Genomic DNA, 72089 nt, shown 5'->3' on the forward strand with positions numbered 1-72089 from the left:
TAATTTAGAGTTGCGGAGTCCTGAGGACCACAGGACGGTTCCCCGGAAGATCCGGAACATCCGTAAAAGTGGTCAATTCATGAAACTGATCCTTGAGCTCCGTGTTTTTTCAAAACCGCTCATAGACGTCTTTTTACAATTAATTCGTAGTTTTGACTGGAATTTTTACTCTGTGGACTACAGGATGGTCCACCAGAAGATCCGAAACATCCGTAAAAGTGGTCAATTCATAAAAGTGATGCTTGAGCTCCGTGAATTTTTCGAAACCACTCGTAGACTTTTTATCATAATGAATTCAGAGTTGTGACCGGCATATGGATGCTGGGGACTGCGGGATGGTCCACTAGAAGATCTGGAATATCCGTAAAAATGGTCAATTCATGAAACTGATCCTGTAGCTCCGTGTTTTTTTTCTAAACTACTAATAGACGTCTTATTAGAATTAATTTGGAGTTGTGACCGGAAAATGAACCCTGGGAACCTCGGGGTGGTCCATCGGAAGATCCGGAACATCCGTAAAAGTGGTCAATTCATGAAACTGATCCTTGAGCTTCGTGTTTTTTTTTCCGAAACCACTAATAGACGTCTTATTACAATTAATTCGGTATTTCGACTGGAATTAGGACTCTGGAGATTACATGATGGTCTACCAAAAGATCCGGATCATCCGCAAAAGTGATAATTTCATGAAACTGATCCTAAAGCTCATAGACGTTTTATCATAATTGATTTGGAGTTGTGACCGGAATATGGACGCTTAGGACTACGGGGTGGTCTACTAGAAGATCCGGAACATCCGTAAAAGTGATAAATTTATGAAATTGGTATTGTAGCTCCGTGGTTTTTTTTTAAAACCGCTCTTAGCCGTCTTATCAGAATTAATTCGAAATTGTGACCGGAATATGAACCCTGGGGACCACGGGATGATTCACCGGAAGATCTGGAACACCCGTAAAAGTGGTCAATTCATTAAACTGATCCTAGAGCTCCGTTTTTTTTTTCAAGACCACTCATAGACGTCTTACTAGCATTAATTCGGAGTTATGACCGGAATTTGGACTCTGGGGACTACATAATGGTCCACCAAAAGATTCGGAACAATTCATCAAACTTTTCAAAACCACTCATAAACGTTGTATCAAAAATAATTCGGAGTTGTGATCGGAATATGGACCCTGGGGACCACTTACTCATCGACCGAAAGATCCGGAACATTCGTAAAAATGTTCAATTTATGAAACTGATCCTAGAGCTCCACGAATTTGTTGAAACCATTCATAGACATCTTATCAGAATTAATTCGGACTTGTGACCGGAATATAAAACCTTAGGACCACGGGATGGTTTACCGGTAGATCCGGAACATCCGTTAAAGTGGTAAATTTATCAAACTGATCCTACACACTTAATCTAACTCGGTAAAATCTCCAACAGCCGATTACCTTAAATCATATTTGCTTGCTGAGTCTCGTCAATTGTTTTACTGAATATCAGAAAAATAAATTGCAGAACGACTTGGCTGTTGGAATATCGGCGAAAATAATTAAGCGATTTTTTTCAAAACCACTCATAGACGTCTTATCAGAATTAATTCAAAGTTGTGACCATAATATAGACCCTGATGACCAAGGGGTGGTCCATCGGAAGATCCGGAACATCCGTAAAAGTGGTCAATTCATGAAACTGATCCTAGAGTTCCACGATTCTTTTCTTTTTTCAAAACCATTCATAGACATCTTATCAATATGAATTCGGTGTTGTGATCGGAAAAATATCCCTTGGGTCCACGGAATTGTCTTCCAGAGGGTCAAATCATCCCTAAAAGAGGTAAATTCATTAAACTGACTCTAGAGCTCTTCTGATTTTTTGAAATCACTCATAAATGTCTCATCAAAATAAAATTGGAGTTGTGACCGGAAAATGGACCCTTGGGACCACGAGATGGTTTACCAGGAAGATCAGTACCATCCATAAAATAGTTCAGTTCTTGAAACTGATCCAAGAGCTCCGTATTTTTTCAAAGAATCTCATAGACGTCTTATAATTATGAATTTGGATGAAGTAATGAAATTGGGTTGTTAGCGGAATGCTAAATAAAACAGAAAAAAAGGTTATCTTCCATTTAATTCCACTTAATTAATTTTGGTATCCATGACAGATACGTATTTCGACTACAATGTGCAGTCTTCATCAGTGTCATTCCCACTAAAGAACTTATCAAAATCTAACCCCTTAAGTACTCATCCCCTAGGTAAAAAATCAAGATCATAGGTATAAAAATGAAACTACAATGTGTTGAATCGGAACCTACCTAACTAATAAAAACCAAAGATTTAAGTAAGCTAAAGGAGAAAAATCTATACAACTCTCTAATAAGGAAAATCCCCAAAGGCTTGGTAGCCATCATAATGAAGTAATTGGGTTGTTAGCGGAATGCATACTTCAAGTCCCCGCGTACATCGTACGGGTTAGACAAAAATGTGCGTCGATCTTAAAAACTGTTGCATTAATGGCCCTTCGCTCAATTTCAACTTCTATTCAATGTTCATACTGCCGTACTCTAACGGAACTATCCACCTACCCTCTTCTAAAGATCATTCTCTAGCTAATAAATCATCACACTAAAGCTTCATGTTAGCATTTCCAACCAACTCCCCCCTTTTTTGCTGTTTTATGAATTTGGAGTTATGATCGGAAAACATACCCTGGAGACTATAAATGCTTCTCTGGAAGATCATAGACGCTACTCTGGAAGATAATATATGTCTCTTCAGAATGAACTCGGAGTTTTTTTAGAACTGCTCTAAGACATAATTTTTCAATTTATTGTCATGGATGATTTCTAGGTGGTGTTTAAGTATTTAATAATTTGTAGGCGCTTTTAAGTTTTTTTATTCCTTGAATTTCTTCAACTTCTTTTCCTTGACTTCTTGGAGATCTTTCTTTGGAGTTACAAGTTAACGAAGGACTATCTTTAATGTTTATAGTTTTAATTCATCACATCCAAATTCAATCAATACGCCATTTGAAAATATTGTCATATTGAGTTATTATTCATATTAATTTATGGGTGGTTTCGAAAAAAACACGGAGCTCTAGGATCAGTTTCATGAATTAACCACTTTTACGGATGTTCCGGATATTCCGGTGGATCATCCCGTAGTCTTCAGAACCATATTCTGAACACAACACCGAATTCATTCTGATAAGATGTCTATGAGTAGTTTCTAAAAAAACGCGTAGCTCTAGGATCAGTTTTATGAATTGACCACTTTTACGGATGTTTCGGATCTTTCAGTGGACCATCCCGTAGTTTTACAGGCAGGTTCTATAACTCAGGTTTCTTACTGGCTCAGATTTAACAATCTTCCGCTCTATAATACTTGGTATACTACCATCGATCAATGAGGGCTTTTCTATAAATAAGAGTATCGGGGTCTAGACAGACCTCTTCAACTTCAGTAAACACAACCCTAATCATTCGACCATGGTGGGTGTCGTGACTGGACCGAGGTTTCCAGAATCTGCTGCTCCCTCTGTTGGTCCACTAATGTCGCTATCCCTTTTGCCGTTGCCAGTCCGTCATAAGAATGCCGTCAACGAGCTTAGGTACCTCATATTTATACCTCTAGCTGTATCAAAATTCCAGAACTAATCAGATTCCGTTTACATACGGTCTATCACGCTTCACGCTTACTAGATTCTACTCATTTCTATTCCCCACTAACTCTATCTACTACAGTGGGATTTATCCTAACTCCTGCAGGTCCCATAATATCCTCCGAGACATTCGATGAATTGGTCTCGTCCCCTGTACTCCGGGTTCTAGTATTTCAGTATATCAAACGACATGACTTATCAGAATCAACCGCCGACTCCACACTCCACTGCGTCCTAGCAAGAAGTACGGTCGACTTAGTTCGCGCTCCGCTATTTTGGAAGTTTTCTCGCTATTCGCTTGATTTAAATTATCAGTTTTTTTTTCTCGCTTAGAGTTCCCAGCTAAATAATTAACTAAAACCGAGTTTTTTCTGAGAAGAAAGTGTGTTTTCGGCATCATCGGAAGGAAAATTGTTTTTTACGATTGCCAATTCGCCAACCATTTTGCGCACCATCGGTGCGTGGTAACGCATACCTGCACACGGATCATCGTCATCGAGTGTCAGCATCTGCCTCCGCATTTACACCGCTCATCTATCATCGTGTGTTCAGCTGAGTGCCGACCCTCACATAGGCACACACAAACGAAGACCGCCCGCACACGCGGATCGAAGATCATCCACGCTGCGCGTCGCTCCGCTGCTGCTGTTTAAACGCTCGGTGGTAGTAGTATAGGATTATCAGATAAGTTTTTATTCTTGTTTCTCTCTTTCGCCCATCAGTTAAATTTTAAGTTTGTGTTCTATGTTTGTAGTTTTTTTGTGTATTGTGTCCGAGTGATTATCGTTTCAGTGGTAGAGCGTTTTTCGCTCCCACTAGTACGGCAAAATGGACATTTTGTCGCAAGACGAAAATACGAGACCTTTTAAGTGCTTTATCTTTAATCTCTTTTGTCATCACCTTTGCATGGGTCCCATCTCATTGCTCGATTCCGGGCAATGAGATGGCTGACTCACTTGCTAAGGTGGGCGCTATATGGAAGGCGATATTTACGATCGACAAATCGCCTACGATGAATTTTTCTTCATTTATCGTCAACAGTCACTCGTCAGCTGGCAGAATAAGTGGAGTGAAGGGAGTTTGGGACGGTGGCTATATTCGATCATCCCTAAGGTGTCGAAGAGTCCTTGGTTCAAGGGGTTGGATGTGGGTCGAGACTTCATTCGTATGATGTCTCGCCTCATGTCCAATCACTATTCGTTAAACGCTCACTTGTTCCGTGTTGGGCTGGGGGACAGCAATCTCTGTGAATGTGGACAAGGTTACCAGGACGCAGATCACATTATTTGGTCTTGGCTGAGCATCGCGGAGTCAGATCTGAACTGTACGATTCCCTTCGGGCTCGAGGTAGACAACCTAATGTTCCAGTTCGGGATATTTTGGCTAGACGCGATCTGGAGTTTATGATACTCATATAAGAATATTAACATTAGATTGTAAGTTTTATTAACCTTGTTTTTAGTTTGTATTTTGTACGTGTGGGGTTTTTTATGTTTGTTTTCAAGATGAATAGAAATTAGTTCATGTTTTAGGATTAATTAAATATTTGTATCGTAAACCACATTTCAAACCTCCCTCTCCCTTTTTCCCATCCAAAAAAATTGTAAATCTCCACTAACCTCGAGACAACCGCGAGTATCCGGTCCAGCTCCTTTAACTTTAAATATAAGACATAAATAATGTATAATGAAAATGATAACTCGGCTCTGTAAAGTTTATTCGATTGAGCCTGTACAAATAAAGTAATTAATAAATATAACCGCCGACTCCGGGTTCGGCAATAAAAAATTCATCATACGTACTTTATCCCTAATAGTGGGTCACTGAATCATCATCGTTGTGATAACAAATACCTAGCAACCAGCCCGGCGAGTACGAGATACATTTCCTCTCTTGGAACTACCTTGTGGCCCATTGTATCAGAGTTTGTGTGAATTTCCGAATCTTACCATTGGCCAGGCCATCGTATTCGAATTTCCTTTTTCCGATTTTCCTATCTTCCGAGTCTTCCAATTTTCTATCGTCGCCAAATGTAGAGTAGTTAAACTAAAGCCTTCTAGTTAAAGTATGGACAACTGTCATCACAAAACTGAAAAAAACTGTTCCAATCGAGACGGTTCGATTGGAACAACTTTTGGTAGACGTCCATACTTTAACAACTGTCCAAAACAGGTCTTCACTCTTCGGTGTTCCTAACGATAATGCTTTATTAAATTTAGATACACGTTATTTATTATTACAGTTAACCAAGGCTACTTTGATTTGTCCCCTATGTCCCTTATAAGATACTACACCCAGGCCATTTGGAGTGAGAGGCAGTCAGTCGCTTACCAACCGGCGCCGCTCAAACTCAGTTTTGTTTCCCCATCTCGACAATATTTTGCCGAGATCTGCACAGCCGAATGTACGGCAACACATTTTACTGAGATCTCAGCAAACATTACGTTTGTTTTCTGAGTTTTAGTGAAACTAAACATTTTCCGAGACTCAGCAACCAAATGTCACTTTAGCTGCGATCTCATCAAAAAATGATTGCCAGAAGTACTGCTGTGCAAATCTCGGCGAAAATTGCCGAGATTCGGGAAACAAAATTAAATAAGCAGCAGTTCAGAATGTTTGCACCACTTGGCGCTAATGTGTTAGTAAACTACATGTATATAAGCTATATCTTAAGATCTTAATCATATAGGAAGTTTCCGTCTTAAGGAAAATTCACATGTACAATACCGCCGCGTAGTGAAACATTTCCAAGCTTATCTGTTCACAATGTAGAAGGTCTTGATTATCTGAGCAACTTGGCTGAAAACAGAAACCTTGCAGTTGGCCATAGCTCCATGAATCGATATGACGCCCATATTCCGTTTACAACTGCCCATTTATTGTGATTCCAATTTATGATAACTGATCCGGTCAAAAGTGTGCGGCAGCAATTGTCGGTCGATCATCGAGCTATAATATGTGTTTTCCTCGAGCGCCTTATATTTTTGATTTATCGAAGAGTATAGGTATACGCTGGTCGTAACCGTATAATATACGAACTTTTGTGCCGTCAAGAACAACCCTACTGGATGCTCTATTGATATTGAATGATAAAGTGGTGAGAATGAGTGAGTACAGCTATGATAATGATGTTCTGAAAGCGCTACATCACAAGTTAAAAGTTGTTCACTAAGATCCTGCAAAATAAAATAAGTACAAGAAACAATTTTGGTTTTACGAGGGTTCTAAAACCATGACTTAGACTTGTAGAACATCGATAAAACTTGCAACTTGTGCAGAGTTTTGTAAGAAGTTTAAACCAAGCAGTGTAAAGTAGGATAACTACGAGAACATTATTTTGAGGAACCAGTACTGCGTAAAATTAAGTGATATTAAATTTTATTCAAAGAAGCTATTAGAAGGTATTGGGGTAATTAGAGTAGATCTTATAAGCTACTTTGGTCATGTGTTTTTCAGTGAAAATAATGTTAATTCTGAAAAAGTAGAAGGGTCTGGGCCTAGGGGCACGAACGGAAGCTTGACGTAGGACCGCTAGTGAACGGAACAAATGTGAACATTTAGTTCTTTTAAATGAACAATCATCAATTATCTTAACTCTTTCCGTTTTTTATTTGTAAGCGTATCAAATTTGTAGTATTTATTTTAAAGAGAAAGTTGATGAAGAAAATCCAAGGGACTTTCAACTTGAGTATTTTCGATTCATCTACCCGACTTTAAGAGGTGTATTTTGAATTTTCTGTAATTTATGAGTTTTTAAGTTTTGTGCATTTTGGTATTAAAGTGTATTCAATTCACCCCTAACAGGATTCTCTTCCGAATTATATGAATAGGGCGCGGCGAAAAGTTTCGTTTGTGCAGAATATGTAAAAAAGGAGGGACTACGAGAGATTGAACTCGTGAGAGCTAATTTTCTCACAAATTTGATTTTATTGGCTTTCTGGGGACTGAATATACACCCAAAGTGAATTATTCCCACTTCTCTCAAATTCTATATGGATTTTTAACACTTCCTACCAGCGTGTTCTGGAAAATGGTTAGACTATGATTAATCCCACCAATACATTCGGGCCTACAATTCCACACATTCTATAAAGACCAGGTTGAGCCTTGATAGCTAGCTGCTTGCGGGAACTGATGACCTTGAAAAATGTCCAAATAATACTCTTAACAAATTTATGGTGGTCCTGAAAAGGACCGTTTTGTAGTGATGGTTGAGTAATGCTGAGCTGAGCACGACAACCTACTGATTCAGATCCTAGCCTAGCGGTGGAACTTCTTCCTCCTTCTTTATGGTTGCTCATATGTGCTCTGCAGCTCGCTGCTTGCAGGCAGCCTTTCGTTGTTGTTGTTGTTGTTGTTGAAAGCACTCCTGCTGCTACTGGACTGGACACCACCACTTACGATGATTGAATGAGCACCGTTCAGTGGGACCGCATCGAATTCGATTTTTAAGTCTGTGTTAGGGAATGCGCTGTTTTCAGACATTCGGTGATAATATTGATCACCATTGCAACAGTTGGACATTTGGTATTTTTCAATAGTGACCTATTGAAAATTAACTAAGTGTTCATTTTAGCAGATTGGTAGATAAATTTCCAATCGTTTGGCTTGTTTAGAATTAAAATCTATCTGCTATTGGTCGAAAACTAACCATTTTTCGTAATGCTGTGCATTTTGGTTTTTTGAAATTGCGTGGATTCTATAGATCCTGTGGAGATCTATCTAGCCCTGATGTATGTGTTGGTAGAAAGAAAAATGTAAACTTTGCGGGAGACGATGTCTTAACACTTGAAAGCAATTTTGAGAAATATGAAGTAAAACAAATCCTAGCTAGTTCTGCATGATGATTTTGTTTGATTTTATTTATTTGTAAAGTCACCGGGAAATACCCGCTGGCGATTTGTTTTTTATGATAACTCCTTACTTCAAAACAAAACAGGCAAAAACTCACAAACAGGCTGCTTTTTCATGGTATACAGTGTGATAATTCAATAATCAATAAATTATCTCAACATTTAGTGGCAAACATATTCATAAATTTTGGTAACCTACAAAAAAATCTATAATCCACATTAAATTTCATATGTAAGCGCCGATTGAAACAATCTTTTCAACGTCACTACAAGGGTGCTTTATTAAACGAAAGAAACGAATCGTGCGGAATGAAAGCCGAGGAAAAACTAATTGCACCAATATATTCAGGCCACACCTTCTATAGACAGGTTGCGCCTTGATAGCTAGCTGCTTGCGGGAACTGATGACCTTGACCAATGTCCAAATAATACTCCTTAACACATTTTTGGTGGCCCTGAAAAGGACCCTTTTCTAGTGATGGTTGAGTAATTCTGAGCTGGGTGTTCAACACGGATGAGGCTGTCGAGCTGTATGTCGTTTGGAGCGAGGGTGACACGCTTGGCATAGATGACCGACCCGCAGCGACTCACGAAGAGCTACTGATTCCGATCCATAGCATAGCGGTGCAGCTTCTTCCTCCTTTGATGGTTGCTTATGTGGGCTCTGCAGCTCGCTGCTTTCAGGCAGCCTTTCGTTGTTACTGGAGAACAATTTTCAACGCCACACGCCGAAAGCACTGCTACTGCTGCTACTAATTTCGACGACCGAACACCACCACACAGTGGTGTGGTCGTTGGGAACGTGTGGTTCTGAGTATGGCGATGAGTGTGCAAAATATTACGCAATTCCATCCTCCCTATTCGCACGCGCCCGAAGATCGGAGGCGAATGCCACTTCGACTTGTTTCGTCTACTTACTACTTTCTGACGACTGTGCTGGGGAAGCAGCATATGCATGTAGGTAATTGGTGGATTTGTTAGTTAATTCGACGATTTTGGACAATGCTGGACATTTACCAGTTTTTCAATAGTTTCTTGTTGAAAATCAACATTCGGAAGCATTGTTATTGATCATTTAGGTTAGCGACTGAAAGTCAATTTTTATATGTTATATGCGACAGTTAGAAGATACTGAGAGGTTAGCACATATCATCGGCAAGAGACGTGCGTGTGAGAAAATTTGCGAAAAAATCTAAGGGCACCGGTGGGATTCGAACCCACAATTCCCATTCAGTACACGGGTGCATTGCCAATTATACAACGGTGGACCTATGGTCTACGGATGTATTTGGCTAATGACATATGAGTTTCGAATCCGTTTCCCTCCCTTAGTCTTTTTGCGCAAGCGTTCTCAATACACAACAATCGTCTATTACCGACGATATGTGCTTGTACCGCAACCACTCAGTATCGGTCGATGTGAACAAACACAACTCGTCTCTGTTCTACATCACACATGTTGGATACGGGATGTCCAATGCAGTATGAATAGAGCAATGAGCTGCTGGCCTCACCTCCGACCACCGGGCCATAGTGATGATATATTTAGGTTAGCGACTGAAAGTCAATTTTTATATGTTATATGCTAAATCGAAAATTAATTTGATGATATATCATCACTATGGCCCGGTGGTCGGAGGTGAGGCCAGCAGCTCATTGCTCTATTCATACTGCATTGGACATCCCGTATCCAACATGTGTGATGTAGAACAGAGACGAGTTGTGTTTGTTCACATCGACCGATACTGAGTGGTTGCGGTACAAGCACATATCGTCGGTAATAGACGATTGTTGTGTATTGAGAACGCTTGCGCAAAAAGACTAAGGGAGGGAAACGGATTCGAAACTCATATGTCATTAGCCAAATACATCCGTAGACCATAGGTCCACCGTTGTATAATTGGCAATGCACCCGTGTACTGAATGGGAATTGTGGGTTCGAATCCCACCGGTGCCCTTAGATTTTTTCGCAAATTTTCTCACACGCACGTCTCTTGCCGATGATATGTGCTAACCTCTCAGTATCTTCTAACTTTTTTTTTTTTTTTTTTCCTTGGATTTGTTTTCCGTCGATCTTGTTTTCCGTGCTGAGCACCAATGCTACCGACGCCAGGAAGGCAGCTCCCACACCTGGACCCTACCTATCGACCCATCAACTCATGAACCGGGGACCAACGGCTTTACTTCCCTTCCGAAGGAAGGCGTGATCAGAGATGTTATGCCTCAGAACATCCCGGCGGCGCCGACTGGGATTGAACCCAGGCCTGCTGGGGTGAGAGGTAATCACGCTTACCACTACACCACCGGCGCCGCTGTATCTTCTAACTGTCGCATATAACATTGTTATTGATGCGTAGCCATATTTCTGACCGATGGGTGATAACATTATTAAAATTGGACCTGGGACAGCTGAGTTATTAACACTCAAAATCTTTCTTAATTTGTTACATGTTCCATTTTCGGTTTTCACAAAGTGTACCCCCATATAGAAATCAAAGACGTAGTCCTACGTCAAAAAAAAAACAGTTAAACTAATATTGAACATACATGGTCATATTATGAGAGTAAGGATGGGACCATGTTTGAAGCGATTTGGATGGGGAGAGTGGAATTGCCAACTCCCGGTCGTTAACAGCTCGTGAATTGAACGCAGGTTCTTCTTTTCCAATCATTGAGACGCGTACGATGGCTTGTTCATTGTAGAATAAATTAAATTTAAAAACTAGAAACAACTAGAAGCCATATACGAAACCAATGAAAAATTTATGTAGAAGCTGAGGGAATATGAACGATTAGTTATTAGAAATTGCTGATAAACCCTGTGACAAACCTTATTTTCTGATTCAGAAATCTTGCAACATTTTTGACATTTTGTGCTTGTCTAACACTTAAAAAATCCTAAGGGGCAAAAGTAGCAACATTATATTGGTCGGTCCTCGCTATAACCAACACCTTGATGTCCGATTTACAGATATCCTACTGAGGATCGTTTTTTTTCGGGGAAATTGTGATTTCGGGGAATTGTACCATTCGAGGAACCTTATATCCGGAGAACTTTGAGATTTGGACGTAATTGCTTTTGTAAACAAACACGTCTATCGCCGATTAATCGTAAATTGAAACTTATTATCGCGAACAAACCATACTAAATGATAAAGGAATCATTTCTCTACCTGTTTGTGCCGTTAATTTTTTAGATTGAGCTTTAATTTGCGAGAAATTGGCGATTGACGTGTTTGTTTACAAAAGCAATTACGCCCTAATCTCAAAGTTCTCCGGATATAAAACCGGGATAAATCTTTCAAGAAAATTGTTTTCGGGGAAAAGTTGAACAATCAATGGAGCTGTGTCGGTTAAACAGTACGAAGGGACGGAAACTAAATCTGCAAGCAAGCGGAGGTTCATTAAACATTAACATGAAAATCATGCAAGTCGATAGGAATTTAACTAAAGCGAAGGCAAGCAGCCGACCAATATGGAAATCATTCACGTTGGCCCTATGCGTCACTGACGGTGCTAAGGATTTATGACTGAGTGAGTGAGTTTATGGTATCATGCAATGAGCGGCAGCGAAACGAAATAATACACTGTTTGTTAACAAAGAATCGATTTTTTATTTTCATCCCGACAGCCTACTCAATAATAAACATATCGCTTAATTCATAACTTATCTTATTCTTTCTAGGAGCACTGGAAACTTTTGCATACGAAAAACAACAGTGTTTTACCTCTGCGATCTGCAAATTTTCAATGTTTGGCTTTATGACAGAGAGAATTAAAATTGAAATAATGCGGCACAAGAACCATTGAATATGCGTTGGTTAATCTCTATTTTTCTGATGGAATTACTTTATTGTATAACAGGTTCAACCTAGTTTGATTATCACTTTATATTTTTGAACGAGGATATTCCGATCAATGACGCAAATTATTCAAGCAAACGTAATAAAACCGAAAATCTAAATTTAAGTTTTGTAATATGTAAATTGTTTTCATATAGTGCTAAATGATTTAATTGTCTTCTTTGAAACAGAACGGTTGGTTCACACTTGGAGTTTAACATATCGATCAATCAACGATTGTACTAAAAACTGGATTTCTCGTTAGCGACAAAACAAAAAATTCAACGCAACAAGTGACCCTACCAGATCAATGGAACGACGAGAATTTCCTGGAGATCGACTCCAACATAAACGAATCCTTAATGGTCATTGGGACTAATTGGGATCCATGCTCGATTCCCGAGGATTATGGAGAGATAACATTGTGGAATCTTTTCATGTGGTGCTAACCTAAAAAAAAACTGCTGAAATTTTAGTTATTCTCCGCGTAGAAGTCATATTGAATGTTAGTAAAATTGAAATTGTGGAATGACAAAGCGGTATCAAAATACCGATAGTGTCTCGGAATGTTATGCTTTGTTGTCCATCAATAGACGAGGCTATCCATTATTTTCAAAAATAAGTTAGGATGTTTCAAGGGGATTTCTTGTATTAAAGTCTACAGATCCGGAAATAATTTAAACAATTCATAAGCATGTTTAGAAGGCTTCAGAATTTAATTTGGGTTTATTTTTAACTTGAGAATTGAGTGAATATGTATAAGTCGCTTACTTTTTTAAAGGGACTTATCTGCTTTTGAAAATATTGTAAACAAAGATTCAAACGTCAATTTGTCGAGACTCTTAGCACATCAACGCAAACTAATAGCAGCACCTTGTTATGCCAAAGACAGATATACAAATTAGTACCGTTGTACTCATTTAATCTAGTACCTCAAAAAGTACAGTTTGTGGTACTAGCTTAAAGCAGTGCAACGGTAGTACAACAGTGAACTTTGTATGTCTGAACAAGGTATTAGGAAAACAAGTGAGTTTCGACAAATTGACATTTGAATCTTTGATTACAAAAGGAGTAATTGAGTTTGTTTACAAAAGTAATCGAGCAGAATTTGTTTACAAAATTAATCGAGCAGAATTTGTTTACAAAAGTAATCGAGATATATTTTAGCATTTCCAAATAATATATTGACATATGGTTTTGGTAGTTTCTGGCTGAATAAGGGCAGCTTTGTCTTACATTTTCCAGTTTTGTTCTCTTTGTACGACCCGATACTCCATGCATGATCCAAATAAGACTAAGCTAGTCGAGTTGCCTATTTTCTCTTTTGATTGTCCATTATGTACTTGTATGACAATTGACATAATTAACTTTCTTAGCTTCAGCTTCCAGCTTGAACAAATAGGACAATCCGTATTGTGTTGCCACTGAAATTGTGCCTGTTTAGTATTTATGGTGTACTGATTTGGATTATTGAATGATCACTTTGTTCACTCTAGCTCATTTCTTCTTTATCGTTACTGTCACTCATAGACAAAAATTACAAGATTTTCAGTCTTATTTAGTAGTTTACTGTCTACTTAATATATTACATCGATTTTAAAGCAGTGTAAAGTGTGTTTGATATAATACATAGGACTTGTTATCTTCCTAAATGCGATCCACGTTGGATTCTTGGTCACAATGGCTGACGATATTGGAATAAATAAAGGCTTGGTTCTGTTCATTGCGTTGGTATGCCGAATATTGAACAACTGGATTGCTACAAACAAATTATAACTTTATTTTTTTCTCCGTTAAATTAGTTTTGTCTCCTATTTCAACTCAACATTCTATTGTACGACATTTACATAGTTGGACGTTGATCAAACGTGGATGCAATAAATATCATTTTTCTCACTTTTAAATGTAAAATTAACATTTAAATCTATTTTTAGTAGGCTTTACACACAATTTTGGCTGCTTGTTAATAGTTACATTGTAATCTGTCTTTCTCTCGCAGACTAGAGCTTCATAAAATTGTTCCATGCTCGTATTTCGACATTTCCATTGTTTCTTTTTTTCCACCTTATGAATCAACACATCTCTCTCAAACAATCTTCACGCTAGTACACAAGGAGTTCGATTTACTACGGTTCAGTGTCAGCCTACAATGTCATCGCACATTTCACATCCCTAATTGGTTTTCATTCACCTTTAAGCCGTTTGGTGAATTCCTCCTGTTGTTTCTCCTTCCACTCTTTCTTTGGTTTCATTCGTTTCAACTGCCCATCCCACACCAGATCCACCAAACCGCCCTGCTTGGCGATGACGCTTTTCACGCGATTGGCAAAGTCTATGGCTGACTCATTTTCGTCTCGCGTCATCGGTGGTAGGTACCAGACATCACATACGATCGCCCACGAGGTCATCATCATGTATAGGTACTGCATCATCGAATATTTCGAACTGTTCCAAAATGCATCCCCGAAACGCGCATCGTACCTGAAGATAAAGAAAATATATTTAAAAAAAAAAATGTCTGGTGCCTACTCTACTCATACTGCTTTATGTAGGGTAAATGACGGCTTCGGCAATACCTTATCCTATTACCGTCGGGGGGAAACAACGTCCTTGAGAGCTCAATTTTGGCATGGGAGTACTACGAAAGGCCGAAAACACAAAAGGCCGAAAAAGCTCAGGAAAGCGACAAAGTGGACCGGTGCGATCGCACAAATTACATTATAAAAGTAAAGTTACAATAATTATTATTCTGCATCTTCGAAATAAAATATAATGGAAGCTACTTAATAGCCATTCGATTTCCGTAATGAAAATATAAAAAATCTTAAAATTTGGGTAGCTTTAGTTTTATGTTTGTTTGAGTGTTTAACGACGATTTAATGACAAGATGGTTTCGTTTTTTGTGAATGCGAACAATTCAACGAGGTGACTCAGTTGTAAGAGTAGGAAGGCTTCAGACGCTGAATGAGAGAGAAAGTGATAGTTAGTTTTATTTTTTCCAGATGTTTGAGTATTCAATGACGATGATGTCTTCGTTCAAGATGAAATTCAATATGGGAGGTATTCTAAAATCGAAAATCGTCATTAGCAGCGATATTGCTTTTGGGCTGTTTTGTTGAACGTTCTTGTTACTTACTTCAACTCGTTGCGCAAACCCAATCAGAATGTAGTGTATGCGTAAATAAACCGTAACGTAACCGTTCATCTCTATCGCATCTCTCATTTCCTTACCTTTCTCTTACCCGCAGCTTACCACTTACTGGTTTTTCCCAAAAAGTCAGCAGATGGTAACACCTCTACATCTAATTTCATTAACGAGCCGAGTCAGTTGTGCGAGCAGAAAGGCTAACAGATTGTTTGGATGCGGTTTTCAACAAATTCGGTTTTTGATAAATTTTCGGCCTTTTGTGGTACCTTAGAATATTTTCGACCTTTTGTGACGGGATACCGTGGATACATTGTGTTTCAGAGCATCTATTGGCCAAATTTGAGTGCTCTAGGACTTGGTTTAACCCCTGACGATAATAGGTTAAGGTATTGCCGAAGTCGACATTTCCGAAATTACAGTGAACTCTCTACTACTCGATATTGAAGGGACCATCGTGTTATACACTGCCATACGAAATCGTTATAACGGTAACCATGAAGTTCATTTTTTCTATGGTTCTATAACTTGATATCGAGTTAATGGATATCGAGTTGTGGGGAGTTGACTGTATACAGGGGATACTCAAAATAACTAGGATAGGTAAATGTTCTGTCAGCTTTGGAGTGTTGGAACGTCGTCAAATATGGTCTGATTTTAATTCTTTCAAGAAGAGACGAACCAGCCCACGGCTAAAAGTCTCGATAAAGTAAAAAAATAATTAATTCTTTCAAAAGCATTCGAATGGAATATTAGTTTTCCAGACGAATGCTTTTTAGTTGTATGGAGTAGCCATGAAAATAACCATTAGACTGATGCAAAATTTGACATTTTCGCTCCACAGTGCTCAAACGGTTCCAAATCGGGTCTAGTTTAGCCTCCCAAGGTTTGAACTGATTTGGTAAGAAACTGACTGTGCAAAAACCATTTGAAGTTTATATGGGAATTACTAAGGGGAAACCAAACTTTTTCTTCGTAGTCTTTTATCCTTCTTCCAGATTGTAATGTTAAAAATTTCTAAAGCTATTCTTATGGAAAATTTCCTCAGCTACAACTTTGCGGGATATTGTTTTTCAGCCAAACATCAAAATAAATAGTTATTAATTGTTCAAGAGATTGATAATCTTATGACATGATCAAGCAACTGTTTTGTGGGCGGGCAACACTGTATTCTGCAGTGTGACATAGTGTGACATAGTAGCCAAAACATGCCGTGCGACAGCTCTTTCTTCGTGGATGTTAATCAATAGGTATTCGATAGACTTTAAATGCATCATTGACCACATTGTCCACTCTCGGAACCTCCAGGAGATTCCAGGTAAATGGCCATATATCGGTTGATTATAGGCCGCTTTAAGTTCTAGGCATATCATTCTTCTTTCTGTGTATTCTCTAAAAATATAGATTTCTATCCGGCATCCAATAAAAATTTCATCACAAATTTAGCTAGTTATACAAGCCCTTCGGAAAGCCGGAATATCTCCGATATCTGGTAGCCATGGAAATTTTCGTGGCTACACCACCTATATTAGTTTCCCAGTCGAATAAAAGCATTCAACAAAGCAAAAGAATTGAAATTGACCAAAAATTTGCTATACTAGTTATTTTTAGTGTTCCCTGTATATTAGTGTCTTTTTACAATTCCCCGATTTTCGCAACAACATTCGAAATTATACAAAACATGATTTTTGAAGCAATGAGGTAAACTTAACCCGTATTGAACTTGTTTGATCTCCTTGAATTGAGTGTACTGTTATGATTTTAATATCAATTTATATTAAAATCATAACTGTACACTCAATTGTGTTTCCGCGACTTGTTTTCAAAATTATTGCAATTTGTTTTAAAATATCAGAAAATAATGTAAGAAAAATATGGTGTTATTTAAATTTCTGTTTTCATTCTAAATCAGGACCAGAGGTGAACGACCGCAAGATGGGTTAAACCTCTATAAAAAAACCAACCAACCTAAATGAGGATAACATTGAACAAAAAAAAAAAAAATCGCGTGAAAACAGAATTGAGCGTAAGTAACACTTCGCTATAAACAATGTTTTTCGGAATTATGAAATCATTAAATGCTATAATGATATGTTGTACTTGTAAGTTACATGAAGGGATAGTAAAGTATGTGTTTGGCATATGGAGATTTTTTGTTGTATTCAGGCAGATTTGAGCCGAAGGGTCTCAGAATTTTATGCAGGTGGCGTAGGTGGCATTTAACACCCAAAAATTCCTTAGGGGCAGAAAAATTGATCAAATGTTTGTTGAACATTTTCCCTTATCTACTTGAATATTTTCTCAACAAAGTTACATCAACTACTTCTAAGTACCATTTTTTTCCAAGTCCGGGAAGATGCATAAATGACGTAGCATTTTAGGGTTACCAGCCATGTGAAAAATACGCTACAAGGGGAAGGGATCTAAAGTTGGTGCTTCATCAAACCTAAAAAAACGTAAACAACTTTAGTCATCCTCCCCCTACATGGCTGGTCACGCTAAAATGCTACGTCAGTTATGCATCGTCCCTTCTCTCAATTCGTCCAAGATCTCAGACAATCTATGACATTCTCCAAACGATGCTCTACATGCATCAAACCACATCAATCACAACAAAACATGTCCTACAACCCAGTTCAGAATTGTCCACAATAGTCAAAATTTCAAGTATCCGTTTAATCTGACTCATATGAGTTACGTTTACTCATATTTGAGTAAAAATTTACTCAGTCTATGAGTGACCTACGTTTATGCGAATTTTAGTGAACGGAACTAAAATATGAGTCAGATTCAACGGCCGTGTAGGAGGAATTCTAAAATGCATGGCACACTAGCGACATCTAATGAGTGAATTTTGAACTGATCAATCTTTCAATAAATCTTGTTTACTTGATCAGCGTCACTGTTGCAATTGATCATTACAGCAAAAATGCTATTATTCGCAATTATTAATTATATACCGTTCCGATTCAAATTTCGAACACTTTCCTTTTTAATTAAATATTACATCCAGTTAGAAACAAAGTAATAATGTTAGATGATCGTGGAGGGCACTAGTCAAAAAAATTTAAAATTTACAAGACATGTGGATCATATTCGACCGAGATAATCAACTTTTAAAAGTGTCCGAAATTCGAGTTTAAGTGTCCGAAATTTGAATCGGCACGGTATTTTATTATTAAATTAATATTTTTCATTTTTGAGATGCAAGAAGAGGAGGTAAAGTTTGTGCATGACAGATGAAACCTGTAAATTTTGTTTTCAGAGGGTCACAATTAGCGATTTTATGATCGCTGATTGCTCACTCATCGCGATTGCTCATTACAGCTAATCGCTTATTGTGACCATCTGAAAGCAAAATTAATAGATTTTATGTGTCACACACAAACTGCTCGACAAACTGTAGCTCCTCTTCTTGCATCTAACATATACACTGAAGACTTTTTTACACAGTTTTTCGCGATTAACACGGTACGGGTTTTAACGACTTTTCGACAACGATACAACCTATCGACTTGATTCCAATCACATTATCCGTTTCAAGCTATAAGTAATCGAATGGCATAATTTAAAAAAAAATCACAATTTTTGGTGTAAATACAGAAATTTTTAAAATATGTCGATTTTTTAAAAACATTCAAGCAAGTGAAAAATCAAAATCTATATATTAAAATATTATAATAATATCACATAGTTTCATAATTCCGAAACATAGCATTTTATCTGTAATGAGCATTTGCAAGTTTGATCAGTAAGTAAAAGCAAACACTTACAGTCAACTCCCCTTAACTCGATATTGATGGTACCATCGGGTTATGGAGGTGAATTTTGGAAATTTAAAATTGGTCATAGATGGCGCGCGCATATACATATGTTTAGTCCGTCTGAGCAACTTTGCCTATGAAAGGATATCTAGGTGAGCTGTAAAAGAAAAGCAAACAAGAGACCATCCACAAATGACGTAAAATATTTTAGTCGTCGCATAACCGATCGCAACTCCTGAAACCAACCCTCTACGACCCTCAAAAGCTACGTCATTTTACGCATGTTCCCCAATTAGGAGATACGGTGAACTGAGCTGTCAACCATTCAATAAACCTAGTCCACCTGATCAACATTAAAGCCCTACAGTAAATGTATGGACGTCTGTCAAAAGTTGTTCCAATCGAACCGTCAAAATGCACCGTTTTGCTCGATTGGAACAGCTTTTTTCAGTTTTGTGGTGACAGTCGTCCATACTTTTACTGTAGGGCTTTAATCAACATTACCGAATACAAAAGCCTTCTATCTAGCCAAGACGAAAAAGCAAAGTATCAAAAATAGTAGTGACATTGCGCTCTAGCGCCGCCGGTCAGTGAATTCTGAACTGAACTGTTTACCATAGCATAGGTCTAGTTTAACTGAACAACTTTGCCGAATACAGGAGCCTTTCATATGAACAGGATTTCTAGATTTATGATAGTACGACTTGAATATTTTCGTATTAGCGCCGTATTAATGTGTAAATTATACAATACACTATCCATAGGTTTGAAGACCTTTCATGGACACATTTTTGCAATGATCCCTTCCCACGAAAGATCCGCCTCCCAAAATTTGGTTGAATACCAACTTGAAGTCCACTGAATTTACTACTACACGGAACGTCCAACAAGGATGTTGTCTTCGGCAAATTTATGCTTTTCATAATGCTGAGAAATGTTATTGAATACATCCAAAACCTATGATTAACTGAAAATGACATATACTACCCATAATCGCATATCAGTCTCATCTTTGCTTGATTTCCTATCCATATGGGACTGATATGCGATTATGGGCAGTATATTGCCTATAATCTGGGGCAAAATCCAAAAGGGTCTGTTAAGCGTATAGTTCAATAGGGAACAGCAGGCATTTGTGTTAAACCGTATTTGAATATATTTTAAACATTTTTTTTTATATTCAAATGACGTTTCATAAAAATGTGTGTTTTTACCGTTTACACTGCTCAAAAAAAAAAAACCCAAATCTCTCTAATAAAAATGACTGCCTTTTTCTGACCCATTTTAATGCACTACTATTTTTCCACATTTTTTTGTAAATATTTTGAACAAAATGAATGTAGCATCTCAAACTGTTGACGAATTGAGTAACTTCTAGCTTTTCATTAATGTACTTCGTAAAAAATTACACCTTTGAGTTGTATGCGTTAAAAATGGTGGAAATGACTTTTTTTCTCGCACAACACGGGAAAAGGGCATATCATTGTTGATTGATTTTCTTCATCAATTTTCTCTTTCGCGAATAACCTGACTGCAAATGAATTTCCCATCGAGTGTGTTTTTTCAGGCGCAAGCTAACATCATCTTCTGTCGAACTGTACTGCGAGCTTAGCGAGAAATTCGTTTATGTTGCCGTGGTAAACGAGGATAGGCCGTTTTCAAATGTTACGCGAAGTCTTTGATGTTTTCGGCAACATTCATCAGCATTATGAAATGCACAACTTTTTTGAAGAAACCGTCCATTAAAAAAAAAGATAGAATTGTGCACCTTCTATGCGGTGGAAATACGAACTAATCGGAAACCGTCCAAAAGTTGACCCTTATAGTACACCGAGCAACTTTGTCGAAGACCGTAAATCTGTAGGAAGCATATTTTTGACACTAGAGGAATTGGCTACCGGCTGCACTGCCGTTTAATTTTACGAATATTAGAAAATAGTCATACTTACTTGATAGCTACCGGATATATCACGCCACCCACTTCAAAGCTTCCTTTTTTAAATTGCATCACAGATGTGTTATTAATACAGGTGCCCTCCGGAAAGATGAGAATCGGTGGGTTTGTCGGATCTGATACGTGCTCCTTTAGCCTGAAAAATTGGAAGGAGTGGGAGATTATCAAGATTAAGTGTATAGTGGGTATAATACCTCTTAGCAACTGCCATTCTGTCTTTAGCCTCAGCACGCTCGAACCAAATATGAGGGGAAGCCCGGGCTAGTGCTCTTTGAAGAACACCTAAGAATCCACCATGCCTTTGACCAATCTGTATCGCAAAAAAAAACATACTGTGACGGTGAGCGAGACACAAATCTCTTTTTATAAGGTCAGTGCTTATTATAAGTGGGAAGCAGTTTTTTTTAATTTAAATTTAAACAAGGCTGTCTATAAAACCAAACACGCATTCGATGCAATATGTGAAGAGGGAATTACTCACCAACGAATAACAGTTATCACACATCAACATAAGTACATCGATAGGACTGGTGTGATTCGCCACGCAGATGCCATTTAATGGGCGATTTTCAATGTTATGATAATTGACAACGGATGATAATGCACTCGAAAGTACACCGAAACATTGTATCAGTACCATTTTCACCATCCATCGCTTGGTGGGTCCTTCCGGTATGCAACCAACCAGTGCCGTGCATAATGTCAACCACATGACCTAGATGCGAGTAATGATTCAATAGACGAATAGTTGTAATATATACAATGGAATGGAGCACTATGAATGCGTAACAGGGTAGGCGTAATGACGTAGTTGGTGTGGATGTAAGTGACTGTGAGGAATTTTTAGTGTACCGGTGATTTTGGGGACGATCACAATGCTTTTTTTGCCTTCATACATATCAGCAAGTACAGTGTTCGGTTGGCATTCCGGTGGTACGTGTGAGATGCAGTATGTTCAAAATGCTTTTACCGCTTATTTTACCGTAATTTTGTATTGCTTACCACCGAATCAGCATTAAATCAAGGTCTCGATAATCAAGAAAGAAGTCTGATATGACAACATTTTTTTGGTTGAGAAAACGTTAATTTTCTATTATGAGAACTGCTGGGAGTATAGGTATTGTAATCCATAAGTATTTTTTTTTTCGAGCCTAGCTAGTTCATTTAAAGTTTTCGATGATACTAAAAACTCGCTGGTTATCATGTGCGCATCACTATCCAAATAGGAGGTAAAAGCATGTCTGATTAAGCGTGCATCTTTATCATGATCATATTTACAAAATGCGTTCACATCTCGACCAATGAGTCGATAGAAGAATCGAAGCAACTAAAATCATTCCCAGGACGCCACATAGTGAGCAGAATGACCAAACCATAATATGTACCATCAGTCGTTAATTTTATAATAGTCTTAAAAGTACATTAATATTTAGACGAGATAAACAATTTCGCATTCATTTACCAAAGAATACGAGTGATCAGTTGAAAGAACTGCGATATCAATAGGCGTTGTATGATTCGCAACGCAAAAACCGCAGTTTTTCGGTTTGTATTCTAAATTATGAAAGTTAATCACTGCAGATAGAGAACGACAGATCATACGGAAGGTATGTTTGAAAACATAGTCGTTTGCCTTTATTCGAAGTTGGCGGTTGGGGATAATTCCGACGAACGCAAATCCAATTACGCAGTACACGACCTAAGAGAACAGTTGAATGTATTGGGATTTGTAGAAGTGGTGTACTGCCCATAAACGCATAACAGTCCCATATGGAATACAGCAAGCCGAGAAAAACGCAGTTTATTTTTTTCTTTCATGGTATCTTATGGTTGAGACAACCAAGTTTTGGTGTTTTTTACGATATTTTCAAAATAAAACAATTCACTTTATGTGCACATATCAAAATTCAATTAGTGAATAATCGATTCCAGAAGATAACTAGTTTTTGCCAAAAAGTTACATGGGACTGTTATGCATTTATGGGCAGTGTATAATGCGTTGTAAAGATGCTGTAGTTGGTACCAAACATTGTCCAAGATAGCTATAAATGTCAAGATGATTTTTTTGGTAAAAAATCATAAACTTCTAGCCATGGACAACTGGGAGGAACCGAATGTTAAGAAAAGAAAAGTGTAAAATGTGTAATTAAGAAAAATATACCGGATTTCAACACTTACACCAACGAAGCAAATAAATACTCTACAAGGCATGAGAATGACGTATCGGATGAAGAATCCGATCACCCAAATGACAGTCAGACGCCATGATATGAACTCGTAGTGTCTGTTCGTTCTCGTGAGAAGATTCCAATTTTTGAGCTCTTCGGCTTCGAATCGGCTGGTCACCTCGTCTTCAATGATGGCTTCCATGCCGGATCTAACATAATCCAAGCAATTCGATAGATTGAATTCAAATGAATCGTTGTCCTGAAATGGAAAGTTAAAAAAGCTTTTAGCAAATCATTGCAATAAATAAACATAACATTTCTACATACGTCCTCATTGTTCGATTCACGGCTTTTACTCCGAACACCTTCAACGTCCGGCAAAAGGATAAGAGACTCAACACGACTTATCACCGAGTTACCGCCATTGGCAATATCTCCATTTTGTATGGGTTTGGTTACGTCACCGTTGACCGAAGTTTCACTGGGCTTTGCTGAACTGTCGGTGGTGCAACTGTCACTGGATTCGCTTTTTGCCGGAGAGGAATCCTCACATTCCGACGTGTTGAGGTTGGCATACTGCTTCTTGCGAACAATTTCGATGTTTTGCCGACCGTACTGAAATACATACAGAAAAAACGACAAAAATATTCGTAATTTACATTATTTAATGTTTGACAATTACAATAGGAATCCCAAAGCTCACAATAACAAAAAAAAAAACTGGGGAATATATGTACTACCCATAAACGCATTACAGTCCCACTACAATAGGAAAGCAACCAAATATGTGACTGTTGATGCTTTTATGGACAGTATTATGGTATTATAAGTCATAGGAAAGTAAGTTGAGAGAGAACGTAAAGTTCCAGTTGAAGCTAAGACATTTTTTATGACAATTTTTCATACGTTATGGTGAACACTGTCGGAAGGTTTATTGTACATTAGGAAGGCCCAAATCAGGTAATTTCATGACTTTCAAACGCATACGCCTTGAATCTTTGTTTGGGGAAATATCATCCTAAAATTTGAAGCTCTTTTAGTGCACGGGAAGCGGTTCCTCAAAGACCTTCAAATTCACGCCAAATAGCGAAAAATCAACTAATTAAAAAAAAAATTCCAAGAATTTCCAAAGAAGTATTACTTTCGATGCCTGCACTATTTTTGCATTAGTATATAATTGTGTGGCAAATACAATCTCTATGCCCAGGGAAGTCGAGAAATTTCCCACTAGACCGGACCGGGACTCGAACCCAGCCACCTCCAGCATGGTCTTGCTTTGTAGCTGCGCCTTTACCGACTGAGCCAAGGGAGGACCCATGTTTGCCTCAGTGATCAGTAAAACCAGACAACCAGAATGCATGTATATCAAAGTTGTTTTTTGTGCTATGCAATATAAATCTACAAACAAATCATATAGCATTTAAAAATATTGCTGAAGTGGCAATTTCTGGTGAAATGAAGCACTGATTTCCGAGATTTGTGTATTTGAAAATTCGATGTGGTGCATGTATAGCCGTGGTGGCCGTTTATGGACTTGCTTTGTTTGTTTACTTGGTCTTGCATTTTCGTAACATATTTTTCCACTTCCGGTTGCTTGTGAGCCTTCCGGTTCTGACAGGAATTCATCCAGTGTCCCACCGCCTTGCAAAGAAAGTATTTATCGTTATTTTAAGAATAGAATATATTCCCCTTCCGATTGAGGAAATTAAGCGAGGAGGGAATCTTTTTTTTTTTTCACGTGCACGTACATACTTCTCTGAGTGCCCATGTATGAGTAACTTTGAGTAATTTATAAGTGTTATTGCTGAACTTTGAGTAATTTCTAAGCATAAGTGAGGTATATGTCGAGGTCCAACGATGTGATGTTCATGAGCAGAGGATGATAGGAAATGGAACTAACAATGATTGTAATAAATTTTTGGTTTGCGTGCAGCATGTTCCGGGTCCAACCCATTAGTTTTGCTGATTTGGGCCCGCTGCCACGTATGACATGCACGCGAACAATGAACAACTTGGTAAATTGTTAACTTTACAACTCCCTACCAGAGATGGTAAATGTCATAGAAATTATATAGGGAAAACTGTCTCGACATATTTCCCCTATACGTTTTCGTAGTGAAATTTTTTTTTTTGGTAAAAATAAGTTTCTTTACCACCTCTGCCCCGGCTTCCACTGCTTTTTGAGGCGCGCAACAATTGTGTCAAATTTGATTTGAATGACGAATGCACAAAGTTGTATCTTGAGAAATCCGATGCCTTTAAAAGATTATCGTAGACATGAAAGATCTGAGCTTTTTGAAAAGTATCTAAAGCTTGAAAAAAAGCTTAAAAACTTACTAAAAGCAAAGAAACGAAATTACTGGCGTACTTTTATCGAGGGACTTTCTAGAGAAACCTCAATGACAACGCTTTGGAAAAAGGCTCGCTATATGCGAAACCGCTCATCTTCCAATGAGAGTGAAGAATACTCCTCCCAATGGATATTCGACTTCGCTAAAAAGGTTTGTCCAGATTCTGTTCCAGCACAACCAACTTTACGGGATACAGCCCGAAGTAACGGTTCTATGGATGAACCATTCACAATGCTGGAATTTTCAATGGCACTTCTTTCATCGAATAACTCTGCTCCGGGAAGCGATATGATCAAATTTGACCTTCTAAAAAACCTCCCCGATATCGCTAAAAGACGATTACTTAACCTATATAATTCATTTATGGAATTAAATATAGTTCCACCAGCATGGAGACAGTTTAAAGCAATAGCTATTTAAAAGCCTGGGAAACCAGCGTCTGATCACAATTCTTACCGTCCGATCTCTATGTTATGATGCCTGAGGAAATTATTAGATAAAATGATCCTATTAAGACTTGACCATTGGGTTGAATCAAACAATCTACTTTCAAATACGCAATTTGGTTTCCGGAAGAGTAAAGGAACAAACGATTGTCTAGCGATGCTTTCATCTGATATTCAACTGGCCTTTGCGCACAAGGAGCAATTGGCTTCAGTCTTTTTGGATATTAAGGGCGCATTTGATTCGGTTTCCATAGACATACTGTCAGACAATTTGCACAGTAGTGGATTACCCGGTATTTTGAATAATTTCTTGTATAATTTGCTGTCAGAAAAACAAATGTCCTTCAATCTAGGTCAACTGACAACTTCTAGAATTAGCTACATGGGCTTACCCCAAGGTTCATGTTTAATATTGATAACTGCTTAGATAATCAATGCACGTTTAGACAGCTTGCAGATGATGCCGTGGTTTCCATGAGAGGTCCACGTGCAGAAATCTTGCAAAGACCATTGCAAAATTCCCTAAATAATCTGTCTCTCTGGGCAAGAAATTTAGGGATCGAGTTTTCACCGCAAAAAACTGAATTGGTAGTGTTTACAAGGAAGCGGTTTCCAGCCCAACTGCGTCTAAATATTTTGGGCAGAGACATTACCCAATCTTTAACTTTCAAATACCTTGGAGTCTGGTTTGATTCAAAATGCACTTGGGGTAGCCACATTACGTGTTTGAAACAAAAGTGTCAACAAAGGATCAACTTTCTACGATCAATTTCCGGGACATGGTGGGGTGCTCACCCGGAAGACCTCATTAAACTATAGAAAACGACTATTCTTTCAGTTCTTGAGTATGCTTCTTTTTGCTTCCTCTCGGCAAGAAAAAGCCACCTAATCAAATTGGAACGTATTCAATATCGTTGTCCTTGGCTGTATGCATTCAGCACACAATATGAGCCTAGAGGTCCTAGCGGGCGTAAAACCCCTGCAGAACAGTTTCTGGGAGCTCTCATTAAGAATATTGATTAAATGTAGTGTCAGTAACAACCTTGTGATTGAAAACTTCGAAGAAATGCTCGAATTGAGCATCCAGTCTAGATTCGTGCGAATCTATCTTAATTATATGTCATCGGATATTAGCCTTCCTTGCTATAACCCCTCTCGTGTATGCTTTACTAACTACAGTTCCCCCATTGACTATGATCTCTCCATGAAACAGGCTATTCAAGGAGTTCCAGATCAACTTCGACCTATCTCAATTCCCCGCATTTTTGCTGAAAAGTACCAACAAGTCAATTGCAATACAAGATTTTTCACTGATGGATCACGCATTGATGGATCCACTGGCTTCGGCGTCTTCAATGAATACTCAACCGCCTTTCGGAAACTTCAGGAATCTTGTTCCGTTTATGTTGCTGAGCTAGCAGCAATCAACTTCGCATTGGGGATGATTTCCGATATGCCCATAGACCATTACTTCATCTTCTCGGATAGTCCCAGTTCAATTGAGGCTATTCGGTCGATGAAACAATGTAGGCACTCATCTTATTTCCTTTCAAAGGTAAGGGAGCAGATGAGTTTGCTGGTCGAAAGATAATATATGATTACCTTTGTATGGGTCCCCTCACATTGCTCAATCCCAGGCAATGAGAAGGCAGACTCTCTCGCAAAGGTGGGCGCACAACAAGGCGAGATTTATGATAGAAGAATTTCACATGATGAATTTTTCCCATTAGTACGTCAGAGTTCTCTTTTAAGTTGGCAAAACGATTGGACAAATAATTCTCTTGGGCGGTGGTTACATTCCATTATTCCAAATGTTTCTTCGAGAGCGTGGTTCAAAGGTCTGGATGTAAGTCGGGGATTCATTCGAGTGATGTCAAGACTTATGTCCAACCACTACTCGCTAGACGCACATCGCTATAGAATAAACCTCGTTGACAGCAATATATGTAGGTGCAGAACCGGTTATGATGACATCGATCACGCAGTTTGGTATTGCCCGGGTAATGACGCCTCCAGAGCACGACTATTGGATACCCTAGTGGCCCGAGGTAGACAACCCTTCCGTGAAGTAAGAGATGTATTGGGAACACATGATCTTCCCTACATGCAAGCGATCTACGAATTCCTTTGTTTGTCTGATGTGACTATCCCCTCCTTTCCATACAATTTCCCGCCATTGTGTCCCAGTCTTATTATCCTCCTGTTCCTGTGCTACTTGCCCCTGCCCAGTCAGGATTTGGTCAACCGTCCGAGAGTAGTATCTGAAGGAGGCTTCAGAAACCAGTTTCCTACCTAGATCCTTCCAATTGAAATTGTTACCCATTAACCTCGAGCCCGCCACGAGTAATTGGTACCCAATACTAACCTAGAAATACTGCTATTTAAAATGTAAATCAAACATTACTGATTTTGGCTCCGCAAAGTGTCACACACGACTGCGCCTAGTAAATAAACGAACTAGTTAAAAAAAAAAATTGGTCAAAGATCGGAAATTAATTCGACTTCAACCATACAAATGTGCAACATCTTATTGATGATACAATTGTCATTCTGTGTACCGTACAAGAGCTGCGGCGTGTTGCTGCTGCATATTTTGTGGCAACTCTTCCATTTTCTCATACGACCGCTATGAGACCGACACAATCGCGTCATCTGCCGCTTAAAGGTAAATGCTTCGAATGATTTGATAGCAAAGATTACAACCTCAGAAGAAAGGTTTGTGTATTTGCTCATTTTTTTCTATGTATTACTTCTACCTTCACTCGAGCGCACCGCTACTGCATCTGTCGCTTGGATTCTGGCAGAGTTGCCAGTCTTCTTGATTTGTTGTCTTCAGTTTGTTGCTAAGGCTGTGAACCATTTGCCGAGTTAAACTTAACTCGTGGTTAAAAGTGACATTTCGAAATTATTCTGTATGTTCGAAAATCCCTGTGCTGTCGATCAACCGGTTTTCGAGAAGAACTCAGCCACGGTTGTCAAAATTTAACTTCTTGTCTGTCAGAAATAACGTTCGGATAGCTGGGTTAATCTATAACTTTCCATCTGTCAAATTTTAACCAAAAGTTAAAAAAAAAATCCACCAAATGGTTCAGAGCCTAAGTAGCTTCAAGATATTGTTCAATGCAAACATTACGGACAATGCAGCAAGAGTAAAAAATACATAGATTTTTTTTTCGAAAATTCCAATATTAAAGCGCTATTTCTTCATAATTTCATTTCTGAGTTGATTTGATGCTGAAGTAAATTATGCTCTAGGATACAATGAAGAAGTATGCAGCCCAAAGGCATACCATAAAATTACAGATAGAGGAGTTTTGGGCATCGATATTTTTATTTAAAAAAATGCTCAACATCTCAAAAACTGTAGGACTTGCAAATTACGTCTGCAAGTGCAACATGTTATGTTCATGTGGTGAGATTGATTCGTGATTTTTTGCTTTACACCCGAACGCAACCGAAACTTCCATAACGGCTGGCAACAGTCACTTCGTGTCTGCCATCAGTGAAGATATAAAAGAGATAGCATTATAATACCATCTCTTTCTAAGAAAACGAGGTGCAACGGAAACATTTGTACATCGATTCAACTCTCATCTTCAGCTTTACACGTTGTGATTAGTCTCGCAATATCAAAGGAGCTTGTAAAATCAATATCAAGCATGATATAGTATTTGTCCCTAACCTCGGTGTTTTCTTTCCGGTTGATCCAGATAACATAAATCACGATACTTTTAGAATAAAAATAAAAGCCAAATCTCACGATCACACATATAACAAACTGTCTAGTCGAATGATAGCAAGCCGAACAATGAATTAGCTCCTAAGTAACATTTACATATTCTCTTCGTAGATTTCCTCTTTGCATCCCCACGGCCATGTATAGATACTTTCCGCTATTTTCAACACATAGTTCGATAAAAGAAGCTATTATCTAGCATCTACTTCGGCCAACACGAAAGGAAACGGTTTTGTAGCCAAGTTATTAACGAAAGAGAAAGTCGACGAAGATAATCGATCAATGTTACTTAGGACCTAATGCATTGTTCGTCTTGATAATTTTTCGAAGAGTCTGCACGGTAAATGAATCTGACTCATACTTGAATCCCGTTCACTCAAATTCGCAAAAAAACGTAGGTCACTTATAGAATGAGTAATATGATGTTCACACTATGGACTTGTAACATGTTTCAAGCCCTTTTCATGATACAAGCGCTGTATCATGTTTTTAAAACGTGTTATTCCCATACGATTTTGACAACTCTGTACCTTCTGCTTGTAACTAGATATTCTGAATAACATGTTTAAAATGGGGTTCGACCTTCTCGAATCAGATCTAAAATCGCGCTTCATCGCAGCCCTGCAATAGATTTGACATCTCATTATGCATCATCATCGCGTTCGCTGTCAACAAACATTTTGTAGGGGGTTCCGATGTTCTTTTGCTCGAGAAAAATTTATTAAATTCTTTCGTTTGTTTTAATTTGCAAAGTATCGTTTCGTTCTGGAAAAAGTGCTCACCGTGCTTCTTGCATCATAAGGTTAGTTTCTCTTACAATGAAGCAAGCAATAATTGACTTTTGTTTTGTTTTTTCTTCAGCTCTTCCCGTGTCCCCTATCCAATCGAACGTTCCGATTAATTGGAACGATTCTCGTACTCGTGTGTGTCTCGTTTCAGTGTGATTATGGAATTTGACCAAAAACGCAGAAAGTGCAACCGATGGACAACAGAGCACATTGATATATTAGTAGAAATATGGGCAGAAAAAATTGATGATCTGCGCGGTGCTCGGCGGAACAACCATGTGTTCCAGGAGATGAAGCTGGCTCTCCAGGAAAACGGTGTAGAGGCAACGGTGGAAGACATCAAAGTCCGCATACACAACCTCACCTCTAAATACCGGTAGTTAATATGCATGTTTATTGTTTTTAATGCAATATTGTTGTTATTCCTATAATTTTGAAATTTAACACAGGAAAGAGAAATCAAAAATTGGGCCATCAGGCGGTTCCCCATCTGAATGGCCTTTTTATGAAAAAGTTCATGATATACTTGGCAAGCATGCCATTAATAATCTGGAAACGTTGATCGAGGATAGCATAATGCTGCCAGGTAATTCGTATGAAATAATAATGAAAGACAGTTTATTTATTGAAAACCATACAGAAACAAGCGAAGAAATCCAGGTAGAGTCGGAAGAATGGTTGGATTACGATATGAGGTCACCTGACCTAGACGGGATACTAACTCTATCTCCGGGACCATCACATTCGGGAACTTCGCAATCGACTCCACAGACTGTAAAGAAGAAGAAAAATAACTTTCAAGCCGAGATTCTCAAACGATGGGATATCCTAGAAGATCAGGTTACGACACAAGAAAAACGACAACGGGAGATCGACGAACAAATCTTGCACCAGGAAGCACGTCGGACAGAGCTGCTTGAGAAGTTTGTGCAGGATTCAGCCGAGCTGAAGGACGCATTTATAAGTTACTTAAATAGTCACGTTTAAGATTTGCTTGTTAAATACAGTTTTTAAATGCGCTATGTAATATTGTGAATTTAATTTTGAAGAGGGAAAAAGGGGTGGGTTTAGTTTGCATGGAGAGTCACCCAGAAATAATTGTTGCTGCAAAATTTGGTTTATTGTATAGTAATTATTTTCTTTTGAGGTTCTTTGTTTATAATTTACTACGGCACTAATCTTGATGGTTGTATTTCGTTTACGAAACAAGCTAAAGCATGCCTAATCTCTTCGGCACTCGCATTTCTGTTTCCGATTTTTGTTTCCATCGTGGGTTGAACCAAAACGTTATCATCCTTTTGTTGATTTAACAACCATGATATATTTAAATCGTCGTTTCGTTCATTTAAATAGTTGTGCAGAACACAACTACTTTTTATGATTAAAGACACATTGTCCATCGAATTGTCAATTCCCTTTCCCACTCTTCTGAAGCGTGCTTTCAGATGTCCGAAAGCGTTTTCGACAACTCTTCGGCACTTAGAAAGTGCATAATTAAAATTACGCTTTAGATCTTCTTGTTGTAGCTGGAAAGGGTATGGCTTCATCATATTAGCTGAAAGCCGGAAGGCTGAATCTCCGATCAGCACAATGGGAACCTGAACACCGTGAATGATTCGTGTCATTTGCTGCAAAACCGGACTGTGCAGAATTTGCTGCTTCAATTTGGAAGACTCGTACAGCTGCGAATCGTTGCAACGACCAGGACTGCCAACGTTGATATAGAGGAAGCGATATCTAAAATAAAAATAATATATAATTTTGCTTGAGTACAACATCACAAAAACAATTTTATTTTATTTTACCTGTGGTCAACTAGAGCCAGCAAGTTCGTGGAATACCACCCTTTATAATTATGGTAATCGACGGCGTCTTTGGCATGCGGATGGACTTCGATATGACAGCCATCTAAAATACAGAGCGTAATGTATCAAATAATGAAGTATAAAGCTGTAAAATTCAAATGCACATAGGCTCAATGAAACTGACTATATATTTGACTGATATATTTATATAAGTCGTGGTTGATCTTGTTGATCATCAAACTTGAACTCCACGATGATATGCAGAACCAACAACATCTGAATGCCACAATACACTACAGAAAATATAAAAATAACATGTACTTACCAATCGCCCCGAGGCATTGGGGAAATCCAAGTTTTTCAAACCCGGATATGCAGTCCTCCACTGTGTCCTTCACTAACGGGAAAAAGTTCAAAAATTTAGGTTGTAGGGTATCCCATACTGCTTGGCAAAATTCCAGCAAGATACAGCACGTTGTCGATTTGCCGATACCAAAAAGGTTTGCAATCGTCCGGTACTCCGACGACGACCCAAGGGCATAAACAGCCACAGCGATCCGCTTTTCCAAAGGTATTGCCTTTCTGAAGACGGTCGTTTCCTTTTGTAACGAAGACAGCAAACTGCAAAGCTCTTGGAAGCAACCACGGCTCATGCGGAAGTTTTCTTTAAAAAAATCTTCTCCATTCACTTGGCAGTCAACTTCCCAAAAGTATTGCGACCGTTCCTGAAATATCAATAATAGATCTTCGTTAACTAACACACATTTGAAGAAAAAAATACCTTGACCCAAATCCGAGGAACTAATGCATTCTTTTCCACCACCGCCATTAAGAGCGTCTGCTGCTTCCGAAGCTTGAAAATCGTATTGGCACATTCCCAGCGTTTCCTCCGAAGCCGCGTCAGTGATTCCTCAAATAAATCATTGAGGATCCTCATTTTTCTTTCAACATTTTGAAGAAACATGAAGATGGCAACGTGATTTATTTCCATTTTTGGATTGAGTCTTGTATTTAAAAAATAAAAAGTGGTTTTCCGGCAAAGACAATGTAAACAAAAACATTGGAAACCTAAATAACCACCGAGCTGTCAACTTGTATCACCAAAAACATAATGGGAACGGTTTTGTTGCAGGGTTGTATTAAGTATCGAATAACATGTTACAACTCTCTAATCTGAACAAGGCATAAATTTTTACTCAAATATCAGTAAATGTCACTCATATATGAATAAATTTCACTCAAATATGAGTGAAATTTACTCCTATTTAATAAAAATCTACTCATTCTACGAATGACCTACGCTTTGCGAATTTGAGCGAACGGTACTCAAATATGAGTCGGTTTCATTTGCCGTGGAGTTTGTTTTGACGGGAGGATTGATTTTACGCTATTTCTAAACAACCTAAATTTGAGTAGGATCTACTCATATCCGTCAAAAGTAGGACTACGCTGAATTGAGCAGACAAAGTTGGAACTGACAAGATGACAAATGAACAACATCGTTCGGATTCAGGTCGATGTTTTCCATTCGTCATCTTGTTAGTCTAAACCTTGTTTACTCAATTTGGGGTATCCTACTTTTGACGGATATGAGTACATCCTACTCAAATTTGGGTTGTTTAGAAATAGCGTGTGCACCGTGTCGACCCCTCCTTTTCAGGGGCGGGATGTGTAGTCAAATGGGCCTACTGAAAATCCATCAATGAGATGTAAATGTGTAAGGCTCATCTCTTTCGTTCTCCCGCTGTTTAAACAGTTGAAGGAGTGTGACGTCAAACTCCGTCATCCATTTAATCAGCCGGAGAACGAAAGAGACGATGAATTTACTGGGCCTGTTTACGCTCATTGATTTTTCATTTGTGAATTTGGTTCCAAATATCAACAAACCATCGTTGCTTATGGATTTGTTGTCGTTTTGAACCAGTTATGCGAGGTAGGCGATGATTGTTCGTATTTGACAGTCACCTCCCCCCTCCCCAGCTCCTTTCACGAACAGATTGAAATTTTGCCTACAAGATTTATCAGTGGAGTGAAAGGATAAGAAATGATCCGCTATGTTTCACGGAATTCGACATTTTGTTTATGGGGTTTTCCTATAGAGATTAGTTGCGTTTAACGTAAGCACATTAGTGGGTGCATCGTCGTGTAAAGTTTTTATTATTATTTTCCTCTGGCTATCCTTAGAAATGTATGAAATTAGATCTGTCAAAATGAGTTTGACAGCGATTTGTTATGTATTTTCTTCGAATTTTCATTAACACGCTTTAACATATCGCACAAATACAACCGGACGTGAAAATCTCCATAGGAGTGAACACTTTCAGAGTCATCATCAACGCGAATAGTTTTACCAATACCAAAACAAAGTTATCAAATAAAGTTCGTAGGCCATAATTAGGAACACGTCTCAAAATTACGTCCCTAATGTTCGGCCCATAGTAATAAAGCACAAAAAGCGTAAAATCTTCAAAATTTACAAAAAGTGTGATATTAATTTATTAGGCTAGCATGATACAAAAAGGTAAATCCTTTCAATTCATGAAATTATCATGTTTTTGATGACCACCTGTAGATGTAGTGCAATAATACGGCAAGATCATGGCATCTAAAAATCTGAAAATATGAAAATTTTCCTTTAAAAAAGAGCAATAAATGTCCTAAATTTGTCCCAACAATAAACAATTAATTTACGGATTACAATTTCACAGCAGATGTGGTATTAGTTTTCATTATTATTGTGCTAAATGAATGAGTTATTTGCTTGACAGGCCGAAGTCAGGGGCTAGGCTGACATTACATCCCGTTACCCTATGTTGCTCTAATATCACGCGTGATATTGAGAGCATATGAGAGCGGAAAAATATATATTTGCTAATGATTATGCCATCACTGCTCTGAAAGCGAAATTAACAGGTTTAATGTGTCAGCTATATACTTTTCTACCTCATTATAAGTGCAACGAAAAGTATATATAATGATTTAATAATCAAGAAAACCATTTTTCAAAGCGAAATGAGTGGAAGCAACCCTGATGTTGATGGCTGTCAAGATCTTATGAAGTAAAAAAATATGAAGAAGTTATGGAAGCCTGCAAAACGTATGAACAGATGCATTAATTTGTTCTATACATGAAATATGTACTTTGATACATTCTTAGTTGAATAAATCACTATTGAACATGAAAAAACTCAACAATTTTAAATGATCGACACGAGACGCCTCGGGATAGACACGAGTGGTATGATCTTCAGGAAGGCAGTCCACCTTCTTGGCATGATGACATCGACATCATGGCATGTAACATTAAGACAATGGCAGAAACCTATATCAGGCTGAAAGATGAAGCCAATCAGATTGGACTCTTAATTTATGCATTGAAGACAGAATACATGAGATGAAGAGGTTTCAGAGAAGATAGCGTTAGCCTCCATCATGAGTTCAGATTGACAGCGATAATATCGAGATGGTCGACGAGTTGGTGTTATTCGGCTCTTCGTGGTGACCGCCGATAATGACACCAGCAGAGAAATTCATAGACGCATGATGACAGGGAATCGTGCTTACTTTGGACTTCATTTTTTTGTCAATGACAAAGGTCACCTGGTAAGAAAAAGTGCAATTGCGTACTTTCTTTGCCACAATATTGTTATCCAGGCAGTTAAGCTGATTTATTGAAGAGGCCAAAGATGGCCGTCAGGATGGCTGATATACCCTATCGCTTAAAATTTTCTACAGCACACATCTCGGACACTGCTGTCCGCTCATGAAATGGGAACTCCTTGTTTACTGCACTGCAGCAAACGTGAAGTTCTAGTTTCCTTGTTGTATGTTTTGTGAGAGCTGATATTTGTGCTCTTGAAATTTCGAGGTGAAAATTAGATTTATCAGAAAGTAGGCTTCCACAGCGATTCACTTTAAGGACGTAGATGCTTGTTCTCTTTAATGGCTTTGCTTATTTCCTATAATTTCGTTACAAATTTAACTAAGATGGAAGGGAGAACCATCCGCAAAACCCGGCGACTACGGTGGGCTAGGCACGTCATGAGAATGTCGGACGACAACCCTGTGAAAATGGTTCACGAAAATGATCCGACTTGAACTAGATAAAGAGACAACTTCTATGTACATCAAAGCACAACCAGGGGCCTCATTGCGGAAGTCGTAACGACAAACTTTTCAATACAAGCGTTCATACAAAAAAAAAAAAATGCTGCGTTTCGAGTTGCGCAATAAGGCCCTAGGCCTTATACTAAATGGTAAGGTAAGTAAGATGCATCTTTCAACGATCGCCCGATTGAGTTGATTGCTAATTTATTTGCTAGGAAATGGTGATGCTCAAAACGTAATCTTATCAAAACTTATAGATAGTGAAAGTCACCCCGTCTGCTGGTATTACATCAGACCGAACTGAAGCGAAGCAGTCAGCGTGTTTAATATTTTTATTTTCAAGTACATCAAGTCGGCAATCACGAGGTGCTGAGTGATCCGGTATGAATTTGTTTAGCTTTGAAAGTGATACAAGGACTGTTACCACGGAAAAGGAAACAAGCAACCAAGGAAAACTGTACTGGTCATTAGCCTAATTATAGCAGATCCGCACTGTATTGATATTGTGACGGAATCAAACATTATTTTATCTTGGAAACCGAAAAACCCCCACGATAAGATAAAATGATAAGATTATTGTTTAAGCTTGTTTTCAATTTGGTAATCCACATAATACAACTAGAGAAAACTGGTTGGATTTATTTTAATCGCTAAAATTTCAGAGAAAACTTCCTTTGCAAAATGAGCAACTTGAAGAATAATTAGTGTTAAAAGGTACTGGTTACTGCAGTACCACCACTTAATTAGTATTCCGTAAACGAACATACCACCGAATGCGCATTGGAGGGAAAAATAACACGCTATGAAGGCAAAGATTATCTCTAGCAAAGTGTTGATTTGCTTCTTCAACGATCAACGGTTGTCACACGGAGCTTGTCAACAAGAGAATGATAGACTTATTGTTACCACAAGCACTTTGCCCTCCGGTGGCAATAACATTTGATCATCGAACGTAGGAGATTTATTGCTTTACAGTTGCGCTCAACTTATCTTATCACTTCCCTGGAAACAGTTCATAGTACACCTGTCTAACGAAAACGTGCGACAATCGAACAACAACAAATTGCTATCGATAAAGCGTATCATCTTGGCCATAGACCGACTGAGGCAGACATGAAAGTCGTAATTGTGGAATAACCAAAACTTTTAAATAAATTAGGAAGCAGCTAACAAAAATGAACAAAGATCACAGCAAATAAATACGTAATTTTGCGATTACTAGCTACTATATGCTAAAAGTAAATAACTTGATGACCAATGATTGTCTGTTTAGCTTTCGTGTACGTTTTCGTTGATAATCCGTGATTTTTAGCGTAAGGCACTAGGCAGAACCCACGGCACAGCTATTGGACAGCACACAGCGCAGCACAGCACTTATCAAAATTGACCCTGAACCTCTGTATGTCACCAGGCAAGTATTAAATTGAGTGGGACAAAGTACATTCACTGCAATTGAGAACAGTGAACACCACCGTGTAGGTACTGTTAGTTTGTATTGCCTCATGAATAAGTTTCAATGGAATTCTTAAAATGTTTGTTATATTATACGGGTTATTCCACGCTAAGTATTCACAAAAAGTGATATTGACCACTTCCAAACGCGTAGCTTAGCTTAGGCTGACTGCAGATATCAATAATGGTTGCTACTCCGTGATTGATCAGAATCAGTGAAATTGCATAATAAAACAATTGAATAGGGCTGGAAGTAACCGTCCATCCTCACTCTACAAGTTTCAGTGACTCCATAAATTAAAGATCATAACAACACCGGCCACGTCTTTGCAATCTGGTGGGAGTGGGACAGGAATATTAAAGTGACATATTGAGAAATGTTTTTATTTTTGCGTCCCCCCAAAAGTCACAGTATGGGATATTTTGTTAGCAGGTTGGGCTCGTTGGATCAGGATTGACCTTGATAAGTGATTTTATCATAGTTTGGATAAAATGCACAAAATTCATGCTAATAAGATCATCGATTTTCAAGACCTGATAAGCAAATGATGCGGCCCTATCAACTCAGCTACTTAAATAAACGAAATGATGGACTAATGATTATGAGTAGGATTAAAGCCTTTACTGAATACAAGCTTACTAGAAAAATATTATGTATTTTGAATAATCCACTTAAGGGCTATCACATTTTTGCATTTTGATATAAAATCACAATTTTTTGGAACCGATGTTATGATATCATGGATGGGACGGCCATTCTGGAGCAGGTTCCCGTAGGGCCTCTAGTGGCCATAGAAGTGTTTGGGAAGAAACCCCTGCAATATGGGTATCAAAATTCATGAATTTACAGCAGGAGACTGTTTATCATAATTTTGTGGTCATCCGATGGATTGTCCCCGGGACGGCGAGTTCGGATCGTGGTTTTGCCGCGAGTGGAGGTGCATAAGTTTTCTCCCGGTATATCTGCATTTTTATATATGTGTCGGCGAGTTTATTAGTTCGGCTGCATGGAGGAGTGATTAAATTGTCATTCAAGACATTATTACAATAATGACTGATAATGACTCTATTCAGAGGATGTGCAGTGAACGGAAGTTAAAAGAAAAAAGTCCAATGCCATCATAGTGAAATGGGCTTGAAGAAATGGCGGATGCAAAATTTTTGTTTTGTGTTAGTGAATGTGGAAAAGATGAAAAAAAAACGAAGTCATTTGTGAATTCCGAAAAGCTAAAAGCATTCGATTTTGGGCAAGCTTATGTGTGTGCAAAAAGGCTCGTGTTGTGTTTGTTGAAGATGCAGCAGAATCGGTGGAACCGGCGTACGATGATAGTAAAATGTGTTTGCTAAGCAAATACATACACAACTATGAGTACGAGCGTGCCCGCGCGGCTAAGACGGAACACAGACGCATATCAATATTGGTGAGATCTCTCCATTCTACCATCTACCTATTTCTATCTTTCTCTTTCACTAAGGGGGCATCCATGAACAGTATCACGTAAAATTTTGGAAAAGATAGCTTCTCCTCCTGCCCTTAGTTATGTTTTTCGGATACCATTGCATTTTCACAGGCTTCCACTTTCCCTCCTTTGAGTGTGCTGAGTTGCAAGAGATGGTCCATACACGGGTGTCATTTGTCTTGCTTTTATGACTTGGAATCCATGACAGGGACAGGAGATCGAGTAATGTGAAACTGATCGTCTCTTTCGTTGGCTCGTTTTTGGATCTGACGAACTACTCGCTTGCAGGGGAACAGCGTTGAAATCGAATTCGATTCTCATCTGCATAGAGCTTTATAACGTTTTATCGTCTTTCTCTATCTATCACACGGGAATGGAGGGATTCATTGTTTTCCAATCAATGCGTTTCTCTCTGGCTCGCACTTCTTCGATGGATCTCGATTTAGTTAGTAGCATAAGCGTGCACGTGTGTATTAGAATACACTGACAACGGAGTTGCAGCGCATCGGAAATTGGAGCTTGCTACCAGTGCTACCAAAAATAAGGATTTGTATTACTTATGTACAGTAATTAGTATTTAGCATTGCTAGCTTTTACGCTGGTAAAGCGTCAAGCGTGAAGTAAGGGGCACGGTAGCTCAAAAATGTGAATGTTTTATGGATTCTGTACCCGTCTTAGGCCGCGGCCGGAGTGGACACGACGCGACGCGACCCATTCAAGAGAATCTTATTATTTTTTATTAACATCGCGTATGAGTAGAATTTAATGAAGGCATAAGCGCTTTTTCGTAGCTTTTTTGTCTCCAGGTTTAAAAGATCATCGGCAGTAGAGGCTTATTCTTGTGTAAAGGGCACCACCGTGGAGTTTGAGTTTTAATACATCCCAGGTCCTATTATATTATTATTATATATTCAATGACAAAATGACAATTAACCATTTTATTTATCCATTCCCGGAGAGAAAATTCCATTACTTGTTGTTATATTCAATTGTATACTTGTAAATACTCATTTAATAATCAGATTCGGAATATGAGTAATGGGGGAGCTTATTGTGTTCGTGAGTCCTCCGTTTAGGCTGGATTTATTGATTTAAATCTTTAAGTAGATTCTCAGCTCTTCGATGATGGAAATTTTTTAAAATAATACCATTACACTTTTTCAGCCTTCGTTCACATTATTGTAATGCATGATAACAAGTGCATGAAAACTGTTAACTGTCCAAATAACCTCGATTTTTCTGACAATTGATCCATTATTAAAGTTTACCAATATTTATAAAAGCATTCCATATTGCGTTTAAAGATTCCATGGTGCATAATAAAGATTTTGTTTCAATTCCAATAAAATATCTAATAAATCAGTTAAATGTACGGAGGTTAACTAAAATCGAGCTTATTTGTATTTTGTAGTACCATAAAACGAGGTATCTTTGATAATGTGGTTAACTTTGATAGTATAATATAGAGAATAAATTTACTCGCTGTGCGTTTTCCAAATAAGAAACATTGATTCCATATTGTAGCTTAGGGTATTTCCGTTGATATTGTATATAGTTTTATGTAGTATGTGTTACATATTTTACAAAAATATTAAAAAACCATTTTCGTGTTTTTCGCGCTTTTGAAAAAGCACGTAAACCATCACTTATGAAATGTATTTCCGATGCAGCCATCACAAATTCAATGTTGAATTATTATTGCTTTTAAAGTTTTCTGATTATATACTCATTCAAAGTTTCATATTTAAAGAACTAAATTGTTTGAGTTTCAATTATTTTTTTCTACATTCATCGAGCATTATCAAAGTAACCCCAAATCAAAATGCAGAAGTTAAGTCACAAAACTAAAAAAAAATAGTGCAAATGCTTTAATTTTCGTTCAAGATATTACTAACGAATTAAATCTTGGATCCTCAGTACTTGTTTTAAAAATATAAAATTTGAAAAACATTTATTGTTTTACGGTACTTGTTTATTTAACATTCATTATATATTATATATTGCATGACTAGTAAATTATTTTTATTTCACATATTTAAAATCTCATTATATCATTGTAACTATAATTTTCATTTACAGAAGGTGTATCAAATATCAAATCATTGTTATTTACATTTATTTTATAATAATATAATATGATATCGGGGAAAAGTTCTCTTCGGCAATACCTTAGCCTATTGTCGTCCGGGGAGTAAGCGGAGTCCTGGAGCACTCAAATTTGGCCAATAGTTGCTCTGAAACACAATGTATCCACATGCCAAAATTGAGCTCTCAGGGACGTTGTTTGCCCCCCTGACGATGATAGGTGGAGGTATTGCCGAAGAGAACTTTTCCCCTCTATGGTTTTCAGAATTTTGATTACCCAGAGAATAAATTGAATATCACTATATGTTATTAAATTGTTTTACCTTTGCAGAGTTTTGCTATTTCAAGAATTAATCATTGATGCTTATTTTTATAGCATACAATCAAACAACCTCGATTATTTAGCAAATTGATTCTTTACTTAGATTGTGGATTCATTAAATTGGCAAAGTTGAGTTCAATCATACCATGCAATTAAAATATTCATATATAGCTTGAGTGTAAAGAATTTGAGTGACTAAAGTCGAGGTTTTCTGTATTTCCAGTGGCGTTTCCTTAACCTCGATCAACCTGTGCACCAACTCTCAAAACATAAATAATAATCAATATATTGTTTGCAATAGATAGATATATCGAGTAAACTAGAAGATTGAGTGTATTTTCAACCGATTCGAATACGAATATGGCATTAAATCTGGTTTTGAAAGTTGGTGCACAGGTAAGTAGTTAGGTTACGGGACGCCACTGGTATTTTGTTATATTTTCTGTGTTTTAAGGAAATACCTGCATACATACATATATTTTGCATTTCACTACATATATTATATAAATTATACATTGCATGATATACTATTACCTTTAGCTTAATATTTCAGTTTACCCAAGAAAGTCATCGAAATTAATATGAAGCTGATGAAGCAGAAACATTAAATAATATTATATGTTTATAATTATTAAGCAGGTTATTTCTCGTCATGTTAGTTATTCATCACAATTTTTAGCATTATTTCAGTGTTGCATCCACCTGTTGTGAGCTGAGGAGGTGTAGAGCTGCATCTTATTATATGTAAAATACTTCTTCATTGCAGTAGCAACTATATTATCCATATAAATGTATTTCATTATGTCATATTTTAATGTTCTGATATATTTCATTTCTCCATTGCATATATTTTCATTATATAAATAAATACTAGGTTGGGAGGGAGCATCAGGGTATCATTCAAACTGAAGCTGGACGATGGTATGATTGACAGCCGAAGTCTAGGAGGGAATAAACACTATCATTTTCTTTATCCTACCGATTCGATTATGGTGGTGTGAATTCTACTCCAACAGTTTCAGGGCGATTGACGCGCCCTTCTTAACAAACCATCCAGTAGGAAGCTTAATAAGTATTGCGAATTGTGTTATTCGATTTGTTGGAGCGTATCGTTGGAAGGAGATTCTTAAATTCCCGTGGATTTCGCGTAAGTGTCTCTGCTTACGGGTCCACCCCTCCGTTTTTGGCCTTTCATACAGCGATATAGTGAATTCAGATCGGTAGCTCAAATTGATCTTGCTATTAAGTGGAGCTGCATACAAGACAAGTCTTGAAAGGATGGTGGCTACCTTACATACATACATACATACATCCGATGGATTGTCCCCGGGACGGCCATTCTGGAGTAGGTTCCCGTAGGGCCTTAGATTATAACCTAAGTATTCCAATATTATGACTGATCGATATGATAGATATTTTAAGGTATGTACCAGCAGACGAGTGGACATGGATCGAGTGGAGTGGAGATGACTTCTTCGGACAGCAGAGGACAACAAGGCCTTAGCCAAATTGGTAAGGTAAGTAACCAGCAGACGATATAGGAAAGAAAGAAAACAGATGTGGTCATACACATAATATGCGCGTAAATATGACGAACTAAGGTTCAATAAACTAAAATTTAATGTTATGGTAAAAAAGATACATTAATCAATTCCAATATCATCCCATGACGGCGTCGGTGGTTGAGTGGAGTGGTATGCTTTCTCATCCCAGTGTGTTGGGATTTATCTGAGGTACACTCTAAAAAATCTTCACGTTAATGCTACGTGAAAAATCACGTAACCTCTTTAACATAAAATGATAAAATTTACGTGATTTTCATGTTCGTTGATGCCAAGGGAATTTCACGTAAAAAGTAAGTGATATTCATGTACACTCTACAACATATACACGTCCAATCTACGTGAAAAATCACGCAGCTCATTCGAATGCTTCAACTTTCATGTTTACATAATGGTAGTAAAATTGATAAATATATCATGTCATGTTCACTGGACCTGATGATGAATGTGACAACATTTTCACATCAAACTTCTATGTGCGGTTGTGTGATTGTGGTGTGCTTACTTAAAATGAGTTTACGTGATTTACATGTATGAAAAAGTGAAACAATATGGCGGCATCGATTTTATTAGTGGAAGAAGTGATTCAGCATACTGCAACTGTTTGAAGGTATTTTTATATTATTTCGCTTTATTTGAAATCCGTCATACACTGCTAATTAAATTTATTTCGATTTCAGAGGCTGGATTACAAGATACAATTTACGGGGATTTTCCAAAGGTCAATTTAGCCCGACTCGGCAGTAAACAGTGCAAATGGATATTGCATCTGAATCGAGATCTGAATTGTCATGATCAATTAAGTGTTGGAAAAGCTAGTGGAAAAGCGAAATGGTTAGTATTAACGTTTCAATGACATAATTGACGTATTAATAAAAAAATGCTAACAATGTTTAAATATTCTTTCTTGCAAAAAAAAAAATGGAAAACAGTATTTGTTAGATCCGGTAAACATCACTTCAAAATCACGTCAACATTACGTGCAAATCCATCGTAATTATAGTAGAAACCACGGAACGTAAACGTAAGATGAATAGTATTTTCCAGTAAATATCATTTCAAAATCACGTAAACATTACGTGGTAACCACTTCCATCTTAAGTGGAAATCACGTTATATTTACCTTACTGTTCACGTTGACCTCTGAACGGGAATATTTTTGGCTAGCTGGTATTAACGTAAATGTTACGTGAAAAGTAGTATGAACGAAAGCTACCAATGTTTTCACGTAGATCGGACGTGCATATTTTTTGGAGTGTAAAAAATCCCTGGTCACGTCTTCTATCGGAGGGCGGAGGGCATCAGAAAATCCCGATGGCGCCGGGGATTGAACCCAGGCCCTTTGGAGTCAGAGGCAGTCACGCTTACCACTAAACCACCGGCACCGCTGCGGTAGGTATCTATAGCCCATTTTACGAGATGACAGCAGCCAGTTTGCTTGACAGATATGATGATAATATTCTCGCTAATAAAGATAGCCTAACTTGTCTCCTGTAAAAATTGATAAATTAATTGAAAAATCAGCTGGTCAGAAACGTCTCGTAATTGGTCTATTCTTATTAACTTTTACAATTTAATATACTAATTGTATATTGTATATAGGGGAAATGACGGCTTCGGCATGCCAGACTATTTTCGGCAACCCAAATTGAAACACTATTTTCACTGGATTTTCTTACGAAAACACTTCGCTGAATGCATGCAAACGATTCTTTATGCTTTCAGCTTCAATTTGACTATATTTTTACCACTGAGAAAAAGCAATCTAGCAAGGTTTTCTTGAAATGCAACACACGCACTACAAATTGTAGCTGATTTCGAGTTGCCGATAATAGAACAGCAGATTTACATGCAGTTCAAATGGAACGGTTGCCGAAGAAAAACTGGTTGCCTACAATACTCGCTCTCACTAGAGAAGATTGGAGCTTTGTAAAAGCGTTTCAAAACAGTTTTTGACAATTCTTTCGACTAAAATTGTTAGAGCAGCTGGCAGCAAAAGATTGTAAACAAACCAATACTGCATATGTGTGCGTTCCTTAGAGAAAAAGGCTATAGAAAAAAGGTCGCTGCTTAGGTTGCCGAGAATACGTAAATTCCCCTACGTAAAATGAAAAAAATCAAATTGCTCCAGCTCAACCAGATTTTACCCAATTTTGATGAAACATATTTCATCCGAACATAAATTTATTCAAGTTGATAAATAAATATGGACAGTTCCGATATCATCTGCTATTTCACATTTTGGATAAAATCGCGTGGAGTATCATATCAAATAATGGGCATTAGACTGATGCAAAACATGAAATTTTATTGTAATTTCTAAGGACCTCATTCCAAGGGAGTTCTGGAGAAATAAATCTCTGAGAAAAAGATCAAGGTAGTTCTAAGGACTTTTCAATTTCATTTTTTTTAAACAAACTACCCTTTCAATAGATAATCAAGTTTAACAATTTTGTCGAAGGTGGGAACTTACGTATGGCAAGGATCAGGGTATCAAGAAACGGAGAGCGAGCAATAACATAAACTATGTCGCTTGCGACGATTGTCTCTCTGCGACACAACATGTTCTAATCATGGCATCCAATAACAAACAATATCCCCCAAGCTTGCGTGTATCATCAACCGTGAATGTTGCTGACAAAAATGACAAACTACATTGTTTGGATGCATGTGGTTAATGATCACGTCGTTTTTCCTATCATAATTTATAATAACAAAACCATGCTGGACGCGGCTGGGTTCGATTCCCGATCCGGTCTAGGAATATTTCGGGTTGATAAATTTCTCGACTAACCTGGGCATAGAGTATGATTGTACTAGTTACAAAATTATACTAATGCAAAAATGGTACGGTAAACGCTTCTATACTGCCCATAACCGCATATCAGTCCCATCTTTGCTTGATTTTCGATCCATATAGGAGTAATATGCAATTATGGGTATAATAGTTGCCGTACGTCAGAAGCCTTAGGTTCCAATAGTTGCTTATGCAGTCCACGTACCGCAACTATAGGAGCGTTTACCATAAAGGCTAAGAAAGCTTTCAATTAACAATTGTGGAAGTGCACTAAGTTAAGGACTGGATCGCATCGCCAAAGAATAAACCTGCTATTGATGGACTCCTAACAAAATTTCAACAAATTAAGAACCACTTTGTTATTGCTATGCTAGCTGAACCAATCTGAGTTTTGTAGCGCCTTCGCCATCGATAAGAAATGAAAATATAAGGAGCTTCCACGATCTGATCATTAGTACAACACGCAGCGGTAGAAGGAATGAATGCATCTTTATGGCGTCACATGTTGATTTCCATAAGATCATGACCGCGTGCGAACGCATCTGTGCGACAAAAACAGCTGTTGTTTAACGTTTACGTTTCGCATGGATTTTTAAAAACACTATCGTGCAAGCCCTTGTTCAAAGCTGGAAGTAATCGAATTTCTGGGCCTAGGGTTGTTAACAACCCAGGTGCAACTGTTTGATTGTAGAGTAACAAATTGATTGCACTACCCAAGTTAGCTATTCACGAATCGAAGGATGACCGGGGTGTACATTGAGGCGTTGCAGCGTGGTCCGTTCAAGAGCAACTGCAGGGAAACAGATAAGAATGTTCTTGGCCTTCAAAACATCGAGCGTGTTGATTCGATTAACTCTGTGCTTGTGTATGAATTACGATGTGCAGAGACGATTGTTCGTGTGTGTGTGTGTGTTGACCCGTCGTATGGCATGACTGGTCGCTTATTTTTGATGAATGAATCGATCTTCTGACCGGCCTGGACGATTCTATCAAATTACTGCAAAGTGTTTCTTTTAAAAGTATGATAGAATTGCATAATACTCAATACCAGATAAGCGCAGTGATCAATGTTTATGTAGCGATTATATAAATTAACAGTGTATACATGTAGTCAAAAGCCGTCCCTCGGGTTCTTTGAACTTTCAACTTTAGCTGAGGATAGTGTTCAGTCCCTTTGTTGGGGTCTAGAAAAGAACTTATTTTGGCTTGAAGAATCGTTTGAGGTTATAGGATATTGATTTTTCTCCGCCAGACAACCGACACTGACCTTTCTTGACACGCAGGCACATTCTTATGCAGCCAAAAATAGAAATCCGGCAAAAATCATTTACCTCGAAAATTTTTACGAGCAGCTGCACATACATCCGCCGGACGCCTAAGGACTTCCCCATCGAGGCCAGGAAGATGATGAAAAACATCAACGAAAGAATCGGTGTCAATGTAAGCATTGACAGGAATGCACCGATTGAAGCCAGCAGGACCATTCTGTTCACCTACCACCTTTGTAAAGGTGTTACCAGACAGAAAGATCTTATTTATCAGTTCACCAAGATTTGAGCTTTAGCGTCACTAGATCCACTAATCCAATTTTATTCTCCGAATTGATCACTTAATACCCATCACTAGCCACTCGCGATTCGTATACTCCATGAATTCGGTTTGATTTTATTCTTCTATCCAATTAAACGGTCCGCGGCAGTATTTATAAATTCCCGACATGTAGCCAACAAACGAAGCGATCCACTAGCCACAAGCGCAAACAACAAATTGACAGCTTTTTGCGTTGCTGTTGTTGTGCTTCAATGATTTTTATATAAGGTTCGGGCCAACAGGCAGCTTACTGGTGTTAGAAGCAAAAATATTGTAAACATTGCTGAGCACTCAAGTGAAGACGTCACTCTACCATAGCATTCCATACTGCAAACAGTGTGATTTACGTCACTGCCAACAGCTGTTTCGTGTAAAATCTAAGAGGAAGAGGTGACAATTGGCTTCTTCCTCTTTTATTTCTATCTCTATCTCTATCTTTATCTATCTCTATCTCTATCTTACGCACATGAAATCGGCCAATCAGGAGCTGGTTCACGTTTGACAGAAAAGTGGTTCATTTTCGCCCCCGTATTGTCACCTCTTCTCTTTGTGTAAAATGATAAACATTGCAATGAAATACGAAACCACTAAACATTCCACTAACACCAATAGCCTATTGGCTCGGCCCTTAATATTAAGGACATTGGCTCTGCTCACCTGACAGCGTAGCAGCAATCAGGGAAACGGGTCCATCAACAGTAAATTTGATGATGCATGTAAGAAATTCAAATCAAGTACACTCAAAAAATATTTAAATCTAAATAGTATGAAAGTTACGCTAAATAGCAACTCAACACTCAAAAATATTAGAAAACGAATATAGATTAAATTTTATGCATTTTATGCTTTTTATAAAGGGAGAGAATGCAAACTTAGTATAAAAATGGTTTATGCGTGCCATAGTATAAAATCGAAATATACTCACAATGCATAGATACGGTTTATTCAAGAGAATGTATGTGTAGAATAGAAATACTCAGAGGTAGGCGGAGAAAACAAAATACAATTCGGCAGCAGGGATTTGTACCTAAATTATCTTGCAACCCTTGCTAGAAGCGAACATGTCACATGACTTTTATTTTTGATTCAATACGTGCAAAATAATAATTGATTGCATCGCAATATTTTGTACATGTCTTCCCGCATAAACGCGAACCATCACATGACCTTACCGATAATGGTTATAAATTGTTTATAATCCCTGCTAAACTTCAACTGAAATGGTTATGGAACTTTACATGAACGTTTGTGTGATAAAGTTTTAACCTTATGTATTATGGTTTTGTCGAAGCGGACCTTACAAATAATGGGTTGTTAAGAACCATTACCATTCCAAATTCTTGTTTCTCCATACATTTTCGGAAAGAAAACTATACTAAAACCTTTTAACTTATGGTTTGATAACATTAATGGTAATGGTTATGGTAACCAGTAAGGTCCATGAATGGTTTTGTAACATCGATCAACTTTATGTGGAATATATCGCGAATTGGTTGCCTGTAAATTACTGATTACCAATTCACGATATATTTCACGTAAAGTTGAGTGATAATACAAAACCATTAATAGACCTTACTGACTACCATAACCATAACCATTAATGTTCTCAAACCATAAGTAAAAACGTTCTAATATAGTTCTCTTTCCGAAAATGTATGGAGAAAACAAGAATTTGGAATGGTAATGGTACTTAACAACCCATTATTTGTAAGGTCCGCTTCCAAAAAACCATAATACATAAGGATAAAACTTTATCACACAAACGTTCATGTAAAGTTCCGTAACCATTTCAGTTGAAGTTTAGCAGGGATTATAAACAATTTATAACCATTATCGGTAAGGTCAATTTATGGTTCGCGCTTATGCGGGTTGGTGCCATTATTCAACCAACGAAGATCAATTAATCAGTAGAGTTAGAATATTGTTTTTGATTCCAAAAACTAGTTGAATTTTAGAAGCACAAAAAGCATAAAAGTGATTGAATTTCTGTTCGATTGCAATACTCTTAAATTTATTCTAGTAAGAATAAGAAATCCTCGGAAAAATTCTAATGGGAATGTTCGATTGGCTCAGATTTAAACAGTTCATTTGGCTCAACACATTCTCTCCGCCCATCTCTCCCTCTGAGTATTTCTAGTCCAGAAGAGCAATTTTCCGATAAAAACTAAAAAGTGCACAGAAATTAATAAGTTGAAACAAGTTCATATAATCAGAACAGTTTTTAATTGGATATTATCGGTACAGTTGAAAACCGGAAAACCCCACAGGCGACAATCGATTTTACTCTTGTGCTGTACGTTAAACATATTGTCGTTCATAGTGCGCTGTATACACTTAAAATCAAAATCTGTCCTCGGCGAAATATATTGTCGTAACAGTTCAGTAAACTAAACATTTCCCGATGTTTCGTTGAACATAATCATAGTTTACCGAAATTTTTATCTGGTTTAGCAAAATTTCGGTAAAAACAATCGTTTACCAAGCCTCGTCAATAGTAATCACTAATTGGAAAAATCTTAATTTGCCGAAAACAGCAAAATAATTTCACTAACATACGGCATTCACATATAACTTTTCCAAAAATACTTAAAATATCTGTCAAAACGAAGACGGATACATTTCAAACTTTCGTTTTGCCGAGAATACGTTAAATACCTATAGGATGCTGCACGCTGACGTCACGAATGAACGCAATGAACCCGCATTTATCAGTTTGACATCCAGTGGTGGTTTGTTTACCTTTACTTGTTAGTCGATTCAAGTGAGTTTGAGGTTAAAAAAATAATAATTAAAAGATATGATATCCAACTATGTTCGTTTGAAAAATATTCCTCTCCAAAAAATCTAAAAAAACATTTAATATTTTTTTTTCTAAGTCTCGATCATTATTACAAATAAAGGGAAAAAATACAAAAAATTAAAACTGCTTGGACTCACAATAATGTTTCCGAAGGCTTGGCAAAATTTGACAGATGTGGTAAATTTCGCTTTGCCGATTTCACGGTAATTGAATGTTTTATCAAAATGTTTGCCAAAAGCTCGGCTGTTGGATTCTCGGCACTTTTTTGCTGGGCTCGGCTAAACAATCTAAGTGTTACAACCCAACAATCAATTTTACCTGCAGACTTGCTTATACAGTCAAAAATTAGTTGTATAAGCCATTTTTCGGCTGTATAAACTAATCTGATGCTAAAATTGTTAGATGGGAACGATGCGCTTTCCTTAGCCTACTCTTCATGTTTAACGTACAGAACGAGCACGGCGAATGAGAACGACCCAAATTCGAGTTTAGTTCACTCATAATCGCCAAAAGTGCAGGAACTCAGCGATGAGTAAATTTGTCTCATGGTTTCCTGTGGAAAACCTAAAAAATCTGCCGGAAAATGAGGAAATTGACGAAAATTTTATTCAGTCTCGGAGTAGTACCAATAGATTGAGTGAATCCAATCTTTACTTTTCTCAAATTCGGGAATTTTTCCCTGGAAAAACCTGGGAAAACATGAGATAAATTTACTCATCACTGAGTTCCTGCAGTTTATGTGATTTATGAGTTGACTAAACTCAAATTTGGGTCGCTCTCATTCGCCGTGAGAGTAAAATCGAATGTCGTGTATGGGGTTTTCCGGTGTCCAACTTGACCGACAATATAGAGATTGCTAAAGTATGATTGTGCCAGTGATTTGTTTTCATCGGGAAAATTTTTCGCTATGAAGTTTTTTTTTCCGATGAAAACATTTTGCGTATACGTATACGTGACGTAGTGTGCGTACGATAAACGTCAGCGCATTTTGGTGACGACTTTTATGAATGTCCTGAAATGGATATATTTAAAGTCTGGTGGAGAGAAAAACCAAAAAGCTAATGTCTTACCTGACTCATAAAAAAAGGGTAAATGGATGTAATGTCGGCCTAAATGCTCCTAATTTGGGCCCATTCATAAATTCAGCAATTGACTAAATTTTCAATAGCGACCAAAAATATCCATTAGTACCGTCTAAATGACGCGTTTATCTAGATAAAATCGATAAATAGCAGATTTTTAGCGATGGGCCCAATCTTAGATCCATAGGCCTACATTGGAGCCATTTCCCCTACGTACTGTTTGTGTAGAACATATAAGTCGGTAAAATTTTACTGGGTTTTTAAACAGCTGAGTTTTCAGTAATCAACCCAGTAGTTTTCACTTTAACTGAAAACTCCGTAAATCACAGAATCTCTGAACTATTAAAAATTATCGTTTAAGTCAGTAAAGAATGGCTGTCTACACTGAAACAAAATCTATTGTCAAAAATGCTATATTGCTGGTTTAAATTAAATACCGTCACCAATATATTTTTGCAGAAAACAATAACATTTAATTTTACTATAATTTCTATCACAATTACTATGCTTTTTGAACAAGCATAGTAGTTTTGCCAGAATCATAGTAAATTTGTTAGCATTCATAGTCAACTATACTGAATTCATAGTAGATTTAACAGTAATAAGCGTGGTTATATTGAAAATAAGTGTTTTCTGCAAAATAGTATGCCAAACTATGGTCCTTGTTTCAGTGTATATCTGTAATTAATATAAATATCTGAAATCTTTTAATTTAGGTAATGCAAATGTATCCCGTGATATTATTCTTTCGAGTGTAAAAAATGCAAAAATGAATACTTTTCTCGAGATTTTGTTTTATTATTATGACGACCTTCGTTTTTAGTTATTCCAATTTAGAGGTGCAAATATTGTAGTATAGTCGTAAACTATATCATTTTTACATTAATATCAGTGCTGTACATTTTCTGATTAAGTTAATTATTTATACTGTTTTTTTTTGTTTACTTTCCTAAACCAGCCTCATTCAGGTCAGTTATATGACATCAATACTCTTTGTTTGTCTCTGTTTCATAATATCCCTATCCGCTAATGCTATGTTTTAATACTTAAAACCTCTGCTTTTGTTTCAATCAGTCGAATACAACACTATATATAACAGAAGATGACAACGATGCATGCAATAATTTTTCTGATTTAGCTTCTTATTTTTTGAGATTTCACCAGGGATTTCACAATAATTCGTATCATGTTTTCTTTTTATTTCGTATGTGTTTCGTTCCACGATGACATGTATAATTTTAAACGATGGATGTTAGAAAGAATGATTGTTTCATAGAAGCAAGAATTGAAATGTATAATGTATAGTGCTCATGGGAAAAACAGAAGAAGTTGTATCAAGAGCAGTTTTCAGAGCGTTTTTTCTCACGTGGAGCTTTTAAACATTTTCAATGCTTGTAAATACGGTAAATAGTACTCAACATTATATCTGTTTTAATATTTTAAATATTCTGATGTCTTCGTTCATAAAATTTGTAGTTACAACTGATATGCGATACGATTATCTTCAATAAAGCTTTTGCTGGCATAGCGTAGCACTTCTAGCCGTATTTGTTTCTTCTTAAAACCCTTTGGTTAGAAATTTTGATGCTAACTAAAATGAACATATGATTGAAAAATTAAAACTCAAACATGCCATTGTGGCGGACGATAGGCTTCGTTGTGCAAGTGATTGAAACGTTTCGTGCAGTTTTAAAAAGCAATGATTTAAATATTCCCTTTTCGTGGATCTATAATCTAATAATTTCAAATAACGAATAATGTAAACTTTTAAAACATTGTAAACAGGTGTCAAACTCAACAACAATAACGATAAAACAGGAAAAACAAAATTGACTGAGGTAATTTGTGCCAATAATATTGTTGATAATAATATTGCTGATTGCATCTGAAACTGGAAAATGCAAAAAGTGTGATGAAAGTGCATGTTTCCGTCAAATCGTGTTGGTGTCTTCGGAGCACATCATGAGGAATAAGTGCACCCAAGAAACCAAGACGATTATACGGAAACTCGCACCTTTATCACACTTTTTAATAAGGAAAAAACGCGTTCATTAGTCCAGTTCGGTGTGAAATGCACAATAATTATCTGTACTTTCTATGAAAATAATCGGTAAACCAATGCAGGTAGCATACTGTGAGATTTAAGAAAGTTTGGCTTATTACTAAGATTGAAACATCTTTTTTGAACCATAGAATAGTTAGTGGGCTTACAAGCTAGCATTAATTTTTATATTTGCTTGTTAAATTTCTATATATTGCTGACAATAAATAATAAAATATGATCCTGAAACAACTGTTTAGAGTGTAATAAAGTCGTATAAACTATAGTCAATGTTGGTGGGGTACAACTAATGAGTTGTGTCAAGTGATATACGTTTCAGTCAAAGCGAACGGACAACCTGTGTACTGTAGACCCATGGAATTGAACAATTCGTCTTTTCGATATGAGTGAATATTTAGCGATTGATTAGAAAATGTGCAAGTAAAGTTGCACTCGGTTCGCTATAAAAAATGTTTTTCGGAAATTTTTTTTATTTATTTATTTATGGGAGCTAAGTTCCAGTTATAAATTATAGTCCAGACAGCAAATATGGAGGACGAATTTTCAGTGCATTGGATAGGGTAAATGATGGCTTCGGCACCCATGGACTGTTTTTGGCAACCAAAATATAAATGTTAATTTCCCTGTATTTTTTATAAAAACACTTCGCTGAATATATTTAAACGATTCCATAACATTTTTCGATTGTGCAAAACTAATATGCCAGGTTTTTCTTTAAATGAAATATACGCACCACAAAATGAGCTGCCGATAATAGAACAGCTGGTTAACAGGAAGTTGGCGACAATAGTCACACTCACCTGAGGCGTTTGGTAACGTTGTAAAAACGTTTTCTAGCTGTATGGTACAATTCTGTCGATTGGAATGAATAGAATAGCAAGCAGCAGATAAATGTAAACAAACAATCACGTCACATGTGTGCGTGATCCTGAGAAATTTCTAATATAATTTCAGAAGCTGCTTAGATTGGCAAGAATACGTAAATTCTCCTATGTCATACCCCTTAAGAACCCAAAGAAGCGAGAATCAGACGCTTCACCAAAATTACTTGTTCCTTAGGTATTAGAAGTGATTACCAATCAAGGTTAAGCATGAGAATATAGGGCTAGTTAAGATGAAACTTCGACGATGCCTTATTGCAGCTTAGTTTGCACTTTTAAATGCTTTAAGTTCAGCTCGTTCAAAAACTTTGTGATGTAGGTCTTCTAGTAATTGAAATGTGAATTCCATTTTTTTCCGCGATAGCCCTGCATGTGGTTGCATACTTACGCGGATTTATTATCCAATAAGCAGTAAATATTCTGTAGAGCCGTCAGTCACGATGACTGTAACGTACATCCAATCGTTTTTCTTATGTTAGTGTAGTGTTTGCATGTATGCTGACAGTTTAACTATGAAAACCACGTATTAAATAATGATCTGACCTAACCTATCACGTGGGCTACTCAAACTGGTTTATTTAGTATTGATTGCCACCGTAACCGTTATTTTGAGGGGGAGCAGCGAATGGATTACGGGGAGCTCCACCAGGAACGTCAAGAGCCCCTCCAGTAGTTTGATAGGTTCCATAGCCGTTATCGCCATTCTGAGCCCCAATCTCGTTGAGACGCGTGCTAGATAGTGCTCTTGGAATTGGATTACTTGGGACACCATGTGGGGCAAGATGGGCAGTCTCCTCTGCTACCTGTAAATGAATTTTGGATAGACCAGATGAGATGACATAGATCGGCATTATTGACTGAAGTGGTACCTGATGCGGATCTTCTGTGGTAGGAATTTCCGAAATGAACCCTTGTTCTTTTCGGTAAAAGTTGATGAACACAAATCCTGCTAGCACCAGAATACAGGTTATACCATATCCACGGAATGTAGCTGTCGTTCCAAAGTAGTTGACGAACATTCCTCCAATCACAGCACCACAACCTCTGCCCAAACCATGATGCAGACCTTGCAGAACACCTGTTACAGATCAAATAAATCCACTTAATATAATAAATATAGAGTCAAACGTCGCTCAGAATACCTTGTGCTGAAGACCTCAGATGTTGTGGAGTATTATGGGCAATGTAGGAGCAACAGGCAGCCCAGACAGCCGCATGAGTGATTCCTACGAATAAGTTAAATGTTATGAATTTGAAGAGAACAATTTATAAATTTTGGCATAAATACCCTGCATAAATTCAAATGGAAGAACCCACCACGGATTTTTCAAGTACGAGATGTACAAGAATCTTAGGATGTTACCAACTAAACCAAGACAGAGAACCTGTAAACAAAGTACACGAATAAAAGGAAATACATCAATTTTCACATCCGTTTTAAGTTGTTCTCGCTGATACGGTCCCATTTGTAGCATCCAGACTTGTAAATTTCTGATTTGTTTTAATTAAATTAGCATGTCATCTTTGGAAAGTTATATTTTTTTTCAGTGTTCACTCGGCTGTAGACAAAAGCAGGCCACTCTCGATGTGAGTCACGCGATCGTCTGTTTTCTCGGCAGCAACCATTGTGTGGTCCTCCTCATTGTTCTTCATCAGCAGTTCTTTCGGTCGATGCGTCGTCGACTTTGGAAAGCAACCGTTTCGTGATGAGTGTGTGAGTGTTGACCACGTTTTGCGTCCATTGCCGCAATGGAAGCGCTTTGCCCCACGATGGCGTAGCTGCCATACAATGAAACCACTGAAAGCGGCTCCAGTTCTGATGGAGGATGCTTTTTGGATAGCGGAAGATAAAGTGATTATTGTGTTGTACATTTTGACTATAGTTTTAAGATGTATTGTATAGTGACCAAGAATCCTCGGCTCTGTAAAGTTAATTCAGTTGAGCCTTATCAAATAAATTAATGAACAAAAAAAAATATATTTTTTTTTATACATGGATATTGAACTTTCATTTTGAGCAGTTCCAAATGACGTATCGATCAGATTCGACCTTTTCCGATTTTCATGAAACTTTGCATAATTTTACTTAGTTGGAGATGCTTAACGACAAATATCAGACTTAAAGTGGAAATTTTTATACGATATAGTATAGAGTTGATAGTTTTTTTTTTTTTTTTTTTATATCTTTATTAAGGAGACTTTCAGCCGTTGGCTGGCTCGTCTCCGAAAAGTTGATAGTTCCGTTAGAGCACGGCAGTGTGAAAATTGTATATAGAGAGTAGAAAGCGATCAAACGGCTATTTTGAGGAAGGCACGAATCGGGTTAATCATCTCCTTTATCAAGACTTTTGGAAAATTGGAGTGAATATTTGTGGCCCACCCTTTTACCTAGCACTTCAAATACCGTGATGGTCTTACCCTACTTAAGTAACGGTTTGATTATCAACATATTATTGATCGCGCAAAAATGATAATGAGCTAGTGAGTTAATAACAATTTAAAAAATTATTTTTCTCAAAGACACCACTTTAGATTGCAAAAAAACTCTCATCGATGATTTCCTTTTATTATTTCGCACAAAACGACGAGAGCTTCTTCCAATCTGAAGTGATGTTTCAGAGAAAACTAATTTTTAAATTTAAAACCTTCAAAAAATATCATCACGAACGATCCTTGAGTGTGTTTTATTTATTTTCATGGCATTTGACAGTTCATTGGGCCAAATGTGTCTCAAAATGTTCAAAATAATGAAAATAAGATCCACTGATGCCAGCCCGCGATCCACCGGTGGGTAGCGACCCATGTAAATAAATCCACATTTGGCATTTGGCCTGAACAATTTGTTAAGATAGCAAAACAAACAACACAAATCGTACTTTATGAACACTGTGCAGCTAAAGGGAGACATTTCAGCGAGACCCTACCTTACCGTATTTGTGCTTTACCTTAACGTGACCTATTTGAGTGATAAGGCGGAAGCTGAAGAAGTAGGCAAAAATTTCCGATATGTGATTTATCACAGAAGCTACGCCAAACAGTGTGGGTGAGCCACCATAGTCCTGCAGATGCCAGAATAGGAACGTAAAGATCAACCCAATGCCGAATCCCATATACCAGGCCACGAATAGAAATGAAGCACACTTGATATTCTTGAATTGCCGCAGCACCGTTACCCATTCAGGCATCTCCCGGGTAGTTTGGGCAAACATCTTTGTCTACAAATAAAAGTGGTTTAAATCGATGTATCAATAGTTGTATGTTCAACTAAATAGTTTACCTGAGCACCAAGCGCTTGAGGCGGAGGGGCTGCACTGGCCATGCCACCACCGGAGGCAGCTAAGGCTGGCAGTTGCAGTTGTTCAGCCAACTGGTTCTGCATCTGTTCTTCCTTCGTCGGACCCATCTGTACGCTTTCCACTTGAGGCTCACGATGATCCTAATCGATGAGTTGCATCATAAGTGACAATCATGTTATTGCAAAATTTTGTTCCTACATACCGTAAAGTCGTACTTGAAGGTGATTTGTGTTGCCGAAATAAGTGCAGCACCCATCAAAACCGAGAAGGTCGCAAAACAGATAGAATAGTTTTTCTCCTGCTGTTCCGGTCCACATGGATGGTCAGGGAAAGCAGTTGAATGATCCAGTGCAATGCCAACAAAGAACATCGCTAATCCCCAGCCCAGCGATCCGAACATCCGTTGATGCCCATAACGGTCGGCATCCTCCCCTAGTATGGTAATAACCGCCGAATCGGCTAATGTAATAGCAGGTGCACTGAAGAACTCACCGATTACGACCAAAAGTAACAGCAAAAAGAAGGCTTTTTGAATATCCTGCAAGAAGCGATCAATGTATAATGATTTTCTCAGTACAATTTAGCAATCTGTATTACAGCAGTCCTATAAACGATGGATGAAAACAGAGGTGAAACCCAATCACTATGCAGCTTTTCGTTAAAGTTATTCGCATAACTGACTCCTATAGGTGACTGACCAGCTGCTGCTATCGGTCTGGCAGAACGCTCAACTCTAGAAAAGAAAGAAAGTTAATGTCTGTTGATTTATTAGGTCCATGACAGAGTTTTTGACCTACCTAACGAAATGATTCTCCGGTTCTGTGTGCTTTCCAAAGGAAACCTCTTCCAGCATGCGTTCATCAATGGAACGTTTCAGTATGCGAGGAACTTGCGGTGTGCGCAATTCAAAATCGGTTGCGTTTTTCCGTTCGATGCAGCTGGTGGCCGGCGGTTGGATGAATCCAAGAGGCAGAGTGAAGATAATCCATGCGGCTAACGAAGAGAGCAGGAGCATTTTTCCTTTTTTGCAGCTAAAATTTTAGAATACGTACAGATCAAAATTGTATGATTGTATTTTACCAATAATTATTAAGTTTTTAGAGCTATAATGCAGTAACGCACATAAGTACATATATAACAGTTGGTGATTTCGATGATAGTCATAATACTCTAGAGTGCGTAGCTCCCTCTGGGTTACAACACTGGATTTTTGAGATAATGTTTGAATGGAGATTACTCCGCAACAAATCAAGTTCTTTGTGTTCTTGACACATTGATTTCTGTTATTGAAACTACAGTAAGCATACGAAGTCGAGTATGAGAGGAAATGAGCGCTTCGTGTTTGTTTTTAGCTTCTCCACATCAGAAGCATGGTGAACGCAGTGGAAAAAGCACAGGTCTGATAATCGTAACGTTCGTGGTTCGAGTCCCAGTCGGAAACTTTCTTTTTCGACATGATTCATTTCACTCACTAATAAACTCCACATTTTTCTTACATTGGACCGCAGCTAGGTATATCACATCCTTGGTGCATGCGGTCTACACTAACATCCTCCGATGATGAATCCCCACATACACACTTACATTTTTTTGCCAAGATTGGCAAACAATGTAAGTGTGTAATTGTAAGCGAATCTTACATCGCCCTGCTGGGTGTGTGTGAAATGCTTCATTTTTTAGTAATGCAGTTAATGATTCGGTTACACACACAAATAAAATTTCTTTATTTTAATTGTCGCGTAAAATCTCCTCTCGATTAATTTTGAGCTATACTTGGCAACTGGCGTAAACAACGAATTTGCTTACAAGTTTGTATACAATACACTGAAGTCTTTTTTACACGGTTTAGTGCCACTGGGTCGCGATTTACACGGTACGTTTCTAAGGGTTTCTCGACAACGATACAACCTTTCGACCTAATTTCAATCACGTTATCCGTTTCAAGCTATAGGTAAGCATACTTAAAATAAAAATCACAATTTTTGGTGTAAATACAGAAATTTTTAAAATCTGTCTATATGAAAAAATAACAACAAAAATACATTAAAAAACAATGTAACAATAAGACGAAAATTATTGTCTTAACAATAATTTATATTGTTACGTCTACAATAAATTTACCTTGATTTATGTTGTACAAAACAGTAAATTTCATGGTAAATGGAAAAATTACAATAAAAAAGGGGGGTTTTTAAGTATCTTAACAATGAAATTTTCGTGATTTCCCCATATATTTTGACGTAGGACTACGTCTTTGATTTCTATATGGGGGTACACTTTGTGAAAACCGAAAATGGAACATGTAACAAAATAAGAAAGATTTTGAACGTTAATAACTCAGCTGCCCTTGGTCCAATTTCAATAATTTTATCACCAATCGATCAGAAATATGGCTACGCATCGATAATTATGTTGATTTTCAACAAGAAACTATTGAAAAACTGGTAAATGTCCAGCATTGTCCAAAAGCGTCGAATTAACTAACAAATCCACCAATTACCTACATGCATATGCTGCTTCCCCAGCACAGTCGTCAGAGAGAAGTAAGTAGACGAAACAAGTCAAAGTGGCATTTGCCTCCGATCCTCGGGCGCGTGCGAATAGGGAGGATGGAATTGCGTAATATTTTGCACACTCATCGCCATATTCAGAACCAAACGCAAATTCTTCAAGATAACCACCATCCGTCGTCTGGCTCACCGTGGCGTTATCTGACGTATTTCCTGTTTGATTTACGAGGTGTGCTGAAGGTGTTCCTGAAAAATGAGTTCCGTGATGCTGTCACCTACACTAAACACGCTAAGCGTAAGCGGCCATGGATGTCATCTACGTTTTGAAGTGACAGAGACGCACTCTGTTTGGTTTCGGAGGTTAAATCATCACCAACTTTGGCAACAAAACGGCTTATTACAGTAAAGAGTAGGAATAGAATTCATCTGCCTGTTTGTCCATATTCAGAACACAAAATGCTCATGTAATCAAACTGGAAGCAGGGGTACAAATTATTTTGATCAACTTTGAATCGCCACGGCCGGATATTTTCGACGGAAGAAGCAACAACCTAGCATCTAATTCGACGAAGACGGCAGGAAACATTTGTGAAGCCTAGTTATTTACGAAAGAGAGTGTCGATGAAGAGAATCGATCAATGTAGATAGGACCTATTGAAAAGTGACGCGAGATTTGTTTTCCATACTGAGCTTCAATGCTACCGACGCCAGGGAGGCAGCTCCCACACCTGGACCCTACCAATCGACCCATTAACTCAACCGGGGACCAACGGCTTTACTTCCCGAAGGAAGGTGTGATCAGAAATGTTATGCCTTAGAACATGCCAGTGGCGCCGACTGAGATTGGACCCATCTTTCAAGGTGATATCACGGCGAATGAGAACGACCCAAATTTGAGTTTAGTTATGTTAGAAATAAGAAATAAAGTGCAGGAACTCAGCGATGAGTAAATTTGCCTCATGTTTTCCCAGGTTTTTCCAGGGAAAAATTCCCGAATTTGAGAAAAGTAAAGATTGAATAAAATTTTGGTCAATTTCCTCATTTTCTGGCAGATTTTTTAGGTTTTCCACAGGAAACCATGAGACAAATTTACTCATCACTGAGTTCCTGCATTTTTGGCGATTATGAGCGAACTAAACTCAAATTTGGGTCGTTCTCATTCGCAGTGTACGCAAAAAGAAAAGAGTCAGTGTCGCTACATGTTAGCAAACTACTCATAATGGGAGGAGTCTTTGTAGCTTTTATACCACTTGGTTGCACATCATTCTGCTTTAACCTGAAAAGATATAAAACAGCGCTGCTGTATGGCATAGCTCATTTTCGCTTCGGACGGCCGGGTGAACAGCAATAGCAGCAGTAGGAAGGTGTTGGCTAGTACACTCCTTCACACCTAACAAGCAACAATTGACTGGTCGAGGCAAAGGAGGAAAAGGTCTGGTAAAGGAGGCTCCAAGCGTCATCGCAAAGTTCTTCGAGATAACCGCCATCGGTCGTCTGGCTCACCGTGGTGGTGTCAAACGTATCTCCAGTCTAATCTACGAGGTGTGCTGAAGGTGTTCCTGGAAAATGAGGTCCGTGATGCTGTCACCTACACTAAACACGCCAAGCGTAAGTGGCCATGGATGTCCTCTTCAACAAAATGGCCCTTTTCAGGGCCATCAAGCTTACATCAGTAAAGAATTGGAATAAATTTATCTGTGCTTGTTTGTCCATATTCAGAACCACAAGCCCCCAACGACCACACAAAATGCTCTCCAGAGTTGTAATCTTGTAACCAAACTTGGAAGCAGGGGTGCTAGTGATTTTGATTGATTCTCTTCATCAACTTTCTCTTTGAAAAAAATTACTACAAATTTGGTACGCCTACAATTCAAAAACGGAAAGAGTTTAGATAATAGATAATTGATCAATTAAAAGAACTAAATGCTCTTCACATTTATTCCGTCCACTAGCGGTCCTACGTCAAGCTTCCGTTCGTGCCTCTAGGCACAGACCCTTCTACTTTTTTTCAATAACATTATATATTATTGTTTTTTTTTTTTTTTTTTTTTTTTTTCCTTTATTTACAAGGCTTTCAGCCATTGGCTGGTTCGCCTTGGGATATATTATTGTTATTTTACTGTTGGTTGGCGAATGTATTGATTTAAAGAAATAACAGTGTTCTTTAGAGTGTATGTGTTGGCTTGACAGATCTACTTTATCGACTTTAAAAATAAATCGAAAAAATAAAACATCGCCCCGGAAGGGAAGGGGGTGGTATTGTCTGTTACGGGTGAGTGCTTTTTTTACTGGTTGTGGATTGAGATTCGATCCGGAACTTGTGAGAAATGGAAGCCAACTCCCCTGCACTCGATCTCTCTAGGTCACGTCTCCTTGGTGCACACAGAGTTTAGCTTACCGAAGTCGGTAATATTTTACTGGGTTTTTAAACAGCTGAGTTTTCAGTAATCAACTCAGTAGTTTTTTCTTTAACTGAAAACTCGGTAAATGGAAAAATCGCTGAAATGTCAAAAAATACCGTTTTAGTCAGTAAAATAATTGCTGACTTTTTCAGTACATTATTTGTTTACTTTTTTTTTGCTGAGTTTTTCAGTTCTTTTATTTCAGTATTTTATTGAATAAATATTAATGAGTAATAAATAAAATATTTCGGATTTTTTACAATTTAAGGGAGTTTGTTTAGAGGTGGAATAGCAATAATACTGTTTAAACTAATCCTGAGCTATAGTTCAGCTTGAGTGCTCAACGTTTCCTCGTGGTTCGGCCAGCTGGTTGCTTTTTTTAGTGCCAGATTGTCTGGCTTATAGTCTGAGGCTCACAATTGAAAATGTTTGCTTCAAAGTCAATAGAACATCCGGAAGTCGATGCAGGAGTGCAGAAACTGTCCAATTCCATGAATGTTTTTGAACTCTTGCGTTGCCTTCCAGTCGTCCACTAATTTTCACAAACTTGTTCTGTTTTCACACAAAAACTTCTGATGTCAAGTGCGCGAGGTGGAACGGAGGAGGATGACGTAAAGGAATCCAATTTACTGGTGTGATCAGTAATTTTGGAATTTCGTTTGTGTTGGGATGGCAACCACTGCTCGGTTTGCCCCCACCAAACTACGGCACTGCGTAGAGGAAAAACGTCACTTTGTTTATATTTGCTTTTCTCATTCCAAACACTTTTCTCGCAGAATACACACGTTGTTATTTGTAACCTAAAAAGTAGTTCGCGTTTCTTTCTCCTGGTCCATCCGAAATCCCATTAGGTTATGGGCCCAGGACATTTCGGTGCCGCGGAAAAAGTTTAATCGTCGTCGCGAAGATGGAGGAAGTGAAGAGTGATCGTTTTCTCGTTGCCTTGTTCGATGGGACAAATTACGCCGCGTGGAAGTTCCGCGTCCAAGTGCTTTTGGAGGAGCACGAGCTGTGGGACTGTGTGCAGACGGAGCTTGACGATTTGGTCGAGTTGGCAGAGCGAGACAACGATACTGCTGCACAGCGAACGGAGAAGAATGCGTTGCGCGAGAAGAGGAAGAAAAGAGAGCGGAAGTGCAAATCAATGCTGGTTTCCCGAATTCATGACTCCCAGCTGGAGTACGTCCAGGACAAGGCCACTCCGAAGCAGGTCTGGGATGCACTCAAGCGCGTCTTCGAAAGGAAGAGCATCGCCAGTCGGATGCATCTCAAACGTCAAATGCTGAGCATGCGATTCGACGGTGGGCGACTGCAGGACAACTTCCTTCGGTTCGACAAGCTGCTGCGTGAATACCGGGGAACCGGCGCGGCCATGGAAGATCTGGATGCAGTGTGCCATTTGCTGCTGACTCTAGGTCCGGCGTACTCCACAGTCGTCATCGCCCTCGAGACGATGCCGGAGGAAAACCTGACAATGGAATTTGTCAAGTGTCGTTTACTCGACGAGGAAACGAAGCAAAAGAGTGTTGATTCGGAGAAGTTTCCCTCCAACAGTGATACCGCTGCATTTTCCGGGACGAAGCAGCAGAAGAAGATTAGGTGTTTCCGGTGCAAAAAGGAAGGGCATAAGCTAGCTGACTGCCCGGAGAAGAAGAAGCCGTCTGAACAGAAAGGACATCGCAGTTCGAAAGCGAACGTTGCCGAGTCGGCTGACCGGGATCGGGATGGTGTATGTTTCGTCGGTGTCAGTGGCTGTGGTGCATCGCAGCAGGCACGACGATCGAAATGGTTCATCGATTCCGGCGCGTCAGATCATCTGGTTCGGGACAAAGAGCTCTTCACGGAACTTCATCGACTGGAAAAACCGGTCGAAATTGCTGTTGCTAAGGACGGCGAGTCCATCGTCGCAGAGCACAGTGGAACAGTGAAAGTGATGTCGATTGCCGATGGCAGAAACATTGAGTGCACCGTGAAAAACGTACTGTTTATACCGCAACTTCGATACAATTTGTTTTCGGTTTCGCGTGTTGAGAAAGCTGGCATGAGTGTCGTGTTCGAGCGGGGAAAAGCGCTGATCTATCGCGATTCCGAAATTGTGGCCAGTGGAAAACGTTGTGATTCGCTGTACGAGCTGGATTTTGAACCGATCGGGAAAAGTGAAAACGAAAAAGCGCTGTCGTGCGGTCGGGTTCCGAAAGATTTCGAGCTATGGCATCGTCGGTTCGGCCATATATCCGCGAAGAATCTCGAAGTGCTCATGCGGAACGACATGGTGTCGGGACTGAAAGTTGACAATGACAAGAAACAGAGTGGATCGATTACGTGTGAGCCGTGTATCGCCGGGAAGTTGGCTCGGAAGCCGTTTTCGCGGAGTGAAGAGAGACGTTCGTCGCGGGTGCTCGAACTGATTCACTCGGACGTGTGTGGCCCCGTGACGCCCGTTGGATTGTACGGTTCAAGGTTCTTCGTCACCTTCATCGACGACTGGACGCACTTCACAGTCGTGTTTCTGATGGAGTCGAAGAGAGAGGTTCTGCGCTGTTTCGAACAGTATGAGGCCATGGTGACGGCCAAATTCGGCAAGCAAATTTCTCGGCTACGGTGTGACAACGGAGGTGAGTACACCGGCAAACATTTTAAAAAATTCTGTGCAAATAAAGGTATCCAGATGGAACTGACGGTGGCCTACACCCCTGAGCAGAACGGTGTCAGCGAGCGGATGAACCGTACGCTCGTTGAGAAAGCCAGGGCAATGTTAGTGGATTCGGGCGTAAGCAAGGAGTTCTGGGGCCAGGCCGTGCAGACAGCTGCCTACTTGCTGAACAGGAGTCCCACCTGTGCGGTGCAGACGAAAAAAACGCCGTTCGAGTTGTGGGAAGATAAGAAACCGGACGTTTCGAAACTGAGAGTGTTTGGGTGTTCCGTGTTCGTGCACGTACCGTCGCAGCTTAGGAAGAAGTTGGACTCTAAATCGTGGCGCGGCATTTTTCTCGGTTATTCTCCCAATGGTTACAGAGTTTGGGATCCGGTAAAGCGCCGGATTGTGACCGCTCGAGATGTGGTTTTTGTGGAGACGGATATCGGGCAAGAGAAGCAGCCCAAGCCTGTTGCTGGTGATCAGTTCGTCGAGATTTCGTCGAGTCCAGTTCCGGAGAGCGAAGAAGAAGAAGCTGACGGTGGTGGTGATGCTGAGTCGTCTGAGGAAGAGTATGAAAGCTTGTCTGAAGAATCTTCCGGTGAATCCAGTGAATCCGGGGATGAAACAGCGGATGTTAACCTGGAGGATGGTAGACCGCAACGAGATCGTGCTCCACCGGCATGGCATAGAGACTTTGAGTTTGAGTACGCTGGATTCGCTTTAAACGCAATGAGTTACGTCGACAACATTCCGGGTTCGATTGCTGAGCTGAAACGGCGTGACGATTGGGACAACTGGAGATTAGCCATAGAAGAGGAAATGTATTCGCTGCGGCGGAACAACACGTGGACATTGACAGAGCTTCCCGCTGGTAGGAAGGCTGTGTCCTGTAAGTGGGTGTTTCGTATTAAGCGCGGGGATGGCGATGTACCTGACCGGTATAAGGCGAGACTGGTGGCCCGTGGCTTCAGTCAAAGGCAAGGCTTCGACTATACGGAAACCTACTCTCCGGTGGCGAAATTGGACACCCTTCGGACGGTTCTGGCGTTGGCGAATCGTGACCGTTTGCATGTTCACCAGATGGATGTGCGGACGGCGTTTTTGAATGGCACGCTTAGTGAGGAGATCTTCATGACCCAGCCGGATGGATTTCAGCAGGGGAAGAATCTGGTCTGCCGTTTAAATCGTTCCATTTACGGGCTCAAGCAAGCGTCCCGTGCCTGGAATCAGAGGTTTCACGAGTTCACCGAGAAGCTGGGATTGAAGCAGAGCGCCAATGATCAGTGCCTGTACACCATGGGCGAGGGACGAGAAAGGATCATCGTCATAGTGTACGTCGATGATGTTTTGATCGTCGGAGCGTCGTTGCAGACCGTGAAGGCAATTAAACGGAAGTTCAGCGAAGAATTTGAGATGACTGATGCTGGTGAGGGGCCTCCCTTAGCTCAGTCGGTAAAGGCGTAGTTACAAAGCAAGACCATGCTGGAGGTGGCTGGGTTCGATTCCCGGTCCGGTCTAGGAATTTTTCGGGTTGGAAAATTTCTCGACTTCCCTGGGCATAGAAGTATGATTGGACTTGCCACACAATCATACCAATGCAAAAATGGTACAGGCATCGAAAGCTCTCAATTAATAACTGTGGAAGTGCATCTAGAACACTAAGTTGAGAGCACGCAATAAGCTAATATGCGATATGCAATAAGCTTGAAATGCGAAGAAGAAGAAGAAGATGCTGGTGAGGTGAGGCAGTTTCTCGGGATGACGATCAAGAGGAACGTTGAAGCTGGAACCATGAAGATCAGCCAGACAGGGTATCTTGAGAGCTTGCTTCGCCGCTTCGACATGATGGAGTGCAAATCGATTTCGACTCCCATGGAGAATCGCCTGCGGTTGGAGAAAGGGGTAGAGGAGCGGAGGACAGATAAACCCTATCGAGAGCTGGTAGGGTGTTTGATGTATGCTTCGCTCACGGCTCGGCCTGACTTGTCTGCTGCCGTGAACTACTATAGCCAGTTCCAGGCCTGCCCGAATGAGGAACACTGGGTGCACCTCAAACGGGTTCTCAGATATGTGAAGGGGACGCTGGACTACGGACTGTTGTACAAAGCGGAGACGGAAGAGGAGCTGTTGCAGGTTTTCTCGGATGCGGACTGGGCAAATGACCTCATCGATCGGCGATCAGTCACAGGCTGTATTTTCAAGGTTTCGGGATGCACAGTCAGTTGGACGACAAGAAAACAGCACACGGTGTCGTTGTCATCTACCGAGGCGGAACTCGCGGCGCTGGTGACGGCTGCATGTCATACGCTGTGGATGAAACGACTTCTTCTGGATCTCGGGTACGAGCCCAAGGGTCCTATAACGATTCTGGAAGATAACCAATCAACCATCAGAATTGCTGAGGATGCAAGAGACCATGGACGCCTGAAACATGTGGATACCAAGTATCACTTCTTGAGGGAGCTCATTCAACAAGCGGTGATTACAGTGGAGTTCGTTTGCTCATCGGACCAGCAGGCGGACATTATGACGAAGGCCCTACCTTCGGCATCCTTCAAGAAGCTGCGATCGGAGCTAGGTATTGGACCTTGCTGTGGTTGAGCAGGGGTGTTGGGATGGCAACCACTGCTCGGTTTGCCCCCACCAAACTACGGCACTGCGTAGAGGAAAAACGTCACTTTGTTTATATTTGCTTTTCTCATTCCAAACACTTTTCTCGCAGAATACACACGTTGTTATTTGTAACCTAAAAAGTAGTTCGCGTTTCTTTCTCCTGGTCCATCCGAAATCCCATTAGTTTGATGACTGTTTCAGTAAAACATAATGATTTTACTGAGTTGTAGTAATTTCCCGTAAATCTGTTATTTTACGGTCAATTCAGTACTTACTATTACCGCATTCAGTAGTTTCTCGCAAAAACTACTGAACATCAGTAGTTTGGTTGAGAACAGCTGAATGTTCAGTAGTTTTTGTGATTTACAGTTATAAACCTGTAAAAAAAAAAAATTACCGAACAAGGAATCCGTGATTAAGTGTGTGGTTGAGCGTCGTTGATAAGTTAATGCATTCTACTGGAGAGAATCGCCTATGAAATATGCTTCCACCTGAGAGTTCCTGCCTGACATCTTCAAGTGGTGGAATTTTTTATTATTATATTGTATGATTATTGACTGCACGGAAAAGGTCTGCATTAAGCGGGATTTAGATGAGACAGGTGAGTTGAATTCAACTCAAACCGATCTGGTCGTAGACGTTCAATTGACTTGACAACGAATAGAGCAAGTCCGATATCGGTCAGATTTCTGGACGTTCATTTCGCAGTTCAAGTGAGTTGAACGCTGAATTGAACCATCTTATCCCAGCTTTAGAGAGGGTCTAGGATAAGAGATGAGCGGACGCGGACTGCCTGGTTTTGAGTTAAACGAACTGTCAAAGTCAAAGCCAGAGCCATACGAGCAGCGCCTATCTTGATTACATTGGCAGTGTTGCTGTCCCTCTCATAGTCTGCATGCTTCAATCAGATTTATTTTTATTGTTCGTGAAGTAACCCACAATGAAAACACAACAATATTTAATGTAACAACAATTTTTATTGTTATAGAGTTGTTCATTATTGTTCATGATCGAATCATGTTAACAATAAAATAAATGAAAAATACGATAAAAATCATTGTAACAACATTTTATTATGTACATTCATTGTACAGCTAGGTAGCAGTTTTGCCGTTTTCGGAAGAGTACAACATTTTAACAATCATTTTTATTGTCGACAATAAATATTAATGTTAGAGCCCTCCCCATGGACATGGAGGTTGACGGTACTGAAGCAAAGGGTTATGTTTAATTTCTTTATATTTGCAACGATGATGATTTCCTATAGTGACACATATCACCTTCTTAATGCTTCAGTATGCCTCAAACGATTAATTCTTGGTTGTTAATAGAACATCCTTGATGAAATCGGCTGCTTCATGCAGACTGAGTAATTCTGAATATAGTATCAGATTTGTTTTGTATACAGAGGAACTGGGAGGGCTTATTAGAAACTTCTCACCAATAAAGTAATGATTTTCTAGTAATTTAATTATATTAATACTTTATTTTAACATACGATACAAAAGTGCTCGTTTTTGCGTAAAATAATCAATATTTATTTTGTAATTACGTTTAAAAGTTTTTTTAAGTGATCTGAAAATTTTCCCAGTTTGGTTAGAAGTTTCGAAGCTAACGCATGTCCGCAAGCCTAATAGAAAGATAGGCAGAAAAAGTGATTTTCGGAGTTTTATTCGTGAGGTGTTGTAGTGGAGATTTGTGTTGTTTGATGCGGGAGGAGATTGGAGGGCGGTTGTTTGACGCATAGAGCCTGTCAATATCGCTTTCAGAGTGTCGCAGTCAGCGGTTTTATGATTCGTGAGCGCTCGCGATTCGTAGAACCGTTGATTGTGACTGCAAGTGGATTTGGCAGGTTTTGTGAGTCGGACTCTTGCTTTTTGGCCTATTCTTGTGTCTAACATGTGCAGAGTATTATTATAGGGTCTAATGGTTTTGAGATTCCTGGTTGCATGAAATATGTTTGTGAGAATATCTTTTTGAGATTTTAGTAGTCACGTTTTGTTTGTAGTTTATATTTTATTTCTTTCATGTAATTATCGTAAATAATAGTTATTCAATAATAGATAGTTCATCCATATATTCGCACTTTGACGCAAAGCGCTGTGGATTATGAGATGCTTGATGACCCTGGAGGTATCGATTTTGCTTACTGAGCAGAAAATCATGGATTTAATTCCAAGCTCTTCCACAGCACAATAAATCGCCACCATCATTTGTATATTTGATATTGAACATTAACCTTGGAAACTATTTGCATATCAAGCGAAAACGTAGTCCTGTATTGTCGCGAAGCGTTATGGTTCTGAGATGCTCGATGACCCTGGAGGGATCGTTTTTGATTACTGAGCAGAAAATCATGGGTTTAATCCCAAGCTCTCCATCATGACTCTTACAATTCATGATCACTAAACAAAATGAATATGTTCTTTCGATAGCCGGCTATCGATAGATTAAATAAACAAAAAATAAACAATACATACTTTTGGTTTCATCGCCAACTTGAGGTGAATCCTAACCGAATACCCTACCCAACCCTCCAACTCCGTAGCACTTATGAGGGTGTCGCTAAGTCGGTGGCCTCTCGTTAAGTAAGTTCTACATCAACATTTCCTTCCCTATCCCTAGTTATGGTAAAGATGGGCGTGGCCGGGAATAGCGACAGTCATGCTTCTGTTACTCTTGTTTAGATTGGAACCAATGTTTACTCCCCAGCATTATTCCTGAAAGTAGTCTAACTGAGAATTTCAGAAGAGACGTGAGTGTCGCTAGTATCCAATCTACGAAGTATATCATAACAACGCTAACGCTAACGCTAACGCTAACAATAAATATTAATGTTAGAGCATTGCTTCCAAACGGCGCCGGTGGTGTAGTGGTAAGCGTGATTACCTCTCACCCCAGCAGGCCTGGGTTCAATACCAGTCGGCGCCGCCGGGATGTTCTGAGGCATAACATCTCTGATCACGCCTTCCTTCGGATGGGAAGTAAAGCCGTTGGTCCCCGGTTCATGAGTTGATGGGTCGATAGGTAGGGTCCAGGTGTGGGAGCTGCCTTCCTGGCACGTCGGTAGCATTGGTGCTCAGCACGGAAAACAAGATCGACGGAAAAAAACAAACCAAAGGAGCATTGTTTCCACTGATAATTTTACTGTAATTTTTTTTTTCGGGATGCTATTACTACGAATGGCATTAAAATGCAATTTTTTAAAAATATTTAAGCACGTAAAAAATCGAAATCTCGTTAGGTTTTTTTTTACACGGTACATATCCCCCATGTAAAAAAGACTTGAGTGTATTGCAGATTTACGCGATATTGTACTTAAATTTACATAAAATATCGTGTAAAAATAACGGAAAATCTAGCGTTAGTAACATGTGCGCTATATATGCAGAAATTTAAATGATTTTTTCATACGGTGCAAAAATCATCAAGAATATTATTGAATAAAAAAATCTAAGTAGCAATATTGCTGATTTTTTTACACGATTAATCAGTTGATCAGTTAATCAATCACTAAATCCATCAATCAAAGAGATTTCTGTATAGATCTCCAAGGGATCGTTAATAACTATAAAACACATTCTACGTGACGTTGCAACGGTTTTCGCCTGTTTTTTTTACATTTTTTGTACTCTTACTGACCCCTAAACCTATTATATATATATATATATAGGTTTATATATATATATATATATATATATATATATATACATATTAGAATTATATATATGATTTAACTGTATCGAAAACGAATACATCTTTACATTTCCATAGTAACGAGGTACAACGACATGCACTAAACAAAGGACAGAGACGTATCACAAAAGATCAATCTATTGGTCGCAGTAACTATGACTCGAACAAAAAAACTATTTTGAAATCAGGCAAAACCGTGGATACATCCTGGTAGAATGTGTC

The 72089-nt window shown here is 38.6% G+C and overlaps 2 protein-coding genes across 3 annotated transcripts in view; both read right to left on the minus strand.

The window, feature by feature from the left end:
• Positions 1 to 12103: 12103 nt before the first annotated feature.
• On the minus strand, positions 12104 to 48067 carry Gpat4 (Glycerol-3-phosphate acyltransferase 4). Of its 2 annotated transcripts, none has more exons than XM_065228810.1 (7): positions 47629 to 48067; positions 23714 to 24001; positions 23397 to 23645; positions 21700 to 21933; positions 21413 to 21528; positions 21214 to 21354; positions 12104 to 14836 (listed from the first exon to the last, which is right to left on the minus strand). In XM_065228810.1, exons 1-7 carry the CDS (start codon positions 47779 to 47781, stop codon positions 14539 to 14541), a joined length of 1479 nt encoding a protein of 492 aa, XP_065084882.1. In that variant the 5' UTR covers positions 47782 to 48067; the 3' UTR covers positions 12104 to 14538. The 2 variants fall into 2 exon arrangements, with proteins under 2 accessions (XP_065084882.1, XP_065084881.1); XM_065228809.1 differs by lacking the exon at positions 21700 to 21933 and adding an exon at positions 22681 to 22917.
• Positions 48068 to 55130: 7063 nt separating this feature from the next.
• Positions 55131 to 72089, minus strand: part of jef (major facilitator superfamily domain-containing protein 6 jef) — a 19233-nt gene continuing 2274 nt past the window's right edge. Inside the window, exons 3-11 of the mRNA XM_065228805.1 lie at positions 58806 to 59039; positions 58606 to 58741; positions 58211 to 58546; positions 57990 to 58148; positions 57658 to 57927; positions 56001 to 56097; positions 55855 to 55938; positions 55582 to 55790; positions 55131 to 55515 (exon numbers count right to left, since the gene is read on the minus strand). Of these exons, the coding sequence (XP_065084877.1) occupies positions 55291 to 55515; positions 55582 to 55790; positions 55855 to 55938; positions 56001 to 56097; positions 57658 to 57927; positions 57990 to 58148; positions 58211 to 58546; positions 58606 to 58741; positions 58806 to 59039 (1750 nt within the window). The 3' untranslated portion in view covers positions 55131 to 55290. The remainder of the gene's footprint in view (positions 55516 to 55581; positions 55791 to 55854; positions 55939 to 56000; positions 56098 to 57657; positions 57928 to 57989; positions 58149 to 58210; positions 58547 to 58605; positions 58742 to 58805; positions 59040 to 72089) is intronic.

The sequence above is a fragment of the Ochlerotatus camptorhynchus genome, unplaced genomic scaffold (assembly GCF_037179485.1).
Source record: "Ochlerotatus camptorhynchus isolate MF236.1 unplaced genomic scaffold, CSIRO-AGI_Acam_v1.1 ptg000303l, whole genome shotgun sequence".
NCBI classification, from domain to species: domain Eukaryota; kingdom Metazoa; phylum Arthropoda; class Insecta; order Diptera; family Culicidae; genus Ochlerotatus; species Ochlerotatus camptorhynchus.

Bases quoted from the DNA above. Each gene is read 5' to 3' on its own strand.
- Gpat4 (XM_065228809.1), bottom strand. From the start codon at position 47,781: ATGGTCCTGCTGGCTTCAATCGGTGCATTCCTGTCAATGCTTACATTG. The intron at 22,918-23,396 runs GTAAGTGTTGAA...CTGTTCTCTTAG, and splicing joins TATTTATTTGCTTCGTTGGT to GTCGTGTACTGCGTAATTGG. The intron at 21,355-21,412 runs GTATTATACCCA...CCAATTTTTCAG, and splicing joins AGAATGGCAGTTGCTAAGAG to GCTAAAGGAGCACGTATCAG.